At 37.1% G+C, this 72,089-nt stretch overlaps 3 protein-coding genes across 8 annotated transcripts; 2 read left to right on the forward strand and 1 right to left on the reverse strand.

Annotated features, from left to right (window-relative positions):
* Window positions 1-15,369: 15,369 nt before the first annotated feature.
* LOC132614431 (probable arabinosyltransferase ARAD1) lies at window positions 15,370-23,280 on the reverse strand. 2 transcript variants are annotated; one of them, XM_060328886.1, is made up of 4 exons: window positions 22,452-23,280; window positions 16,876-16,986; window positions 16,435-16,530; window positions 15,370-16,066 (listed from the first exon to the last, which is right to left on the reverse strand). In XM_060328886.1, the coding sequence occupies exons 1-4, from the start codon at window positions 22,929-22,931 to the stop codon at window positions 15,650-15,652; spliced, it is 1,104 nt and encodes a 367-aa protein (XP_060184869.1). In that variant the 5' UTR covers window positions 22,932-23,280; the 3' UTR covers window positions 15,370-15,649. The 2 variants fall into 2 exon arrangements, with proteins under 2 accessions (XP_060184869.1, XP_060184868.1); XM_060328885.1 differs by having other exon boundaries at window positions 16,690-16,986; window positions 22,452-23,275.
* A 3,694-nt stretch (window positions 23,281-26,974) lies between these two features.
* Window positions 26,975-29,232, forward strand: LOC132613060 (protein FAR-RED IMPAIRED RESPONSE 1-like). The gene is made up of 2 exons (XM_060327119.1): window positions 26,975-27,681; window positions 29,175-29,232. Exons 1-2 carry the CDS (start codon window positions 26,975-26,977, stop codon window positions 29,230-29,232), a joined length of 765 nt encoding a protein of 254 aa, XP_060183102.1.
* A 32,361-nt stretch (window positions 29,233-61,593) lies between these two features.
* On the forward strand, window positions 61,594-70,513 carry LOC132614054 (uncharacterized). 5 transcript variants are annotated; one of them, XM_060328411.1, is made up of 9 exons: window positions 61,594-61,869; window positions 64,854-64,911; window positions 66,522-66,714; window positions 67,324-67,466; window positions 67,600-67,681; window positions 67,781-67,891; window positions 68,019-68,294; window positions 69,240-69,577; window positions 70,018-70,513. In XM_060328411.1, the coding sequence occupies exons 3-9, from the start codon at window positions 66,561-66,563 to the stop codon at window positions 70,231-70,233; spliced, it is 1,320 nt and encodes a 439-aa protein (XP_060184394.1). In that variant the 5' UTR covers window positions 61,594-61,869; window positions 64,854-64,911; window positions 66,522-66,560; the 3' UTR covers window positions 70,234-70,513. The 5 variants fall into 5 exon arrangements, with proteins under 5 accessions (XP_060184394.1, XP_060184393.1, XP_060184392.1 ...); XM_060328410.1 differs by lacking the exon at window positions 64,854-64,911 and having other exon boundaries at window positions 66,459-66,714; XM_060328409.1 differs by lacking the exon at window positions 64,854-64,911 and having other exon boundaries at window positions 66,519-66,714.
* Window positions 70,514-72,089: the final 1,576 nt, after the last annotated feature.

Below are 72,089 nucleotides of genomic sequence, written 5' to 3' on the forward strand. Positions count from 1 at the left end.
AATAGAGTTGGCATATGTATATAATACTCCCTTCATTTCGAAATGTGTGTCTTACTTTCATTTTTAGTCCATTTAAAAAAGAATGTTTCTTTCCTTCTTTGTCAACTCTTTAATTCCAACTTTTTACATAGCATATTTAAGACCACAAGGTTGAAGAGCGTTTTAATACATTCTACATATCTTTAATTAACAATCATTAGATTCAAAAATCTTCTTTACTTTCTTAAATTTTGTCTCAAGTCAAAACTAGATAAACATTTTGAAATAAAAAGAATATATTGAGGAGAGATACTATGGTGCAATATTTTAGATGGATAATATAGTTAAAATGGTTTCTTTATTAAAGTTTTTTTAAGAATGTATAAATAAAAAACGCGATAACTATTTCAAGACTATATTAAAGTAAGCAAAAAGTACAGGGAAGCCATTAGTTGTACTAATGGGATACAACTTGTTTTTTCCAACTTGCTGCCTCTACACAAATGTGGAACATTTTTAATTTCAAGGGGTGTTAAATGCCCAATTCAGCTACATTTGAACATGTCAAAAGAGATGAAGTAAGAATAGATAGATTCAAAATCCAAATGTTCAATTTAAAACTTTTTTTTCATTACGAGACGCTAGCTAAATACATAAAACATATACACTGCTGATGTATATTATATATACTATGTATATTTATAAAATATACATTTGCTGGCTATTTGAACAATCTAACAATATAATTACTCCCATTTATTTAATCACCAAAAAAAATATGTTTTGTCTTTTCTCCTTTATTTAAGGATAATATGAGTAAGCTCATATGAAGCTAATAGATTTACTTTAAGCAATCCCGATTAATTGGGAATATTGTTTTAGTCATATTCGTACAAATAGTTCAGGTCATATTTTTTTAAGAAATCTTAACCCTATTAGAATTTTTTATGCAAGTGAAAAATATAAAGGATCGCTAATACCTGTTCTTTTTCTTTTTTTATTTTATTTTTTGTACTTAATGGTGGCCTTTGGGCTACCTATATAGCCTAGTTGACTCAAGCTTTGGAATCAATCAATTAATCTTGTGTCTAAATTGGCCACATATATATTCTTAATCTAACCGTCCAAGCTTAAGATCTTACAAAGTCAAATTTTACTTGCCGTCATGTTTTTTATATAAAATGTGAAAACCGTGTGACTTTCGAAAATCATCATCATTTTTTCATCACTAAAGCTTGTTCGAGAAAATTATCAAAATGATCCTTAATGAATGGGCATTGGTTCCATTTGATACTTAATTATAACATGATGGAAATGACCCAAAATGTATTTTTAAAAGTGATCAACTTGATCCTAAACTCTATAACTAACGATATTCGATCTTTTTATTGTTCCTACATGATATATATAATATATAATAAAATAAAATAAACCTAGATTCTTCTCGGAGCAGCTCCAAATACGAAAAGATCATTTTCCCAACAAAAATTTCTTTTTAATCAAAGATCGAACCAAACAAATCAGTTGAAGATAAGAAAAGTCTCTCCATGGCTCTTTCATATAAAGGTTAAGGATTTTGATGAGGGTTCTGAAATCGGATTGAACTATACAGGAAGACACATTTGTGTCCGCAACTTAAATAACTCAAAAAGTGACCAAAGGTACCAAAATAACTCAATAAAAAAAAATTACAGAAGTACCTTTTGCGCACTAAATTAGTGCGCAATAGGACCGAAATGTAAATTTACAATTAAGTTCTATTACGCACTAATTTAGTGCACATTAGCTCTTTAATATTTGTCCCCACCATCTTCCCAACCCCGACGGTCCCCCACCATTTTAAAAAAAAAATGACGATTCTTCAAAAACAGTGGTCCCCACCTTTTAAAAACATCATTTTCGTGTTATTTTGTAACCCAAAAGTCAATATTCTTGGTATATTCAAGACAAGGAACAAGTTTCAAAGCTTTGATTTCGGAATAAAGTGGCGTAGAATTTGATTTCAAAAACTAAAACCACCTTCAGTTTAGTTATTTCACTACGAATTTTCTATTATATTGTTAAATATATTATTATCCTAAGCATGTTTGTTGTGTAATAGTTGCGGATTTCGAGAAAAAAATATTGCGCTCTTTTTCTTTTTGAGCAAATGGGGCAGTCCACTGCCCCTTTTTTCGTTTTTTTTTTTTTAACTTTTTTATTAATTAATTGTTAATTGTTTGTTAGCTAATTGTTTATTTGTTGATTATTTATTTAGTATTTGTTAATTGTCGGATTAGCTAATTATTTATTTGTTAATTATTTATTAATTATTTGTTAATGGTTTGATTAGTTAATTGTTTATTTGTTAATTATTTATTAAATATTTGTTAATAACTTCATTAGTTAATTGTTTATTTGTTGATTATTTTTTAACTATTTATTAATTATTTGCTAATTGTTAATTATATGATAATGAATTGTTAATCTTTATATTTTTATTTGTGAAATATTTGTTTATTTAGGATTGAACATCCTTAGTTTAGGTTTGAACATCCTTAGTTAAACCTTAATATCCTTAATATTATAATTATTAGTTAATTGTATTTAATCCTTAGTTTAGGTTTGAACATCCTTAGTTTAAGATTTAAAATAGCATTAATATAATATTAGTTAGTTAATCGTAGTTAGTATAATAATTAATTAACAATTATTAATTCGCAAATTTAGATAGTTAATATAATTTCCCGTTAAAGTCTTAGTTAGTTAGTATAATTGAACATCCTTAGTTTAGGTTTGAACATCTTTAGTTTAGGATTGAACATCATTAGTATAATTTTTCGATAAAAGACTACATAATTAATATTACATGTTAATGATTAATTAAAAATGCATAAAACAGATACGACACCTCCATGGATCCCGCCCCCTTCATCCGGGCCCCTTCAAGCCAGAGGTACTTCATCTACAGCAGCAGCATAGGTCCCAGCTAGTATGGGATTTGGATGTAGATCCCACTTGGTCCATCCCAGGTTGATGGAACAAGCATGGGATATTTTAGCAGCTCGGCCCCCACATCGTCGCGTTTTAGATATACTATATCAGGGCGGTATCTACCGTTGCGACGCTGTTAGTCGCGTACAGCATGATAGGGCTCTTGTGACGGCCATGATTGAGCGATGGCGACCGGAGACCCATGCATTCATCTCCGCACTGGTGAGGCCACCATCACCCTTCAGGATGTGGAGGTCATTAACGGTCTACAGGTAGATGGTCGCGCTTTGTATATTGAGGAGCCTCAGCAGATGCCGTCGTATCGGCAGGAGTTGACTAAGCTCACTGGTTTCGAGCCTTAGGATGCTGATATATGGGGACAGACTCGGGTGTCGATGCATTCCCTCGTTACTCACTTGCACCTTGTAGACATGGAGCATCCTATTACAGAGTACACACCTCAGGTGGATGTTGACCTACGTGCTCGTCTGTACCTTATCATCATATTCGGGGGCATCCTGTTCCCGAACACATCGGGTTCCCATATGAGCTTGAGGTATTTGTTGTTTCTAGAGCATTTGGGTGAGTTGGATGTTACAGTTGGGGCGCTGCTGTTCTGGCTTACATGTATCGAGGATTTTGTCGATCGTCTATGGGCTCGAGGACCGATGTCACTGTATTTTCCCCGCTCCTCCAGGTAATATATTTAAGTGTGTGTAATTTTATTCTAAATATAGCTTTTTGAAACGACAACTAATAAAATATATTTTTAATAACCCTTTCAGATATGGGTGTGGACTAGGATGAGACCTTTTCAGCCCACAGTTGCTAACCCTCCGCTTGAATATATTGTTGAGGAGGTGCCATACGCGTGGAGATAGACGAGAGGCGTAATCCGAAATGTGGATACGCACCACAGTATTCTCCCGTTCAAAGATCAGCTAGATCGTATGACGTTGGACACGGTAAGGTTTTTTTATTTAACATTAGTATGTTTTTTTTTTTTTACTATTTTAGTCTTTTATTGTTAACTAATTCAATTCTTTTTACAGGCTTTTATATGGACGCTGTATGATCAGATTTTGGATCAGCTGCCGGCGTTTTGTAAGGTCGTGGTGCCCGTTGATACATATGGATATCGTTGAGGATCACGCGTCCGGCCGTATCTTATAACAGTTCAGCCATGTACAGAATATACCTGAGCAGGCTACTTGGGAGCACGACCATTATACGAGTGACGAGCGTGCGGCCATCACTGATGCATGGCGGGACTTTATGCAGCTCCAGGTCCACCGTTAGAATCAGAGGGTTGGGACGCTAGCGGTGGTGGACATGTGACTCCGGTTCAGAGGTACATAAAGTGGTACACGCAGATCACTCGCAGCTTGATTGGCAACCCCGCGAGGCCTCATGAAGATGGTCGAGGATATGCAGCACTCGCAGGACAGTATGAGGCGTTGGTAAGTTTCATTAGTCTTAAACTTAATTAATCGTCTTATGTATCACGTTACAAATTTATTCAATCATTAATATTTGCAAACAAATGCAGATACGGACCGTACAGAAGATGCCCTGGGAGAGCTTGGACCATATGGATGCCCCCGAGACAGCGGGTTATGCAGTGCGGATGGTTCAGCTAGTCGAGGGTGGTATACTACATGCACAGGAGCTCGGACCTCTCGACAAGCGTGCTCCAGAGGTCCCGCATCAGGCAGTGGGTGATCGTGGTCGTGGTCATGCCGGAGGTGGTGATGGCAGAAGGGGGGCTGGTGGCCGAGAGGGTAGGGTCAGAGGGACTGGTGGCCGAGGTGGTAGGGCCAAAGGGGCTAGTCACAGAGGGGGTGGGGCCAGAGGGGGTGGTGGTCCAGTAGATGAACCTAACGACCATGCTCCAGTTCCAGCTCCAGCCAGCAGCATCCGTCGACTTAAGAGATCCCGTCGACCTCTTACCGACCGTCGACTTCAGAGATCCTGTCGACTTCTTACCGACCGTCGACTTCAGAGCATCCGTCGACACCTATAGATATGCCAAATTTATTTTCAGATCACATATTCTGGCCATCGCCTGCACAGCCACCAGTTCGTCATCCACAGGGTGAGCCGCTAGCTCGTGATCTACAAGGTGGCACGGAGCTGGACTTCGATTACTTATTCAAGGAGTTCGACATGTCTCCGGCTCCGGGGCCCGCTCAGGAGACCGCTGAGGAGCCCTCTCACCAGCCATCTCCGGAGCCCGTCGACACACAGGTTTGATTTTTTACAATAAAATAATGTATCAAATTAATTGTTTATATGTTATTTCATGTTTAGTTTAGCATAAATCTAAACTAAATTGTTTATATGTTATTTCAGGTTCATTCTTCTGCGTCTGTGGACCCGTCTCCTGCTCCGGCACCATCTACATCTCCGGCTTCGGGGCCCGCTCAGGAGACCGCTGAGGAGCCAGCTCATGAGGCCTCTCGCCAGCCATCTCAGGAGCCCGTCGACACACAAGTTTGATTTTTTATAATAAAATAATGTATAATTAATTGTTTATATGTTATTTCATGTTTAGTTTAGCATAAATCTAAACTAAATTGTTTATATGTTATTTCAAGTTCATTCTTCTGCACTTGTGGACTTGTCTCCTGTCGAGATTGAGTCATCTCCTGAAACTCACGTTTCGGTCACCGTCGTCTCCCATAGGAAGCATGTTTTAAACAAGCCCCCAAGGAAGGGAAGGAAGGATGATCATGCGATAGAACATGTACAGATTAAGAGGAAGAAGGGGGATGGAGATGATGGTGAGGGTGGTGGGGTTCGCCTTAGGCCTAAGGTTATTCTAAAGGCTCCCAGATGTGGGACCTAGGGGGACGGAGAATGTATATTTGTAATTAAAATGTACATTTTATGTTAATATTATATTATTTTTTGGTATTATATTCTTAATGATAATTAGTTATCTTAGTTTTTATTGTCGTTAAATAATAACTCATGCGATGTCCTAAAATTAATCAAAACCCTATAAAACACTTAAACCTAAAGATAACAAGTTTCCAAACAAACAAAACTTACTTCGGGGCACTTTACAACCCCTAAAACAATGATCCAAACGTATAAGTATACTTGATTGTTGAGCCTACATTATTGTTCGCAGAAAAAGATATCAGGTTCTACAGAAAATATTGATATCCCGGCGTTTTTAAACATGACTAATCTTTAGTCAAAGTATGGAAAAAACGTGAATTTCAAAACTTTTGGCAAATGAATAAAGGGTTGGCTGAATATTAAAGAGCTATTGCACACTAAATTAGTGTGCAATGGGACTTAACTGTAAATTTACAGTTTGGTCATATTGCGCACTAATTTAGTGCGCAAAAGATACTTCTATAACTTTTTTTTTACTGCGTTATTTTGGTACCTTTGATCACTTTTTGAGTCATTTAAGTTGCGGACTCGTAGTTTGATAGCCCACGTGCAGTGCACATGTCGATGGCCTACGTTTGTTTTTATAAAAATGGCGATTGCCTTTACTTATATGGCTTAGGACTAAACTGATCATTTTGGGAACATATTAAAGACCATTTCCATCCGAATTATACGTTAAAGACCAAATGAAACCAAACCTCATACGTTAAGGATCACTTTGATCATTTTCTCTAACTTAGTCAAAAGTATTTGCTTGTTCTTAATATGATTGTCGTCACAAAGGAGAGTTGTACTAGAATTATTCGGTGGTGCTATTCAAACTTCTCTTCATTTAAAAAAAAAAATGTGCGAAAATAATCTTTTTTAAGTTAATGAAAAAAGTACCATGTAACCAAAAATACCCGCTCTTTAAACATCAGTAAAAAATCAAATTAAAAGGTTACCCTCTCCAATGAGTTAGTTACTTCCAATCGCCCCACACTTCAATGGAGATCCCTTTCTTTTATTTTTCAGACAGACACAATTCTTTGTACTGTCAACTCTTGGGAAATGGGACTATAAATTCTTCGAAGAAAGTGTCTCAATCTTACTATTTTATGTTCTTTTCTAGTAAAGTCTTATATGCATAGTTTCTGGAATTTCAAACCTGTAATTCTAGAAATAGATGTATTTATATGAACAGACAAAGGTGATTGAAAAATTGCGAGCTTCTGTTGAAACATATTCAAGTGAATTTTCATAATATGGTTGGTTTTATTTCACATATGTGAAGTAGAAATAACTGGTAGGTATTTTAATTGCAGGGACGGCTCGATTATAAAGCGGATAAAGCAATCGCTTGGGCCCTATTTTTTTGGGCCCCATTTTTTCCTTAAAGATGTCTTTTATATATAAATTGTTGCCTCAACTAAAAGAATTTTTTTTAAAATTAAAATTAATAAAATTTTATCTAAGATTAACAATGTCTCAAGAGAGCTTGAATGGATTAGCTATATTATCATTTAAAACGGAATTGTTAGAACAAATCGATTATAAAACAGTAATTAATGATTTCTCGTCTGAAAAAGCTAGAAAAGTAGACATTAAATAAAAAAATATATGACGATTTTCTCTTTTAAAAAACTAGGTCATTTGATGTTTGGCTTTAGGCCCCTAATATTGTTGAGACTGCTCTGTTTAATTGTCAGGGAGGCAGGCGGATTGGAGGTTCTCTTATTCTGTGTATGATGATGTTGAGTTTAGTTTTTGATATACCTATAATCAAACAATTAAGATCAAAAATAAATAATCAACCCAATTACGGAAAGCTCATAGATATAAATGATCTTCAAACGTCAACTTTCATGCTAGTATCACAATCCTAAAACTATAAAGTTTAGCTATTCAAGAACACAAGAAATCATGAATAATACAAGGTTCAATGATAAAATAAGAGAAAAGAGATTAACACTGCCATAAAAAGTAGGAACCCACCCCCCTTAAAAATGAGTTTCTAACCTATTTATACGGTTTACAAACGAACCTAGACCAAACTTCCCTTAACAATTACAACACAAAAACTTCAAGCTGCTATAAAACCAAATAATTGCAAAAAAGAAAAGCTTTAGAGAAAGGGGGGAAACTTTATATTTCACTTATTATTTTTGTGGTGATTCTAATACAAGAAAACACACTCCTATTTATAGGAGGAAATAAGTGAACTTAGTGGCCACCACACATACTTGGTGCCCAAGTATTTGATGGGCATCCAATTTACAAGTAAATTCATGGACAAACATATCAATATTTACAACACTTCCCCTTGGATGTCCATTAATTCGATGATGTGCCTCGTTAAAACCTTATTAGGAAAAACCCTGTGGGAAAAAGTTCTAATAAAGGAAAAAGATTATACATATCTAGTAATACGCTTTTGAGAGCTGCCTCATCAAAAACCTTGCCAAGAAAACCCAAATGAGACAAAACCTTGGTCAAGGGAAAAAAAAAAGTACAGAGCGTATTTGCTCCCCCTGATTAAAGCATCACATAATTCTTGAAGATGGTATACTCCGATCTTGTATATACCAACTTATCATATCTTGAGGTTCGAACTGTGTTTGTGACCAGATCTGTCAAACGACCTGGCTGATAATCTGCATCTTCATTCCTTAGATAGAGTTGCATCATCACCATATAATATTGTTAAAATCACGTCAAGTACATTCTTGACTTGCTTCATAATCTATCTGATGTTATCATTCTACGGTTTGACTGTCATGTATAATAACATGGTTTGACAGTAATCCTTCATGGAAAGAGATAACATATTTGGATCGAACTCTTATGTCGATCCGATGAATGCCTTGTATATCCAAAACACTTGACAATATTTGTTAGGATAAACACATTCATGCCATACTTTCATTAGTAGTATGCAATTGATCTTATTTCAATATCTCCATATAGGAATAAATTATATCACACTCGTAGTTATAGCAAGATATATAAGTGCATCAATTGCATAAAGATATGGTACTTCAGGACCAATTCAATTTTCTTATTTCAACTTCTTTCAACAGATCATGTACTGCTTTTGTAAACTCTTCAAGAGCTCCAATAATATTCATATAAAAGGTTCTGACTATCATAAAGAGACAAGGGTAAACATAGTATATTTGTACCATTCATTGATGAATAAACATTAAGGCGATTTCAGTACATCAGCCTTGATTCTTTTAATCCATTTAAGGATTATAAATAAGTTTCCCAAGAATTTGTATATGCTTCAGGCATTTTGAATTCTTTAGAAATTTTCATATAAATTTTGTCAAGTAAGCCATGTAGGCTGTGACAACTTCCATCAGTATAAATTGTGACATCTTTTGATGCCTGGATTACAGGTCCAATCGCTTACCAAGATGCATCATTTCACTTGCTAATTTTTTCTACGTCAACATGCTTTAAGAGACGTAGAATTCTGATCCTCACAACCTTATACTATATTGCGCGCTATATAGTATCAAAGATATCGTCGACGATATATCATTTGTATCGATTCGCAATTCGACATAACTTACTGAAATCTCATCACTTTATTATTTTCAGGTACCTAAACCTTTCATAAGGTTTATGAAGTGTTATCTCGTAGCTCTTCAAGAGCACATTGCCTCCTTATTATGATCATTTGATCCTCCCTTTTTCAAGGATTATTATATTTGGAACCGATTGGTATAGCATGCTTCATGCATGTTGTAGACTCTGTCCTTCAGGGACATTAAGAGCATTTTGCAGATGAAATATGAAATAGTTGGGTCAACAAATGCTTCCAGCATTTGACTTGAATTATCTGAGGATCATACTGATGATAATTCACAACATATTTTTTAGCTGCTTATTCTCTCCCCCTTATGTTAGTGACATATGTCCCCATTTTCTTTGGGAAAATTCATCTGTGTGCATCATGGTATATCCATTAATCATATACCGCACATCAAATGCTATAAGATGAAAATATCTAGTTCCTGACCCTGAACCAAATATGAGGGGAGAATTTATCAAAATTTATTGATCTGAAGCATACAAGTTCTGTTGTATGCAATATATCATATCTCAGACCAACATTTGAAGCTTTGTTCTCGTAAGCAATGTTTTAGCTATATTATGGAGGCATCCAATGCCAAACCAGCTTAGATATAAACCAGCACTATCAAGATGAATTGTCTTGATTATATATTCTGAAAATTGTGCTTCCAACTCAATTTGAGCAAGCAACTTCGTAAATGTCAAACTTCTAGTTGACAATAAATGTATATGTGACCGTCTCATAGATACATCTATTTAAGACATCACATTGGAGGTGAAGGGGCCCACATTCACCTTTTATATTTTCCAGAATTTCGAGGATTCAGTCCCAACATTAGCTGGTGTAATCAACTTATCATGAGAACAAGCAACACAAACAAATTCTTGAAGAATCTTCTAGTTCTTTAATATATTTCAAATACTCAATTAGCATATCAGATTTAAATCATGATGATCAAAATGATCTTGTCAACTGATAAAATTATTTGTACCCGTAAACTTCAAGTTTACCATGACGAGTGCTATTTATTTTAATAAACTTCTGGTTTACTATTGCATGAGATTGTATATCAATAAACTTCTGATTTATGGTGGTATGTGATCTCATCATGTTCAGGTAACATTTTACATGTGTATTTCTTACCCGTAATAACTTGAAGATATTTAATATTCTGATCATTTGTAGTCTCAATATGATAACCATTTTTATTGTTAGTAAACTACAAGTCTACCACAGTTTGTTTTCCGAACGTAACAATTACGATCTCGGATAAATGGTGCTATAACATATAACCTCTTCGAGAGACTTCAATTTATCTATCATAATCAGATATTATTTGAACACTACTAGTGTCATGATACTTGTAAATAAATAATTAGTTCTTCTAGAGCCTTTGATCATTAATTTCTATTACCAAATATTTTCTAGATACTTCTGGTATCACAAAAGAAAATTTGGTTAGACACTACTGGGGTCCTAAAAGAAAACAATAATCAAATGGAAATTTAAAGACAATTTTAAACTATATATTAGGAAAACTAAACGTTAAACTATAAACTTTAGTATTTCAAATATCTCCTTCAAGGAGATTAACCGTTAATATTTGAGTATTTTGTATCAAGTGGAAACCACATAGTAAACACATCCTTTAGGACGGGATACATTAATGTTTATTTCCTTCAAAGAAATCAACAACAACTAACCATAATGTAACAATGTGGTTATAGTAGAAAGCATTTTACTCTGCTTCCTTTTGCCTTAGGATGATACTTTAATACGTTTCAACGTACGATAGGTATGTATTGCAATGCATTAATTTCATACCACAAAAATAACATGTATATCCATTGTTATTTTATCTCTTCAAGAGATAGGTCGTGGTATTTTTCATTTACTTGAAACTGATTATTCAAATGTGCTTGCAATACGACGTTACTCAATAACTCGTTATTTTGCTCAAGCACAAGAAGACATTGCTTCAGAGTATTTCTCAAATATTTTGCTAATTCTTTCTGCTTCAGGAGTAAAGTTTCAGGGTTTTACTGCTTCGGGAGTAAAGTTTCAAGTTTTACCACTTCGGGAGTAAAGTTTAAAGGTTTACTAATTCAGGAGTAAATTTCAGAATTCTACTACTTCGAGAGTAGATTTCAGAGTTGTACTACTTCGGGAGTAGAATTCAAAGCCTTACTACTTCAGAAGTAAAATTCACAGTCTTACTACTTCTGGAGTAGAATTCAGAGTCTTACTATTATGTGAGTAGAGCTCAATGTTCTACTACTTCGGGAGTAGAGTTCAAAGTTTGCTACTCGAGGAGCAAATTTATGAGTTTAATATAATATTCAGAATATTTCTTCTCAATTATTCTACCTCTTATGGAGATGAATCATGATATTTTCACAATCAAATGCACATTCATATTTATAGGCTTTACTGCATACTATCACATTCACTTCAGATAATGGATCTGTACTTGCAACATTTATCAAAAGTTTTCATTCTTTAGGAATAAAATATAATTATCTGAACATGCCTTAAACATATCAAATCGTGATAGCTTATAACGTCTTTTAAAACATTGCCACTTCAGGAGCAAATCGAAGCATATATATGATGTAGAATATTTTTTTTCTAACACATTTTCAATTGTAATCACAAGTCTATAAAAATATTACCACTTCCGGTGGTTATAGGCGTAAATATAATTTAGCCATAACATAACTTAATTATGAAAGATTGCCACTACTGGTGGCTTGTATATCACTTACTAACTCTACAGGAGTTCAAGTATATCCCCTATGTGAGATATATATATATCCAATTTTACAAATATAATATATAAGCAATAAGTAAATAGCATTAACCATTAATGGCTATGAATTAATTCATCATCCCTTTTCACGATATTTGTTCTTAGGAACAAACTATAGGCATGAACTACCAAGGAAAACATTAGGTTACTTGGACCCAACGTCGTGCCATTAGAATCAAGGACAAACAGACATAAGATTTAAAAGAAATACTAACCTTTTGTGAAAAATTCTTCATGGTGACAATCCAACCAGATTTTTGGTAGACTTTCATTTGCCCAACTCAACCAAATAATTAATGTCGAGTAAATATATGCAAGTGTAAAATATCGAGAATTGTTGAATCCTTTAAAGTGTAAAATATTGAGAATTGTTTAATCCTTTGCTTAGTTAAGCCAATCATGGGATTATCTTGCTTCGTTTATATTAAAACAAACAGTAAGCCAAAGAGATACCACCCCTAGGCCACCGTATATAATAAAAGGTATAAGCTTCATAAATACAATAAATTGGTACTACTTACCGTGCAGACCAATGGTTTAGAACGAGGATAATTAGAGTTTTCCTCTCTGCCGATCTCAAGATCTTTTCAAATTAAGTGCTCAAGGCAGAATCTCGTGCTAATAACGTGTTATAAAACCAAATAATTGCAAAGAAGAAAAGCTTTAGAGAAAGCGGGGAAACTTTATATTTCACTTCTTGTTTTTGTGGTAGTTCTAATACAAGAAAATACACTCCTATTTATAGGAGGAAATAAGTGAACTTGGTGGCCATAAGGGACAACTTGGTGGCCACCAAGTTATTACTTGGTGGCCACACATACTTGGTGCCCAAGTATTTGGTGGGCATCCAATTTACAAGTAAATTTATGGACAAACATATTTGTAAATTCATGGACAAACATATTAATATTTACAACACAAGCTAATTTTTCAGGGGAGTCATATTTTGGTCTTCTTTTGCTCGACCCATGCTGGCGCGGCGCGCACAGCCAATTCCTTGCGCTTTGTCGCTTTTTTCCACTTCTTAGCATGCACACTTGGTCCTTGAATTGAACCCCGAACACGATTCCGGTTGAATTTTTGGGACTTTTACTCGGCCTTCAAAGTCCATGACCATAAATTGCTCTTTTCTTCTCCGTTTTAATCTTAAACATCAAAAACATGATATTAAGCACAAAGCAATCAAAATAGTACTCAAATGATAACAAAAGAACTATGCGAGATAATTAACGGCTAAAGGCATGCATTTTACACTGAACATCACGCACGGTTATTGCCTTAATATGTACAATTCATTCATATTTCGACACTTTTATGATTTTTTCTGACTTTTCGTTACTTGCTTGTAGAATTTTAACTCTCAGCTATCATTGTTTTTTGGCTTTACATAGACATCCCTTAAACTTACCAACAAATTCTATTTAGACACTCAAATTAAATCTTGTTTCAATATAGCACTTGAACACATAATAAAGTGTTTCTATTAGACACTTTCGGTTCATATTTTGAAAACTTTTGCGCGTGTTCTCAAATGTCTATTAAGTAGTTAAGTTAACCACATTAAATATAACATCTTCTTAAAGTATACACATCAGCTTGAAGTTTTACGGCTTATTGAGGCAAATGCATATAATTAAATGATGTGACATAGTTCAAGTGTTTAACTTATCTAGCTAATGGACGCTTGAAAACACGTGTAAAAGTTTTTCTAAAATTTGAACCTAATATGTCTAATAGGAACGTACATTTTATTATTTGTTAAAGTGTTCAATTAAAACAGGCTTTAGTTTGAGTGTCTAAATAGAATATGTTGGCAAGTTTAAGAAGTTGTCTATGTATTAAGCCATTACTTTTATTCCTTTTTCTATGGAAAGCAATAAAAGTAAACAAGTTGTTCTCCTTTAATTTTCGAACCTTAGAAATTTGAGCAATCGAGTGACTGCTGTTTAATGAACATTCACAACCAGAACTTTTCTCTAATAGTAGAAGATAGCAGGATATTCAACAATTTGATTCTTTCCTCATATGTTGGAATCGGTGTCCATTTCAAGAGATGCTCTTAATAAAATCATTTGTTTTAACTCTAAATTGACTACTTTGATAAGGACTTGTTATTCTTTCTACATATGGATTATCATCGTCCACAATTCAATTCGTAGTTGATTATATATAGCTACATATAAGACAAAATAATTCCCCATCTTTGAGAATTGAAATGATCTTGTATTTTCATCCCAAAATAGCGAATAGCATTGCAAATATATGGTTGGCAACAAACCCAACACTTCGGATTTTTTCTCTTTCCAGTCTCAGTTGTAATACTATTTATTTTCTTGTAAGACAAATTTTCAGTCGTACTTGAAACGATTGAGTAAGGTCTACTTTTACATTTCAAGAAACTATTGCTGCAATATAATCTTGTAAACTCAAGAAACAACTTGTAAACTTTACGAAGTGTTAAAGAAAAATTAAACTATTGTCGTAACATTTGTATCAAATAAAAACATTGTAGTACTAATTTGGGTAGAGGTAATATTGTTTAGTCATAATTTATACCGGACCTAACCACCAAATCATATATTTCAAATCAATATTTGTACTTCATGTCCAAACGCCTACTCAGACTATAAGTTTGATGACATTCGGTATAATTCACGGGTCTTCAGTTGGTACTAGACCATGACAATTCCACGCCAAAGTCATAGTAGATCCCTTCCAATTGGACAAATTGATAGGAAGCACCTCGCAAATCCCCCAACACGCGAGTAGCAAATTTCTTTCCTATTCGATTCAAACTATTGACTTCTTGTGTAAACACTGTTCTGATTGGCTCTTATGGACGAAGATCCTTTTTCTTATTTACAATTTCCTTGCTACGCCTTGCTACTTTTTTTATTTTATAGAAATGCACGTATTTATTTGGTATTTATGAGCAAAAGTTAGTCTCTAGTCCACGAACAGTAGTAAGTAGTAACTAAGGTCAAAGGAGAAGAGAGGTGCAAAATAACAACCCCACCTCTCCATACTATCACTTCACTCTCCGCTGTTACACCTGACATGACTAACTAGCCCAACTTGTCATGTAACAGTGATTTGAGAGAACATGTTACATGTCTAACATTTCCCTATGGAGAAAAACTCATCGAACACATAGCTCTATATATCTCAACCTCTATTATGCAATGAATGAATATGCTACAAAGCCATATTAAATGTTGGGTAAGCTATCGTTGCGAAAACCAACCCTCAGTCTCCAGGACAAAAAAAACCCAGAAATGTTCAACTAATGTTAATAATATTTCAATAATCTAGATGCCGTGATTATTACTATCTTTGCTCGATTGATAGTTCCCCTTAAGGGATATTTGGCTATTAATGTATACAAATGTACAGTATTATACCAGCAAGCCTCTCAAGCACTATCTCCACCAATCTGGCACTTTGAGCCTCCTGTTTCTATGTACATCAAGTTTGGCAGCAGGAAGCTTGTGCTTCACCTGCCTCCATATCATGTTTACAGCATCACCCTTTTTCAGAGGGTACTGGTACTCAAAATGATGGGTAATGTTCTTAAGATAGCCCCACATTTCAAGCCATCTTTCTTTTGGAAAGGTCCTGAGCTGATCAAGCAGGTATCCTTCTTTCTTTGCCTCCTCGCGTGAGAAAAATATCGAGAACTTGGTGTAGTCTAATTCATCCTCGAAAGGTAGCTCAATTTTGTCACTCACAATTACAGGAACACAATGGCTAACTATAGCATCAAACAGGCGGCAAGATGATGGCGTGTCCCCTGCTGGGTGTAGACAGAACTTTGAGGAACGCATCCCATTTGTTGACTGACATACAAAAGCGAAAACTATAAGTAAATGCAAGTACAGGCAAAAATAACAAGGGATTGAGGGAAAGGGGGAAAGGGATCAGAGCAAATCGTTGGAGAGGTGGGGGCTATTTTTTTTCTTTTTATCGGGTAGGTGAGGGACTTTGTCGAATCTCAACTGCAATGGTACCTTGTGATAATATTACGTAACAGAAGACATCTGGGAAACTTAAAACTGGCAGGTCAACGGAAACGGCCAATAATTAAGGATCCAACATATGACATTACACCAAAGCACATTGGAATGTATCTCATATTTTCCAGTTGTAACAACAAAGAAATACCACCCAATTATACAGAATCAGTTTGTATAACTAAACAACTTACTTCATTTACACCTTTCCCTGAGATTCCTGCTGCTTCGAAGACAACATCCTTTTGACCACTTAACATGTCTTTCAATTGCTGACGGTCTTTTCCATCCTGCAGCACGAACAGAGTCACAAAAAAATTTCATCATTTGAGAATACATGGGTTTTTTGGTGGAAAAAAAAGAGTATATTATTCTCAAATGATTTGATTCAAATAAATCAATCACTTGAGAATACATGATTGATTTATTCAGAATTCAAACAAGCATACATCTTTCCTGTCTGTCCTCCCCCGGAAGAAAAGAAGAGTTGTACGGGACTCATATGGGTCTGCAGTTTTATCACCTTCAAAAGTTTCAACCACGTGTGCGTATGGGGCCACTACATCTTTCCTCAAATTAGAAACAGTTGGAGGAGGACGACCAAAATCTGCAACAATGAAAATAGCAGCATTCACCTTCTCCCGGTAACGCCTGAAAGCATTTGGATGATGCATTGGTATCACATGATCCCGACCACTAGACCTCTTCCAATGTTCAGACTTTTGTAAGAAGTCAGCAATTTCAGCCTGTTAGAAGAACAAAGCCAATGCAGAAAAAGAATAATTATTACAGGGAGGAATACTAGAATAACACTAGTAGTATATCTCAATTCTAAACTAAATTGATCGGCTATATGAATTACTTCACCGATATACATCTTTGCGCAAGCTAAAAAGACTTGGCAAATACCAATCCTAATGTACGTGTACCAACACCATAAAACTTAATCCCAACTAGTTAATATTGTCTATATGGAACTTTTGTGTTCTATCTTCACTAAGTTCGTGTGGATTCCTAAACATTGTATGTCTTTTGATACAACTTATCTCCATGTGATTTTAAGTTTACCACGTCCTATTAACACTTTCAATCATCATAGTGTTGCACCTATTCATTGGTGCATTTGTAATTCTAGGTAGAAAATGGCCAAAACAATTTCAGGTGACCTTCTAACATTTTATGCTCTATATATGCTATTTGTACCTTCTATTGGGTGATCATAATCTTGTCTAATCCGGTATGACGATACATTGATCTCAATTTTCCACATTTACACTCATCCTGTAGATAAGTTAAGACATTTGAAGCCCAACATTCACAGGCGTGAACACTGTCATATACAGCTCGCTATCACTTTGACGGGTATCTCTTTATCGTAGTGCTCCTCTATTTAATTGATCTTATTCCAAATCTCTGTGTTACATTTTCATTCATCATATCGTTCATTAGGAATACTGAGCCTAAATATCTCAACTATCAATTAAGAATATTGAGCCTGGATATATGAATATCTACTAGGAACACTAAGTCTAGATATCTGAATGAGTGAATGGCACCAATTTTGCCTAATCTCACTTCAACTTTATTTCTTATGGGGCTAAACATGCAATGCATATATCCGGTCTAACTCCTACTTATTTTAAAACCTTATTTTCCTGGGAGTTTCCCCTCAGTTAAAGTTTTTGGTTGACTTAACTCTCGCAAATTTGGTCAACTAATAGTATCATTTGCAAATAGCATGCACCATAGAGTCTCATCCCATACACTTGGTTAGTTCATCCATAAGTAGCCCAAGCAAGTAAAGCTAAAAATAGATCTTCAGTGTAAACTCACAGTATGAGAAGCTCCTCCATATCCCGTTGTTCTCATGCTTACAGTAGCTCCTTATTACATCTCCCTTATGATATTTATACAAATTCTTTTATTCTCTCGCACCTACGAACGAACTTCTTGGCAATTGATCATATGTTCTCTAAGTCACTGGATACTTCCTTTTCCTACAAATCTCCACCAATCTGTTAGCAAAAATATAGCATTTTTGTTGTAGATCCTACCGCCATAGATAACAATTTATTCTTTGGTACCCTTCTAAATATCTAAGCCTATGCTCTATTATATTTTCCCAAAAATTATTGTATGACTCATAAGTTTATTACCACGATTTTCTTCATCCCAAAAAACAAATATATATATATATATATATATATATATATATATATATTACCACGATCTTTCACACACTTTGATAACTGTTTCTCTACTTATTTGTCATCTTTCCAATCCATAATATAATATTAAATAGCAGATTACTATTTAAACCTTTATAGGGATGTCATCTCAACAATAGGATTTTCTAACCCTTGTATTTTTTATGACGCCCTTAAATTCTACGGATCTAGTTTTATGAGTGTAGCTAAAGTTTCGCTCTTGCGCAAATATACAAAGATATGTAATGTTATCCCTGTAATTTGAGTTAAGTAATTGATCAAATAGATAATCTATATCTTCTTTGATCTCACTATCTCTTTTTTTTTTTTTTTTTTTGATGACATGGGAACCTGCAGCCGCTACTCTTCAAGCCCAGCTCCTGTGCAATAGCTCGCAAACCACATAGGAGAGGAAAAAGAACTTTGATCTCACTATCTTTTGTCAAAACTTGTTGGGCATTCTCTTATTACACTTAACAAGGTTTAAATTATTAACTCCTCTTCTCTCATGTGTACTAGGATTTACTGTCTTTCTCCACTTCCTGCATTCTTATTTTTTGGATTAAAGTACATAAGACTTTGCCAGGCTTAATAGCCTTTTTGCCTTTCTGTACTCCCTTATTCTCTTCAAAGGCTTTACCGTGTCTGACTTTTCATAGCTTTCCAGACCAGCAAAAGACAGCACAAGCCTGCATAACTTACTTACTTGACTAACTCAACTAAAAAGGGGCTCTCTCCCACCTCACCGGTTATACTTTTGTCCTAAGTACTACTATATGCTCAGTCAGTTAATATTGTTCTTAGTTAAACAGTTCGGCCCCAAAAATGTCACTTAAGTGTTTCTCAAGGCCAATTTACAACTAATGCATTAACTCCTCTTCCAAGTTCCTACACTATGGCGCATCTCTCTTTGATCTTACTATCTCTTGTATATACATTTTGGAGTCGTCTTACAGTTAACAAGGTTCAAGTCTTTAGCCCTCTTCTCTATCCGGTGTACTAGATATACATTTCTTTATCTACTTCCCGCATGCTAAGTTTCAAATAAGACTTCACCTCGAACTTCACCAATAGCTTCTTTACTCTCTTAACTCTTATACTATTCAAAGGTTTCATGTCCTTCTTTTCATATTTTATACATCAGCAACAAAAGACTGCACAAATCTGCATAAATCACTAACTCGACCAATCCAACTAGCAAGGGGCTACCACCCATTTGGCTCCAGAAGAATGCTACTTGAATGTTCCTTGGCACCAAGTGACGGTTAATACACCAACTCCTCTTCCAACACTATCATGGTCCCTCTGAAAATGGTCCACATTGAACGGACATAAGTATCCCTCCAGTAATTTTATCTAGTTATTAGAAGGTAATGACTTCTTTTACGGACAGTGTGCGTGTAGGAGAACTTTATATAAGACCAAATAAATGCATAGATTGCTTTGCATATTTTATTGGTCTGAAGCGTTCCTTCCCTAACACAACGTAACTTTTAGATGCATTTATCATTTCTTCTAAAGATAGCAGCAATCCTTCACCACCGGATAGATGAACAGTATGGATGAACAGTGAAAAGGATCTCAAGAAGTCCTTTTAATGACCACCTCCTTGAGAGAGTCAAACTGCTAGTGCCCCATAAATTTCAGTGGTTAACCAAAACAGAGCACATTAGAATAAACTCACATGAATTCCTCTTTTCCATAAAACTTGACCTACTTTCCTTTTTGTACATCCCAAAACACTTGACCTATTTCCTTAAACATAAATCTTTTTCATTTAACAAAAATTCAAACAAATATAATCTCTAGGATTTTAACACTGACAATTTTTTTTTTTTGAGGATGGTAACAGTTAATCTACATATCCACAGGTATACTACATCAAACTATGTAGTCCCCCTTCAAATTTATTACAACTTACAACTTGGACACCTATTTGTTGCTTTTCTTATAAATAGTCTAAAACATCAAAAATATCTTCTGTTTCAACTAACATTTCCTGTTTACAGCAAAAATAGTATAGAGCTAAACAATTCATCTTGAACTTCTGTAAGTCACTCTGCTTGTCTTCAAAACATCTCTGATTTCTTTCATCTGGCAATTCTACATCTCACACCTGACAATTTTCATCAACTAAATCTACTTTTTCATGTTTTAAATTGCTGTTGTACACACTGTTTTATCTGCCTTCAATTTAAGATATGCTCAAACTCTCTTCATCTTCATAACAGTCAAAATAGGTCAAGTTTTCCTAGGTGGAAGGAGTAGCAAAATGTGCATAGAAAATGAGAGTCTTACCAAACATGTAGTTGAATAATTCACATAGCCAGCTATTTAAAGCTGCACAATGAATTGCAAAAAACACTCTCTGTTCCACTTTCACAGGTAAAATTGCCAGACAGTACACAATCAGGGTTAAGCCTTTTAAAGGACTCATTAACTAGAATTTGGATTTCTAACAGCTATTCATTTCCAGGCTGAACTTTCTTAAGTATGAGGTATAATATTCTCTTTTGTTTTTATATAAGCTAAGATGATTTTATTAATGAAATCATGTGTACAAGAAATATACTAAAAAGTATAGGAGAAATATACTAAAAAGTATAGAACAACAACAACAACAACAAGCCCAGTATAATCCCACCATGTGGGGTTTGGGGAGGGTAGAGTGTACGCAGACCTAACCCCCACCTTGAAAGGTAGGGCGGCTATTTCCGAAAGACCCTCGGCTCAAGAGAGGAGAACAAGAGAGGAAAAACAAGACAAAAGGTTAGATAGGACCAAGCATATCGAAAACAATATGAAAGCAAGGAATAACAAAAGCGAGAAAGTCATGGTAGAACAGTCCGGAAAGAAAGGAGCATTAACTACTATAGATAACTAAGATAACCAAAGTACAACGGCCCAGCAAATATAAGCAGCAATCAAATGCAGAAATCAAATGACAATAAACAAATGAGCAAAACTATAAGTACTATGGTGAAAGGATTAGCCACCTAGCCTTCTATCCTAATCTGAGTCCTCCACAACCTCCTATCTAAGGTCATGTCCTCGGTGAGTCTGGTATAAAAATATGAATATCTATGAAAGATACTCAATCTTCTATATATATATTGAAACCTTATGGGTGCATAAAAAAGTATAGGAACAAACTCTTGTTGAGAGCTCTAACATCTGTTTCTTATCCTACACTTGTGAGGAACCGTCTTGTTGCCAATTAACAACACATATTTACAGCTGAAATATCTTGGTCCTAGAGTTAGACTCTAACTAAGAAGTCTGCATAAAGAGAAAAAAGTGTGGTAATGTGACTAATAGAATGCTATACAGAGGGAAAAAAGCTCTTACATAAGCTTCATCAGGAAAACAAATCTGACAAAAGCAACTAATCTTTTTGCTTTCCTTATCAATAATATAGTAAAAACCAATCATCAATCAGCTACACCTCAACCCAAACTAGTTGTGTCGGAGATATAAATCCTCTATGTTTTCCGCCCTATTTAGGTCACAGAACGAGAGGTTCTCTAGTTCACAATTATGCTTAATTATCAAGGAAAACTCAAACTTCTCTCTAACGGAACTAATGTAAGTGTAACGACAACACCAAAGCATTCAAGAGAATTACAACAATAAAGGGGTTGTTTGGTAACTGGTTAGAGTTAAGCAGGTATTAGTAATGCAGGAATTAGTTATGAGGGAATCTATATATTAATTTATGCAGGGTTTAGTTATTCATGTATTAGCTAACACTGTATTAATCTTATACATGAATAACTTACCTCCTAATCGGCTACTAAACAAGGTATTACTTATGCAGAATTTAATACATGAATAACTTGCCTCCTAACTAGCTACCAAATGAATCCCCTAGAATCATTCTAACTTGAAATTCAGGGAATAATTAGAGATAAATTTGAAGATGCAGATCAGATAAAGACTTTGAACAACTAAATAACCAAGCTCCAAGCATGCGCTGAAAACATATAATAAGACAGAAAGATCACCTGCAATGCATCATCAAATTTGACCTCAGAATCATTCCCATGTCTATAATAAGTATTATAACTCAACGACGAAAAAAAAGGCACAAAAAACACATCAGCGGATTCCGGATCCAAAACCCTAACCGCCTCATCATTTCCATACAACAATGATGCCAACATCCAATACTCAACACTGTGTTGTTTCCTTAAACCCGTATAATAAGGCCATTTTGGTAAAGTCTCGACTGTAACAGCTGGTGCATTATAATGTGACCCTTTTAACAAACCCGTGTTGTATTTCATTTCCAGATCATACATGTAAACTTTAAGAGAGTCTGATTCAGTGTAGCAAGGTGTAGGTTTACTCAGTGTGGAAGAATCGAATAGGGAAAAACTTGATCTGTAATCGATTGTTCCTGTATAGAATAAAGAAGCAAAGAGGAATATAATGAATACTGCTAAACAGAGTAAACTCTTACTCATTGTATCTTTCACTTTCATTTTTTGTGTAATTTGAAGTTTAGTGAGGATTTTTTTGAAACATGGAAATGCATGAAAATGTTTAATGTGAATTGAGAGAAAAGGGAATATGAGGAAGATTGGATCGTAAGGGATGAAATATTTTCACGTTATGTACACTTTTTGGGTTTTAGATATATAATAATAATAATAATAATAATAATAATAATAATAATAATTGGGAAGTGTGAGTTGTGGTTTAATCTCTAAGATCGTGGTGGGGATGTTGAGGGGATTACAGTATTCTATTCAGATATGTCTAAAGGGGTATTGCAAATTGAGTCGGAACTTAGCGAGAGACAGAAAAGGAAAGAGAAGAAATCAAACGGACGAATACTTTTTGTTTTAGAGCTTGACGGACGAATACTTTTTGTTTTAGAGCTTGTTTGGATGGACTTATTTTAAGTAGCTTATAAGCTGTTTCAAAAAAAAAAAAGTTGGGCTAGCAGCTTATAAGCTAAAAAAAATAAGTTGGGATAGCCCAACCTATTTTTTGGGGGGCAATTGGCGCGAATGCCCCTCTTTTGGGCTGGTCTTTAGATTTTGCCCCTCAAAATGGTGGTCTTTAATTATTGTCCTTCCGAGCAAAAGCAACATAGTAAAAAGACATTACTATCCCTAACTGTTACATATAAAATACAAAAATCGTTATTCTCAATCCTTCCCTTCTTTCGTATCGTTAACCCAGCCCAACTTCGTTTTCAATTTTTCACATTATTCAAATCGTTGTTTCAAGCCAGATTTCTCAATTGATTTTGCTGCTACAACATCAGTAAAAGGTACAAATCTTAATTCAACTCAATTTAACGATTTTATTGAGTTTAGATTGTTAATATTTGAAAAAGATCATCTTCTACGACCTGATTATTAAGAAACAGATGACATACAGCTCAGATTGAACATTGCGCATGATAAAATTAATCAGCAAAATAGAATTGATTGGATTTAATGCTTTGTTTTGATTTTAATTACTTTATACCTTAATTAAATTAGTATACAATGCTTATTTACTTGAAATTGTAATTATAGTAAATTCAATTTAAATCAGGCAATGCTTATCGATTTAAACTTGAATTAAGGCAAACTGTGTGCAAATTTAGAACAAGTCTGCCGGAGGAGGCAAAAGTTCAATTTACAAAAGAGTAGAGTATTCCGTTAACGACAATATTCTGAACCAATTTCATAACAAGTATGCCGGAGAAGGCAAAAGTTCTGGTTTATATAGAAGTATAAATTAGTCCAGTTGTGTCAATCCTCTAATTGGAATAACTGTTGCAGGAATTTGATTTAAATTGGATGAAGGTAGAGGAGGTTTTCATTTTTTTTATTTTTTTTAACCAAAAACAGTTACTGCATTATCATCAGCAAAAACAAAAAGTGCTTATGCCGGAGGAGGCAAAAGTTCAATTTACAAAAGAGTAGAGTATGCCGTTAACGGCAATGTTCTGAACCAATTTCATAACAAGTATGCCGGAGAAGGCAAAAGTTCTGGTTTATATAGAAGTATAAATTAGTCCAGTTGCGTCAATCCTCTAATTGGAATAACTGTTGCAGGCATTTGATTTAAATTGGATGAAGGGAGAGGAGGTTTTCATTTTTTTTATTTTTTTTAACCAAAAACAGTTACTGCATTATCATCAGCAAAACAAAAAGTGTTTATGTCGGAGGAGGCAAAAGTTTAATTTACAAAAGAGTAGAGTATGCCGTTAACGGCAATGTTCTGAACCAATTTCATAACAAGTATGCCGGAAAAGGCAAAAGTTCTGGTTTATATAGAAGTATAAATTAGTCCAGTTGCGTCAATCCTCTAATTGGAATAACTGTTGCAGGCATTTGATTTAAATTGGATGAAGGTAGAGAAGGTTTTCATTTTATTTTTTAACCAAAAACAGTTACTGCATTAAGTTAAGCAAAACAAAAAGTACTTATGCCGGAGGAGGCAAAAGTATAATTTATAAAGTAGTAGAGTATGCCGTTACAGGAAAAGTTCTGAACAAACTTCTGAACAAGTATGTCGTAGAAGGCAATACTTCTGTTTAGAAGCCATTAAAGTAAAATTCTACAAACTTAATGAAACTTACACTTCATTAACATACATTTATATATATATATATATATATATATATATATATATATATATATATATATATATATATATATATATATATATATATATATATATGTGTGTGTGTGTCCACAAAACATAAAATCCTAACTTCATAAGTACCAAACTACCATCATTAGTTCTAATTTCATGTGTACCCATTCCAAATTGCCCCATCGTCAACTTGGCCAGTGTGCTGGAATAACCTCTGCCTTACAAGTCGTAATTCTCTTCGTAGATCATCATTTTCTCTACTTAGAGCACCGTAAAGAGCCCTCAGAAAATCTCTGTCTCTTTTGATATCAGCATTTTCATGAGTAATTTGCAAATTTGCAATATTAGGATGGATTTGGTTATGAAGATGGGAATGTTCATGTGCTTGCCCATGGCCACCATTAACATGTACAATATGTTGATTTTAGTTCATTTTGTATGTGATTATATCTGGTTTTCAGAAGTAAAGTGTTTTTTTTCCTTCTTCCAAAAGTTGTGTTGGTTTATATAGAAGTATAAATGAGTCTATTTTAAATTGGAATAACTGTTGCATGGATTTGATTTAAATTGGATAAAGACGGAGGAGGTTTTTCAGTTTCATGAAAATAACTGTTGCAATTTCATTGGAATAACTGTTGCAGAAAAGTTACTCCGTTTTTGAAGAATGTTGGTAGCGGCAGAACTTTTGTTTACAAAATGGTAGAGTATGTCGTTTCAGGCATACTTCATGACTTTACATACAAAGCCTGCTGGGAAGGGCAGAACTTAAATTTTCAAAACTAACAACTTAAATACATTTCATTTTGTTTTTTTTCTCAAGTGAATCTCTCTTTATGCAGGAAGTTTAACAAAAAAATAATACCAAGATGCATCTACGTAGCCTTCAACGGCAAATGGGACGCCGCCTACAATTATGTTAATCATGAAACCAAGCTAATACTTGTCAATGATAGTGTAAATTTTCAAAAATTCACTCAACAGATATTTGCGGGGCATACACAAGATACTCAGCAAAAAGAGGCCAACATATGGTTTGACACCAGTGAGAAAACATCCAAAGGGATGCGCGTAACAAACAACATTGATCTTCACACTTGCTTGTACCTGCTCAACAACAATGACAACTTTAGAAATTCCCGTTTCATATTAGAGTTCAATTAAGCTGATGCGGAGAACAACCCATTACAAGAACATCATAATTAATCTATCCTAATGACAGAAGGACAAACCATAGAGGAAATTGACAAACAACTCTGCATTGCTTATGAAGAAGACATGTCTGAAGTTGGATTGGATGATGAACAACACAGCCCTATTGTACATAACCTTGGGATTCCACATGAGCAGAGCGAGATAGTAACTCCTAACTAGACACCTCAGCAGCTACAATGGCAACCACCAAACATTGAGCAAGTTGTAAACAATGACCTTTCTCAGCATCCAACTTCAATGAATGTTGTATCACTTACTCCGAGCATGACAGTTGAAGAGACACAAACACAGCCATGCAACAAAACAAAGACACTAAAGAGGAAGAGGATACAAAATGATACACAAATTTTGACACCTAGTGCATCGATTGATCAAATAGAAGTTGGCATTTTATTCAAAGACAAAGATACCGTGAAAAAGTGCATGAATAACATTGCAATCACTCGTCATCAACAGTACAAGGTAGAAAAGTAATGCACGCAACGGTATTACATCAGATGTGTTGACCCAACCTGCATTTGGCGTTTCCACAGTTCAAGGTTCAGAGGATCAGAACTTTTCAAAGTAGTTAACTTTGAAAAGAGACATAGTTGTTCAATAAATTTCATCACCTCTGACATGCGGAATGCAACTTCAAAAGTCATAGCAGAATACATTACAGACCTACTTACGCCATACACTACAAGAGATAACACCCAAATTTGTCATTGAAGAAATGAGAAGCAGATATGGCTTGCACATTGGTTACCACAAAGCATGGCGTTCCCTCCAACACGCTTATAATGTCATAAGAGGAAGCCCAGAAAATAACTACACACTTCTACCGCAATATCTTCACGTGATGAAATTAAGAAATCCTGGAACAGTTGCTAACATCAAATGGACCGCTGACAATAAGTTTAAGTATGCTTTTTTCGCGTATGGAGCATCAATTGAGGGTTGGAAACACTGCAGACCAGTAATGATGGTGGATGTAACCTTCTTGAAATCAAAATACCGCGGTGTGCTCATGATAGCAGTAGCAAAAGATGGAAACAATAGCATATTTCCTCTCGCATTTGGTATTGCAGACTCTGAGAATAATGAATCCTACATGTGGTTCTTCAGAAAAGTGAAAAAGGTGTTTGGCACGCGCAAAGACCTATCAATTATTTCCGATCGCCACTCATCAATTGCAACTGCAATCAAAGGACTGTATCCAGATACCCAGCATGGAATATGCATCTACCACATGGAGAAGAACTTGCAGAAATATTTCCCATCCGAAGCGATCCTATCACTGTTCTACAATGCAGCAACTACCTACAAACAGGCAGAGTTTCGTACCTATATGTCACAGATACAACAAATTGACCCAAAAGCTGCAGAATACATAGAAGAAGAACCACCGGAAAGATGGGCACGTTCATTTGACACCAACAGGTGTTACAACATGCTCACAACAAACAATGTCGAGACAATGAATTCTGTATTGAGGTAAGCAAGGGAGTTGCCAATAATGGCATGTATTGATTATATCCAGAACAAGCTACAAAATTGGTTTTACCAGAGAAAATTGGACGCAACAGGACCGTCCCATGACCTGACATGTTGGGCTGAAAAGATTCTGCTTGAAAAGATAAGTAGAGGCTTCACAATGAAAGTAAGTACATTTTACCAACACACACTTCAATATTAGTTTGGTGAGCAATGCATAGTTTAATTTTAACCAAACACAAAAGTTATGCTGGATAAAGGAAGAACTATGACCCTATTTTTATACTTCGTTCTTCCGGAAGGGGCAGACTCTTATTTTAACTAGCATGGAATTATGCCGGTAAGGGCATAACTATGACACTGTTTTATGCTCACAATGAAAGTAAGTAAATTTTACCAACACACACTTCAATCTTAGTTTTATGAGCAATGTATAGTTTAAAATTAACCAAACACAAAAGTTATGCTGGACAAAGGAATAACTATGACCCTATTTTATACTTAGTTCTGCCGGAAGGGGCAGACTCTTATTTTCACTGTACAGGAAGTATGCCGGAAAGGGCATAACTCTCATATAATCTGAAAATTGCCACAAAAAATATCATTCATTTATATTGTCAATTTCCACAGGTAGAAAACATAACTCCCGTCAAATTTGTTGTGAAAGATGAAGGATATCAATACAATGTAGACCTGAAGAATATGACTTGTGAGTGTTTGGAGTTCCAAACTGACGAGTTACCGTGCACACATGCCATGGCAGTTATAGACAAAAGAAGTTTGCCAAAATCTACATACCGTGCGGACTGGTTCAAGAAACAAGCCTGCCAAGAGACATACAAAGGTGAAATACTATCAGTTGGAAATCAAGACTCATGGATTATTCCACAAAACATTATGGATATTAAAATAACGCCGCCTGATGTTAAAATAAAACCTGGAAGAAAACAAACAAAAAGATATCGTCCAAAAAGAGAATCGACAAAGTACACATACAGATGTGGTAGATGCAAGTTCTTTGGACACACTAGGGCAACCTGTAACCACAGTCCAGCTCTCAATCCATATTCAAGAAGATACAGGAAGAGGAAATTGTCATCCTAACATCACTCTCTTATAAATGGTTTATATGAATTTATCTTACGATTCTGACGCATAATGCACACTCTGCCTGAAAGAAATGGCAAAACTTTGGTATTACTAAAACTGAGACTTCAAGCATCTTATCACTTATTTATTCTTCTGTTCATTCTTTCTTTTATTATTTTCTTTTATTAAGTTGTTATCTTCTTGTTGCTGATAATAAAAGACTATATAATAGCAACAGATAAATGTCCCTACATGAAATCTACAATTCTCTACCATAAAACATTGAGGAAAAAGAAAAAAAATCATCAATTTTAATTACCCAATTTTATAATTTATGCCTCCTGTGGCAGGTATAACAGTTTTTGCTGGGAAAACAAAATTGGTATCTCAAAGACTACATCCTGGTAAGTTTAATAGATGTATGCCTCGGAACATAACAATATTGTTTCTGTCTGATGTTTTCAAGTTTTACATTTATGCCGGAATCGGCAGGTCTTCCGCTTACAAAATAAATAAGTATGCCGTCAGGGGCATACTTATGTGCTTTGTTATTTATACAATATTTTAAAATGCTGGAAAATTTGATAAAACATTCAGCACAATAAAATTAACACTAAGTAAAATATTTCATTCATTAATACTAAAATTTCATTCATACAAATTTTGGATTGGAAAAACAAAAACAACAACAACAACATAGACTAAAAATAAAAATTCATTCATACTAAAATAACAATTATGGGGTCTCAACTAATCCCAATAAAATGCGTTCTGACTGGTGAAAAAAGTTAAAAGGTTTTATCTTTGTTGCTGGTTGTGGCAAGTTCTCTGAACTTAATTTCTGCCGGAAAGGGTGGAACTTCTGTTCATAAAATGACAAACTATGCCGACCCCGGCAAACTCCTATTTCATAACCACCATAAAGTTGTGATGCAAAGGGCATAACTTTGGTTTTCAACAAAATAACAGCTTTCCGTCACAAATAATCCTCAATAAATGCATTTTGGCTGGTCAATAACTTCAAAGGGTTTGTCTTTGTTGCTAGTTTTGGCAAGTTTTCTGAACTTAAATTATGCCGGAATGGGCAGAACTTCTATTTACATAGTGAGAAACTATGCCGACCCCGGCAAAATTCTATTACACAACAACCATGAAGTTGTGATGGAAAGGGCATAACTTGGATTTTCAACAAAATAACAGCTTTTATGAACAGAGAAGTTGAGATTAAAAATGAACACCATCAAATTACAAAGGGGCTTAAAGTTGAAATTTATAACACAAACAAACTATACAATCTTATAACATTTACAAAAAACACAAGGACGCACGAAAAAAAATTACATAGTGCAAAAATAACTAAAACAAACTATTTTTTTCTTTTCTTCACAGATCTAGCTCAACTAAAACAAACTATTTTTTTGCTTTCTTCACAGATCTTGCTCTCTTTTTCATCTCATACTCACACTCCATATCGTTATGCTCATGATAATCACTTCCAGTTGTATCTGGTGGCGTGTCATAACCCTTTGTTAGCTTATCATTCCCATGACAAACCAAATTGGTTGACCACTCTTTCATGTAGTCCATCAAACCAGAACCATCCCAATCAGCAGGATTTTCACCACTAATCAGCATATCAGCAAACTTGATCAAAAAACGACCACAATTATAATCTCTGAAAGTCATAAAAGAGAGATGTTTTAGAACAACAGAAAAGCAAAAACAATAAAAAAAAAAATCAACAAAAAACAATGGAAAAAGCTAAAAAAGATAAGAATGAAACGTACGATCCTTGCTTTGGACAGGCAGCCCAGGTATATGTCAGATTACTGAAGTTATTGTATGATGGCCTGAATAATTGAAAATCATTGACCATCAACAACTTAGGGATCATACCACAGTAGGCCTCGACAATGTGAACCAAACGATCATCATTATGATTGAGTGAGTTATAAACTACCAATTTACGCTCATCAATCATGAAAACAACAAGTACATAGTGAGAAATTGCTTTAGAATCATCAGATCCTGGACAAATAGGAATTAATTGTCACGACCCAGCTAGGGGCCGCGACGGGTACCCGGGGCTAGCCACCGAGCACCACTCGAACTACTACTCATCTTACTCACTTAATGCTCTTTCACCAACTTTATACACTAATTGTAGGAAAAACATATTTTGTATGGAAACATAAATGCCTTATATACATTTGCCTCTCGGTCATCAAAATAATATATACACATAATAGCATCTTGTGAGATCATCTAACTCACACTGCGTATCTACGAGCCTCTACTGACATACTAAACATATAGATGGAACAAAACTCCGCCATGCCCAAAATGTACTTATATACCAAAAGAAGAATCATAAGCACCTCCGAACAATGGAGTGCTCTCAATCAGCTGACAGCTACTAAGAATCTGGATCAAGCTCACCTCTCTGTCTACCTGTGGGCATGAACACAACGTCCAAAGAAAAACGGATGTCAGTACGAATATTGTACTGAGTATGAGAGGCATAAATGATGAAATAAGACAATGATGTAAGGAAAATACCAATGTGAAATAGTTGTATCTGACTGACAATTATAATAGAAGTAATGCATGTTGTCTTACTCATACTCATCAGTATATCATATATGCATAATGTATAAGTTGCCCGTCCATATAGGATCGATGTGATAATCAATAACATTAGCCCGCGTCCATGCCTCCCGCGTCCGGGGTATCATCTCACGCCGCCCACTAGTGGTGTCTGCCCATGCCATCTGGCCATGGTGTATAGCTGCCCGCCTTGGCGATGACTGCCCGGCCTAATAGGCGCGGTGTAATAGTAATATCATCATCATAACATGCTTATATTATCATAGTACAAGCATAGGGCTCAAGTTCAATTATACTATATCGGGGTGACGTAAGGTCGTGATCCCCCGATGTCATTATGGAACAATCATCGACATCCTGCCTCACCTTGAAAGAAGTAGCATATAAGGTGAGTGTAAGCAACAAATAGAATCATTAACAATATGGCACCGTCATATCATATCTCTTATCTTATATAGACATTTATGGATATAGGCTTTTAGCTTTCCGGAACATACAAACTCATGACGAGGAAAGGAATTCATACTATAGGATTCATGCCATTAGAAGGAAAGGACTAGCCTCACATACCTTTGTCGTTTAGCTAAGCTATCGTTCACTTGCTCTCCTTTAACGTCACGTCGTTACCTTCAAGAGAGAATTCGCATAGACGTTAGTTAATCGACTAAGGGAATGCGTCACTATTTCTAGAGAAAATTGGGCAGCACTTCCTTTATCTATACTACTTTTCCCATAATCTATATCAACTCCCAACGTTCACAACATCATCCACAATATTGCATCCAACAACCATCATATATATATATATTTACCACATTCCACCATTTTTCTCCAATTTTCCCACATTTATCCTTATAACTCATTATTGTGTTTTCGCGCATTTAATAATTGTTTCATGATATAAACATTATTTATAACGTATTCATAATCACAACACATCAACATTCATGATTCAATCCAATTACCATTCAACCACTTGCACTATTTACCCATTTATGACCCATTTGCTATGCCTTTCTATAATTCAAGTATTTTGATCTTCCAATACCTTAAACAACATGAGATGGTAATGAAACTTACCTTAGATGGTGGTTGAACCAGTCTTGAGTAGCAATACTCCTTTATACTATAAACCCTACTTCACTTCCTTTGTAATTTCTTGGTGTAGATGGACTTTGATGAATTTCACACTCTTGATTTCACGGATTTGGGTGTTGTTGATCTTGATTTTCACTTGTATTCTTGTATTAGAAGAGTTTTGGAAAGTTCTAGAGAGAGGTTGGGTCGTGGAGAGAGAAGATGAAATAAATAAAATGAACTTGGGTCCTTATTTAAAAATTGAAATCTGACCCAACATCATTATACGGTCCATTATATGGTCCGTATAAATTTATACGGTCCGTATAATCGACCGTAAAACTGCTCCAGTGACTACCCTTTTCTGTGTCAACTTGACGGTACATTATACGGGGCGTATAATTTTATACGGGCCGTATAATTTTATACGGTCCGTATAATTGACCGTAAAATCATCCCTTCAGCAACCTTATTCTGTGACTCTTTTACGGTCCATTATACGGTCGTATAATGTTATACGGTCCGTATAATCGACCGTATAACCCATCAGTTCACTGAGTCTTATTCTCATCATTTCGTTTGATCTCCGATCCTTATGGAACCTTCTTAACAATTATTTAGCACCTCAATATCAGTCTAAAGGACGTTGTCCCTCGTAAAAACACCATATATGTCATACCATTCATTGGCCTAATCACTGTACGCTAGCGGGGGAAATTTCCAAGGTGTAACATTCTTCCCCCCTTTGGAACATTCGTCCCCGAATGTTAAACACTCGGGATTCTAGAAAATTTTTGCCAGAGTTTCCCCTTTAATTTGGTGCTACCAACCTGTCACAACAACCCATTATATCATTACCTCACGGGGCTACATTACAATATCAACCTATCTATGGCCACACACGACCCAAAGAGTAAAATAAAGCATACATACCTTATACCGTTAACGTCTCAGCTTGGATCTCCTCTAGGGGTTGGAACAAATGGGGGTACTCGGATCCCATCTTCTCTTCCGCCTCCCAAGTCATTTCTTCCCGATTGTTGTTCCGCCATAAAACTTTGACTGAAGCTACTTCCTTATTCCGGAGCCTTCGCACCTGTCTATCTAAAATGGCAACAGGCACTTCTTCATATGCTAATTGTTCTGTCACTTGGACATCATCAACTGGAACTGTCCTTGTAGGGTCTCCAATACACTTGCGGAGCATCGAAACATGAAATACTGGATGGACCGATTCCAGCTCCGAAGTCAAATTTAATTCATAAGCTACCTGACCCACCTTACTAATGATTACATAGGGTCCGATGTATCTAGGGCTTAGCTTCCCTTTCTTGCCAAATCTTATCACCCCTTTCATCAGTGATACCTTCAGAAACACCCAATCGCCAACTTGAAATTCCAGATCTCGTCGGCGATTGTCCGCATAAGACTTTTGGCGGCTTTGGGCTGTTAGCAATCGATCTCGGATCACCTTACCTTTTTCCACCGCTTGTTGAATCAATTCGGGGCCTATCAATTGTGCCTCTCCTGTTTCAAACCATCCAATTGGAGATCTACACTTCCTTCCATATAAGGCTTCATATGAAGCCATTTGAATGCTGGAATGATAGCTATTGTTATACGCAAATTCAACTAGCGGTAAGTGATCGTCCCAACTTCCACTGAAATCTAGCGCGCATGCTCGCAGCATATCTTCTAAGGTTTGTATAGTAAGCTCGGCTTGTCCATCAGTCTGTGGATGAAATGTTGTGCTAAGCTTCACTTGCGTACCTAGACCCTCTTGGAAAGACTTCCAAAACTTGGTCGTGAACTGTGCTCCTCTATCAGTAATAATGGACAATGGAATACCATGACGTCGCACAATTTCCTTGAGATATAACCTCGCATAATCTTCGGCTGAGTATGTAGTCCTAACTGGGAGAAAATGGGCTGCTTTTGTCAATCTATCCACGATCACCCATATAGAATCATACTTGCCACGGGAACGAGGTAATCCCACGATAAAATCCATGTTGATCACTTCCCATTTCCAAGTAGGTATTTCTATTGCTTGCAATAAGCCTCCTGGCTTTTGATGTTCTGCTTTTACTTGCTGGCAGTTTGGGCATTGTGCTGCAAATTCTGCTATGTCTCTCTTCATGCCATCCCACCAATATATCAATTTGAGATAATGGTACATTTTGGTTGCACCTGGATGAATAGAATACCGGGAATAATGGGCTTCCTCTAATATTCGACGGCGCAATTCTGCCACATTCGGCACACATAACCTGCTTCGGTACCTAAGAACCCCATCCATAGAAACTTCAAATGAAGACTTCTCTTTTCCATGAGATGCGTCTCTGTAATGACACAATTGAGGGTCTTCATATTGCCGCTCTTTCACTTCTATGCTCAAAGATGAAACTGTGGGATCATTAATGCTAATCCCTGCATCGCCCGAATCCATTACACGTACTCCAAGATTAGCTAGTTGGTGGAGCTCTCGAACCATCTCTTTCTTTCCCAGAGGGACTTCACATAAACTGCCCATCGATCGGCGGCTAAGTGCGTCGGCTACCACATTTGCCTTTCCGGGGTGGTACAAAATGTTCACATCATAATCTTTTAACAATTCTAACCACCACCTCTGCCGCAGGTTCAACTATTTCTGCTTAAAAATGTATTGAAGACTTTTGTGGTCTGTATAGATATCCACGTGCACACCATACAAATAGTTTCTCCACATTTTTAAGGCATGAATAACCGCGGCCAATTCGAGATCATGAGTTGGATAATTCTTCTCGTGTTTTCGTAATTGTCTCGAAGCATATGCAATAACTTTACCATGCTGCATCAGCACGTATCCTAGTCTGACAGATGAAGCGTCACAATACACAACATAGCCATCTGACCCTTCTGGAAGTGTTAAAACTGGAGCTGAGGTCAGTTTGTCTTTCAACTCTTGGAAACTACGCTCACAAGCATCCCTCCACTGGAATTTAGCTGACTTCTGGGTTAGCTTCGTCAATGGAGCGGAAATAGATGAGAATCCCTCTACGAATCTTCTATAGCAGCCTGCCAGTCCAAGAAAACTACGAACTTCCGTAGGCGTCGTAGGCCTTGGCCAAGTCTTCACAGCTTCAATTTTCTGAGTGTCGACTCGAATGCCATCATCTGAAATAACATGGCCCAGAAATGTCACAGAATTTAGCCAAAACTCGCACTTTGAAAATTTTGCATATAATTCTCGGGCTCGGAGAATGCCAAGAACAATCCTCAAATGATCTACATGTTCTGATTATGTGCGAGAGTACACTAGGATATCATCAATAAACATTATCACAAACAAGTCCAAGAGTGGCCTGAACACATTGTTCATTAGATTCATGAACACTGCCGGAGCGTTAGTCAACCCAAACAACATCACCCGAAATTCATAGTGGCCATATCTCGTTCTGAAAGCTGTTTTGGGAATATCCACTTCTCTAACTCTCACCTGATGGTAACCCGACCTCAGATCTATTTTTGAAAACCACATGGCACCTTGCAGTTGATCGAATAAGTCATCAATCCTTGGAAGATGATATCTTTTCTTTATCGTCACTTTGTTCAGTTGCCTATAATCGATACACATTCGTAGAGAACCGTCTTTCTTCCTCACGAACAGGACCGATGCTCCCCACGATGATGAACTGGGCCTAATGAAACCCTTCCCGAGCAAGTCCTTCAACTGTGCCTTTAGCTCTTTCAATTCTGCCGGAGCCATTCGATAAGGAGGAATAGAAATAGGCTTGGTGTCCGGCAATACATCGATGGCAAAATCAATCTCTCTTTCTGGAGAAAGACCTGGAAGTTCGTCCGGAAACACATCTGGGAATTCATTCACTACCGGAACTGATTGAAAAGTTGGTGGCCTGGCCTCGGTGTCATGAACCCGAACTAAGTGATAAATATAGCCCTTGGCTATCATCTTCCTTGCCTTGAGGTAGGAAATAAACCTACCCTTCGGTGATGCTGTATTACTGTTCCATTCAAGCACGGGCTCTCCCGGAAATTGAAATCGAACCACTTTCGTCTGGTAATAAACATTAGCATAACATGAGGCCAACCAATCCATACCCATAATTATGTCGAAATCAAGCATTTCCAGCTCAATCAAATCGGCTTTTGTCTGGCGATCACATATGACGACTACACAATTCTTATATACTTGCCTCGCTATTACAGGATCACCAACCGGAGTGAATACCTCGAAAGTTTTAATTGGCTCGGGTTTCACCCCAATAAAATCAGCAACATACGGAGTAATATAAGAGAAGGTAGAACCCGGATCGATCAGAGCATATACATCACGGGAAAATATAGTCAATGTACCTGTAACAACATCTGGAGAGGACTCAAGATCCTGTCGCCCAGCCAAAGCATATACGCGGGGCTGAACAACACCTGAAGTAGATGCTCCCCCTCTGCCTCTACCTCTGCCTGCTGAAGTCTGGAGAATCTGTGCTGTCGGGCGTACCGAAGAAGAACCCGCTGCTGAACCTGTGGGCTGAGTCCCAACTCTATCTCTCGCTGACGGACAGTCTCTCATCATGTGTCCCACCTGTCCACAAGCATAGCAAGCGTCCGAACCCTGACGACATTGTTCGGAATGTAACCTACCGCACTGGCTGCATCGCGGTACTGGGGGTCTCCTCTGACTATAATCTTCCCTGAACTGGGAATCTGAAGCCCTCGAACTCAGGCCTTGTCCTGAACGGAAGGAGCGGTCAAATCTCCTACTTGCAAATCGAGGAGGCACACTCGTCACTGACTGGCCTGAGTACCCAGAATGTGTCTGCCTTGATCCCCCTCTATAATCACTGTCGGCTCCCATAGATCTGGCTCTCTTGCCTTGCCTTCTATCGACATCACGATCACCTCTTTGTTGTTGTCGCCCCTCCAAGTTCTGAGCATAGGCCTGTATGCGGGAAATATCCATCCCGTCTTGCAAGGAGGCTGTCAAGCAATCCCTAAACAAGTGTGGCCCCAAACCACTCACAAATTTATGCACCCGATCTCCCATGTCGGCCACCATGGTCGGGGCATATCTAGCTAAAGAATTAAATTGCATACTGTACTCCCGGACACTCATGTTGCCTTGCCTCAAATTTAGAAATCTATCCGCTCTAGCTCGGCGGACTTTGGATGGCAAATAGTGACGAATGAATGCATCCACGAATTCTTGCCATACCGGAGGAGGCGCATTCACTCCTCTTGATAATACCCAATTGTTGTACCATAAAACTTCCACATCCCGGAGCCTATAAGATGCCAACTCCACGGATTCAGTTTCGGAGGCATGGACAATCTTCAATGTCCTCAACATCTCATCTACGAAACTTTGCGGGTCTTAGTCCGGCTTTGACCCAAAGAATTTCGGAGGATTTAGACTCATAAAATCACGGGCCTTGGTGCTTGCTGCCCGATCGCTTGAACCCACATTTTGTCGTTATGCCTGTGCGGCGACCAATTGTGTCAATAACTGGATGGCCTCGGTCATTTGTTGACCCGAAGCAACCGGTGGAGGGATCGAAGCTGGGGCTCCTCCTTGCTCTCCCACATTAGGCGGGGTAGAAGAAGTATTAGACAAAGCCTCATTATGTGATTCACCTTCGTCTATATTCATCGAAGGCTCCCTTTCTACCCGCCTCTTTGCCGTAATCTTGCCCTTCTGGCGGCTGCAGCTTTTCCCTTTGGCGGCATTCTGAAACCATAACACATTATTAGGGAGGATAAAATCTTACGCATAGCTCTATCGCACGATTCCCTAAGAAGAAGGATGGTCATTTTTCCTAAATGCCCTGTAGCCTCCTGTTTATTGATGTGGCGCGCAACACACCATAAACAAGACTCTACTAGACACGGCTCGTAGACACTTCCTAGGACAAACTGCTCGGATACCACTTTTGTCACGACCCAGCTAGGTGCCGCGACGGGTACCCGGGGCTAGCCACCGAGCACCACTCGAACTACTACTCATCTTACTCACTTAATGCTCTTTCACCAACTTTATACACTAATTGTAGGAAAAACATATTTTATATGGAAACATAAATGCCTTATATACATTTGCCTCTCGGTCATCAAAATAATATATACACATAATAGCATCTTGTGAGATCATCTAACCCACACTGCGTATCTACGAGCCTCTACTGACATACTAAACATATAGACGGAACAAAACTCCGCCATGCCCAAAATGTACTTATATACCAAAAGAAGAATCATAAGCACCTCCGAACAATGGAGTGCTCTTAATCAGCTGACAGCTACTAAGAATCTGGATCAAGCTCACCTCTCTGTCTACCTGTGGGCATGAACACAGCGTCCAAAGAAAAACGAACGTCAGTACGAATATTGTACTGAGTATGAGAGGCATAAACGATGAAATAAGACAATGATGTAAGGAAAATACCAATGTGAAATAGTTGTATCTGACTGACAATTATAATAGAAGTAATGCATGTTGTCTTACTCATACTCATCAGTATATGATATATGCATAATGTATAAGCTGCCCGTCCATATAGGATCGGTGTGATAATCAATAACATTAGCCCGCGTCCATGCCTCCCGCGTCCGGGGTATCATCTCACGCCGCCTACTAGTGGTGTCTGCCCATGCCATCTGGCCATGGTGTATAGCTGCCCGCCTTGGCGGTGACTGCCCGGCCTAATAGGCGCGGTGTAATAGTAATATCATCATCATAACATGCTTATATTATCATAGTACATGCATAGGGCTCAAGTTCAATTATACTCTATCGGGGTGACGTAAGGTCGTGATCCCCCGATGTCATTATGGAACAATCATCGACATCCTGCCTCACCTTGAAGGAAGTAGCATATAAGGTGAGCGTATGCAACAAATAGCATCATTAACAATATGGCACCGTCATATCATATCTCTTATCTTATATAGACATTTATGGATATAGGCTTTTAGCTTTCCGGAACATACAAACTCATGACGAGGAAAGGAATTCATACTATAGGATTCATGCCATTAGAAGGAAAGGACTAGACTCACATACCTTTGTCGTTTAGCTAAGCTATCGTTCACTTGCTCTCCTTTAACGTCACGTCGTTACCTTCAAGAGAGAATTCGCATAGACGTTAGTTAATCGACTAAGGGAATGCGTCACTATTTCTAGAGAAAATTGGGCAGCACTTCCTTTATCTATACTACTTTTCCCATAATCTATATCAACTCCCAACGTTCACAACATCATCCAAAATATTGCATCCAACAACCATCATATATATATATTTACCACATTCCACCATTTTTCTCCAATTTTCCCACATTTATCCTTATAACTCATTATTGTGTTTTCGCGCATTTAATAATTGTTTCATGATATAAACATCATTTATAACGTATTCATTATCACAACACATCAACATTCATGATTCAATCCAATTACCATTCAACCACTTGTACTATTTACCCATTTATGACCCATTTGCTATGCCTTTCTATAATTCAAGTATTTTGACCTTCCAATACCTTAAAGAACATGAGATGGTCATGAAACTTACCTTAGATGGTGGTTGAACAAGTCTTGAGTAGAAATACTCCTTTATACTAAAAACCCTACTTCACTTCCTTTGCAATTTCTTGGTGTAGATGGACTTTGATGAATTTCACACTCTTGATTTCACGGATTTGGGTGTTTTTGATCTTGATTTTCACTTGGATTCTTGTATTGGAAGAGTTTTGAAAAGTTCTAGAGAGAGGTTGGGTCGTGGAGAGAGAAGATGAAATAAATAAAATGAACTTGGGTCCTTATTTAAAAATTGAAATCTGACCCGACATCATTATATGGTCTATATAAATTTATACGGTCCGTATAATCGACCGTAAAACTGCTCCAGTGACTACCCTTTTTTGTGTCAACTTGACGGTACATTATACGGGCCGTATAATTTTATACGGTCCGTATAATTGACCGTAAAATCATCCCTTCAACAACCTTATTCTGTGACTCTTTTACGGTCCATTATACGGCCGTATAATGTTATACGGTCCGTATAATCGACCGTATAACCCATCAGTTCACTGAGTCTTATTCTCGTCATTTCGTTTGATCTCCAATCCTTATGGAACCTTCTTAACAATTATGTAGCACCTCAATACCAGTCTAAAGGACGTTGTCCCTCGTCAAAACACCATATACGTCATACCCTTCATTGGCCTAATCACTGTACGCTAGCGGGGGAAATTTGCAAGGTGTAAAATTAATACCCTGTCGACATTCTCCTATGATATACCACATTTTCCTCTTTGCCCATACATAATATTACTCAGCAAAAATGCATCATCACTGCCGCCAGCAAACCAGTGGTAATTAACCGAGTCTTCGTAGTATCTATTGATGTCAAATTGCACAAGCTCATCACATCATATCTACGGTTGTGTACTTAACAACATTGGCAGCTGGAGGATGATACATCATTTTCTTCCTAAAAAATATAGCATCACATCAATATGTTGTGTTAAGGAAAAAAAAATAGCGATTCAGCAATAAAGAAAAAAAGAAGAAGCAAGAAGCAATAACTAATAGAAAAATAAGAAAAGAAAAAGTAAAAGACAATCACGAACTGTTACACCTCGAAAAATTTTGCATTACTAAGAATGTCGACGGCTTAGTATGAGCTCAAGGGAGAGCAAAGTTATACAAGGATTAGGGATGAAGATTATATTATCTGAGTATAAGATATATATATATATATATATATATATATATGACACTTTGAGATCGTATGGAGTAAATCAGTTAACAAGTTACTTGATGAAAAGCCCTCGTCGCGGCAAGCTAAGTGGGACCCACACGTCGGAGTGTTATAAAGGACATATGAAGAGACATACGAGTAGTATATGGAAAGTTGAGAAAGTCGTAAGAAGGACCCATAAGCCAAAAATTGGCATAAGCCCTCAAAAGGGGCGATTTAAGGAAACGTTTTCGGATGATCCGACTTCGAGGGGCCAAAACGCTATTATACGTTTGGAATTTGGAAAAACACAAAGAATGAAAGTTGTATATAATTGAATTAGATTTCCAACCATAGGTCATGGGCCCTCACACCATATCGGGATCAAAATTTATGGTCATTTTAAGAGCAAGACCCTAAGCTGCCAAAATGTCTCCGCGGGCCCCACATGAGGAGGTCGGTGAAACCGACCTAACAGGGGTATAAATACCCCCATCAACCTCATTTTTTCAGCATAATAACATTCTCAAAGGTCCTAGAAAATTCTCCACACCTCCCCCAAACATTATAGTCCGATAAACCAAGAATTTAACAAAATTACGCCAAACTAGTCCGTGAAAGATGATTATTATTGCTTCTACTTAAGCTTGGTGTTGGAAAGAGTTGATGTGGCTGAGTTTCTTCAAATATAAGGTATGTTATTCATCCCATCTCTTGTGTTGAGTTTATTTGAAGGTCTGGCAAGCTTTAAAAATGAAAATAGTTATGGAGGAGTGTTGTGTTGTAGTTGTTGTGTTTATGGGCTGTTTTGAACAGGTTGTGGCCGTGTGGATGGACTGATTTATGCGTATAAAAAATGGTATCTAACATTGTTGGTGTGTTGATGAGATTATACTCCTTGATTGGGATGGAAAGAAGTGTATATTGTTGTTGTATATGGAGAAAAACATCGTGTGGGATGTTTATGGAATATATTGGTATGAATAATGGTGTTATTGATGTTGGTATTATTGTTGTTGTTGATTGGTTGCTGAATTGTAATTTTGGGCTAGGCATATAAACAGGGGAAATGCTGCCGAAATTTCGGCAGATTATAAATGAATTTATTCGAAGGACTAAGATAAGCGTATAACGATGAGTCTAATGATTGTGTAAATCCTCTTGAATCTAGACTAGCGAGCTTGGACAAATAATCATAGCTAATAGGAGGTGGAACAGGTATGTTAAGGCTCGTCCCTTTCTTTCAAAGGCATGATTCCTATGATTACAATTTCATAAATGTTTCCATAGCCTCCTTATTTCCAAAAGTAGATGTGTATGATTCCAAGGCATGATTTCTTTTCCCGATAACCGTAAATGTTTTCCAAAGTGTCCGTATTTTTCCAAATAGAGGTTTATGACTCCGTAAGCCTTTATGACAACAACGATGGATATGTTTTACAATGACAACGATGATGTCAAGGATGAGAATATTTCTATGATGAATATGATGAGAATGATTTCATGTTTAAAGGTTCCAAGTTTATGATTTCAAAGACGGTATAAGAATGTTGAGTTATCTCTTGATTTCCCAATTTTATTCATGGATGACGACTATTTTTAAAGATTCTAAAGTATATGATTTGACACCTTATGAGATTTGTGATCTTATTCTACGTTCTCTTAATGTTATCCTTCGTTGATAGTCTCACCTTATAATAATTGTTCCTTCAAGGTGAGACAAGGCCACGATGACTATTCCATAATATATAATCGGAGGTTACCGACCTTACGTCACTCCGATAGATACATGAATTTCTTTGGGCTCTCCTGTATGCTGCTTATATGATATATATATATATATATATCTATGTATATGTATACGGGGAAGATGGGAAAAAGGGGCCAGAGCGCTATAGACGCTGGGATATGCACACGATACATGTATCTGTATATGACGTGATATCATCCCGGACGCGGGATGCCCGGACGCTGGATATATGTGACTAAATGGATCGGAGCCGACGCCTCGGCAACATGATATGTTTTATTTTCTATATATATATATGTATACATGAACAAGAAATGTTTTTCAAAGGAAGTATTACTATGTATATATGTATATATGTGGATCGGGCTGCACGTTCCGCAGCACTCAGCATGCATGGTACCGCCAAAAGGCATTCATTGTACAGGTTACTCTTTTATCTTACGGTATGCTCTATATGTCCATTCTGTTATTACTCATACTTTACATCATATACTATGTTACTATTCATGCCTTACATACTCAGTACATTGCTCGTACTGACCCCCTTTCTTCGGGGGCTGCGTTTCATACCACGCAGGTGTATACAGATGAGTAGAGGACATTGCTAGGAGATGTACCAGCTGGATTGGCGAGCTCCATTTCCTTCCGGAGTGTTGCCGGGTCAGAGTATTCATGATTATGGTATCTTGATTTATGTTAGAGATTTTGCAGACAGAGTCACGTGTATAGCATGTCAGTCTTGTAAGCGGCTCTGCAAGCCGTCGTACCATTATGCATTATGTTACAAATTCCATATGATTACAAATTTTACTTGATTTGAGAACGACGAAAAGAATGGTTTTGACAAGTTTTTATTATGCATTTCATTTCGTAACTCAAGAGTCCAGTGAGGTTATGAACATAACGAGAGCTAAAAGGGGTTCGCTCGGCCCTGAGTATGGGGTCGGGTGCCCATCATGCCCTATCAAGATTAGGGTGTGACAAGAACCTCATCATTAAGCGCATAGACATCATGGTACAGCTCCAAAAAAAACATCCTATATTTTGGCTCAACATCACCCAACTTATAAACTTCACTGAGTTGGTTCAACTTTCCAGGATACATTACCTCGTCTTCTGCCCTGATTAAAGAAAAGGGAACAAATTACAAAAATACAAGCAGAAGTTTGGTTCGCAGAAAGGAAATTTTATGACTAAGGTTTGCCGGAAAAGGCAAACCTTATGCTTGAAAAAGGGAAAAGTATGCCAGAAGGGGCAAGATTTAGGTTTCAAAAAGTAAAAGTATGCCGGAGTGAGCAGAAAATAACTTTCCAAAAGAGATGAGTATGCCGGAGGAGGAAGAACATGAGTTTGCAATAAAATGTGAAAGTATGCCGGAAGGAGCAAGAGCTAAGTTTCAAAAAGTAAAAGTATACCTGTTTAGGCAGAAATATAACTTTGCGAAAAAAGTTAGTATGCCGGAGTAGGCATAACAAGAGTTTGGAATAAAAGGGGGGATTATGCCAGGAGGGGCAAAAATACAGAGATTGTACTTAAAAGACTGAAAAGAAAAAAACATAAACCCAAAATAAGGAAGAAAAATGCAAGAAAGCACACAATAACTAAAAACTTACCCAGTAGGTCGAAAGCTACTTGGTGGAAGATTTCGAGGATTGATAAATTTTTTCCAAAAGGTCACGGCAAGTTTGCTTTTGAAGTAATGGAATGGGCACATCCTTCTGTACTGCTCATCCCAGTCACTTTCGTCCTTCCGTGACCCAAAAGGAAGATCGTTTTGTCCAGAATATAGCATCCATCCGGGTGCCGGGGTATCACCCACTACTTTCCTTTTCCTCTGGCTCCTTGTTTTCAAGGAAGATAGCACTTCCGCCACTTCAACAACAGGTTCTTCTTCAACAATAGGAGGGGTTTGACTAACGGTACTCTTTTTGACAGCGGAAGAAGCTACATTTACAATATCTTCAAAGGACACATATTGAAAATTGTCCTCCATTCCTTGAGAGTTCTCACCCTTTCCATCAACAACAGCGGACTCCCTTGGAGTACTGACTTGAACCGGGTCTGCATTGGCTGGTTCGCTCCTCAATGGCTCAACCGCATTAATAGGCTAGGGCATAACACCAATATGAGGAACAACAGTGTGTTCATCACCCTCGTTAGAAACTTGAGCTTCAGGTGTTTCACGTCTTATATGCTCAAGATTTTCAAGTGTTGTTTGCTCAAGATTTTGAGCCATATCTCCTTTTGGTGGAGATACAATGGATTCTTCGCAATTGGTGTCACCAAACTGTTCACCGCCCAATTGTTCCTCCACAACAACCTACATAAAGTAACAAATTAAGAAACACAACATCCATCATCGAAGCAAAAATATTAAAATAAAAAATTAATAAATTCTGAAAATGGTAAAAGATTGAAAATTATGTCGAAACAAGCAGAAGTTAGGTTCATAAAAATGAAAATTTATGAACAAGTTTTGAAAAATATGCCGGAAGGGGCAAACCTTATGCTTGAAAAAGGGAAAAGTATGCCGGAAGGGGCAAGATTTAAGTTTCAAAAAGTAAAAGTATGCCGGAGTGGGCAGAAAATAACTTTCCAAAAGAGATGAGTATGCCGGAGGAGGCAGAACATGAGTTTGCATATAAAATGTGAAAGTATGCCGGAAGGGGCAAGAGCTAAGTTTCAAAAAGTAAAAGTATGCCAGTGCAGGCAGAAATATAACTTTGCGAAAAAGGTAGTATGCCGGAGTAGGCAGAACATGAGTTTGCAATAAAAAAGGGGATTATGCCAGGAGGGGCAAAACTATCATTTGCATATAGGAAAACAAAAAAGAGCACACAAAGTGTCAACTACCAGAAAAGTGTGCCAGACAACTTAGGTTTAGAAAACAACAAAGTATAAATGTAAATTTACCGAAGGCAATTCAGCCTCAACATTTTCGGTTGCATTTAGTGATTCAACTTGTTCAACATCTGTCTCCATGGGACATGTCACATTTGCTTGGCCTTCTCCAAAAACATCTTCAAATGCCACATTTAGAGACGCATTTGCATCTTGTAATGTTTTGCGTAATTTTATTCTCTTGTAAAACTGGATTTTGCCTCCCAACTTTGTCTCAATAACGGTTCTTTCACTAGAAACGGCTTGCACATCTTCCATCTGAATTTCTTGATTATTTTCAGCCTCAACATTAGACAAATCAACACCGTTGCCCCCCTCGTCTCCGGTGGCAGTTTCAGATTCCTAAAATGCCTGTTCAATATCAACAATATCTTCCCCAACATGAGACTGCACCGATCTTCTTCGTTGCCCAACGGAAGATTGCTCAACATTTTTACGAGACATGGCTTGTTTAGTTTTCCTTTTAGCAGCAGCACTTTTACGAACAGATCTTGTGCTCTTGCGCCTACCCTTTTCAACATGACGAGGAGAATCAACATGTCGACGAATATTTTCAGCATCAGAAGCAGTTTGGGATTCAAAATTTATCCCTGCTTTTTGCAAAGCAGATCCATCCGGGCCTTCTCCTTCTGTTGATTATTCAAAATCCTATCCAATTTAACATCACAAACTTTTTCCAAGAACTGTGAAAATAAACAAATACAACAAAGTGTTAAACTCAAGAGAAAAAAAAAAGGAACAAAACTTTTACAAGAAAAACAGAGAGGACCCATGAGAAATACCTCAATGCGACGCTCTAGAGAAGAGCTTTCAATGGATTTGCCAGCAATATTGGCATCTTCAGATTCACTTCCATCACCACTTGAATTGTCCGGAGATTCATCAACCACTCCTTTACCTCACTATTGAAATAAAATCCATACAACAATAAAATAAATAATGACATCAAAACAGAAAAAGAAAAACCACATTAAAAGTTGACACGAAAAGTAAAGGGCAATAAACACCATTACCTTTCTACTCGTGTACTCTTCGGATACAAGCAATTTCTTGACATCATTGAAATGTGGAGATTTATTGCTGACATACGACAACATCAGAGGTTCACGACAATCGCCAATAATATCAACATATTGTTTGCGATAGTCATTGAACCTAGACCAAACCCAAACGCTAAAGCCAAAAACAAAATCAACAACACCATAATCAATGTTATGTCTGTTTATCCCTTGTTTATATATTGATTTGAAACACCTCAGGAGTTCAGCAAAACACAAAGACCCCCAATTAAACTGCTCAAACAATTCACTGTCCTCTATGTATACAATATGCTGCCACAATACCTTTTTATCAATTCTACCGCCCAATAAAACACGACAAAAAATGTATACCTCTGCTAGCATCACCGCATCAAGGTCATCTTCAAAATCTACATTTTTAGCACTCATCATATTCTTCAAATCCCTCATTTCCAAATTCCTTTTACCATCTTCAACACCAAAATATCTTCTCAAAAGACGACTGTCATTGGTTTTGTTATATTTAGCATAGAAAGATCTAGGAGGTTCAGTAATTGATAACCCAGTGACTAGGGGTGGGCGTTCGGTTCTTCGGTTCGGTTTTTCAAACTTCGGTTCGGTTTATTCGGTTTCGGTTTTTTGAAAGTGGACACCGAACACCACACCGAATTAATTCGGTTCGGTTCGTTTTTTTGAAGTTCGGTTCGGTTCGATTTCGGTTTTTCTAATTCGGTTTTCTACTTGTAAAATGGCTACTTCATGCACAAGAAAGCTAGAGGAGAACTGAACATGCACATACTTCATTATCCCATAGTGATAAGCAGCACAATGGCGTCTGCTTTTTGCAGCCATGGGTAGGCAAATCTCAGCCTCCTTTCTGTGTGGAGCGACATGGTTAGCAGGTGAGTTTGTTTTTTCTGCTCTTGTGCAATTGTACAGAAGAGGCAGCAATGATGATGTTTCACTTTTTGGACTAGCTGAATATGGACATTGGACAATTTGACCTGTATCTTGGCCTGGCAAATCGTGGATGGTTGGCATTTGAGATTCTCTCTTTTGCATCAAGATCATATTTGAGCCTCAAATTTCTGGGAATCGAACTTGGGCACTAAATTTTCGGTATTTTCGGTTTAACCGAATACCGAAGAACCGGTGAACCGGAACCGAATACCGAACCGAACACCGAAGTTTTTATTTAAAAAAAAACCGAAACCGAACCGAAAAACCGAAACCGAAAAACCGAACTAATTCGGTTCGGTCCGGTTTTTCGGTTTTCGGTGTTTATGCCCACCCCTACCAGTGACTCTCTTAAATGATTGGTCTGTAAATGTCACAAGTTTATCTTGTATATTAAAATGCATTTCATTTGTTTCAGAACACTGAACTTCCGACAACAACATAAAATTCACCAAGATACCCGACATTTTTATATTTTGTAATTCCATAAATTTCCCAAAAGGACGGTTCTTCAAAATTATCAACTGTTCTTTTGTAAGAAATTTCTCAACAAATTTAACAAACTTTTCATCCCCTCGCCATACAGCACTGATGTATGTGTCTGTCCACTCTTCCGGAGGAATATAATAGTCAGCAACTTGTCCAAATTGTCGTCTCATGATTTAGCACACTGACATGAGCAAAACAAAAAATTCAATCAGGAAAAAAAAACACATAAAAAACATTACCAACAAAAATACATTACCAAAAACGTAAAAGGAAAAAAAAAACAGAAAACCCTATTCAAATAAAATACAGACACAAACAATTGAAGGAAATAACTTATCAACAAGTAATAAAATAGTAACTAATAACTTACAGATGAAATTGAAACCCCACTAAGAGAAATCAATGAAAAAACTGATAAAGATGATATAGGAAACGTGACAAAGCAACTGCCTTCTTCAGCTTTAAAGTGAACAAACGAAAATAAAAAATAAATTACACGAAGAGCGGGCAAATATATATTAAACAAAAAAAAAAATTAAAACTGCACACGTGCTAACCACGTGACAAAACTTATACCGAAAGCGGCATAATGTAAGTGTGTTAGGAATAAAAGTTTGTCGTTGTAGGCATAACTGTGTGGCTTTATATAGAAGTTCAAATTAGTCAATTTTAAATTGGAATAACTGTTGAAACGATTGGATTTCAATTGAATGAGGATACAGGGAGTTTTGCAGTGTTTTCTAAAAAAAAAAAAAACACCAAAACAGTTAGTGAAATTTGAATTGAAGTAACTGTTGCAATTATTGACAAAAATACAAAGAGTTTTTCAATTTTTTCTTTTTTCTTTTTTTAAAAAGAATTAATCATTTTCAATTGGAAGTAAATGTAGCAATATCTATTAGAGATATTGGGAATAAGAGTCACTTTTTCATTATCTTTTTTTATTTTTAGCGGAAAAAAAAACTGTTACTACGAATTTAGAAGTATGCCGGAAGGGGCATAACTTCTGTTCCCAACGGGCAAACTTATGCCGGAGGCGGCAAGATTATTTGGCTTGACTTTTGCAAATTAAGCTCTTTGGATTTCAATTGGATGAGCATATAGCAAGTTTTGCAGTTTTTTTTTTTTAAACCAAAAACAGTTACTCAAATTTAAATTGGAGTAACTGTCGCAACTATTGACAAAAATACAAAGAATTTTTCAGTTTTTCTTTCCATTTTTTTAAAACAAAACAATAATACATTAATTGGAAGTAACTGTCGCACTTATTTGAGATGTTTTGGAACAAGAGTCGCTTTTTAATTATCTTTTTTATTTTTAGGAAAAACAGTTACTTCCATCTTAGAAGTATGTCGGAAGGGGCAGAACATCTGTTCACAAAAATGGCAAAAGTATGCCGGTTAAGGCAGACTACAGAGCACAGTTTGAAAAAGTGAAACTTCATTATATGTACAGAAATGAAAGACCAATTTACATATACATCATTCGAAAAAGGGAGAAACACAATAACATAACACTTGCCGTAAATAACAACAAAAAAATCAATTCACTTTCCTAACTCTTCAACAATACAATATATATCTTCAACAGCAGAACTCAACCGTTTCTCAGCTGGAGTACTGCTTGGTGTAAGCAAATACCAATTAGGATAACCATCATCTTCTTTGTTTCCATCTTCGCATCTCGGACGTTTTCTACTATCTTCAACAGCAGCTGTTAATTCATTTACATTTTGTGATGCTTCATTAGAAGAAAACACATAATCTCCGCATTGAAAAGCATTATTAATTGCAGCAATTTCTTTAACACGGACTTCATTTTCTTTCACAAATTCCTTTTCAAACTGAGAAAGAGTTTGAGTTTTATCAGACAATTGACTTGATGAAGAAACAACAGCATCATAGAGCATATCGAGCATGGGAGACGTCTCATTTTTTGTAGACCTTGCTTTACAAAGCATATTCTCCTCTTTTCCAAGATGTGCATCTAACTTCACCTCATCATTAACTTAATAACCCAAATCATGTTGTCTTTTACCATATGCACAAGCTTTACAAGATTTGTTTTCGCTATGCAGCCGAACTAAACTTTCAACACAATGCATCACATAATCAAATTTACTTTCCAAACTGTCAAGTCTACTTTCTAAACAAGTTCTTTTAGCACTTTCAGAAGCTGCTACACATGACTTTGTTTCATCATGTACACGAACTAAGCTATCCACAACATTAATCGCGCCAACAAAATTTTTATCCAATTCTTCGAAACCGCTATCCAAAGACTAAAAAAAAACGAAAAAAAAAAATTAAACAAAGAAGAAAAGAAAATGAGAATAAACAAAAACAACGAATGCAGCATGCAAAGTATACATATCATATTAACAAACTCAAAAATAAAATTAAAAAAAAAGCCATACCTTTACTTGATTGACAATTGTAGATCGTTCATCATCAAGTTGCTTCTTCACACTAGACAAAACACCCTGTATAACAGATCAATAAAACAACACATTACTTTTGATGTCACTAAATTAATGTTGAACAAGTATGCCGGAACCGGCAGAACTGAAGTCTGAAAATGAAAACAGTTTGCCGGTAGGGGCAGAATTCAAATATGAAAGGAGAAATGTATGCCGGAAGGGGCAGATTTTAAGTTTGCAAAACCAAAAAATATGCCTCAAGGGGCATAAACTTTCATTTCCAAAACCAAAACAGAGAAGGACCCCAAGACAACATACGAGGAGACTTCAGACAATGAAAACTTGAAAACCCTCGAAAGATAGGGAAAACCTCCAACAGCCACACATTTAAAGCGTAAGGGAAACTACTAATCATATAACGTGTAGATGGCATGCTCTTGAAAGTCTTCACACAACCACGAATCAACCGTACCAACCAATTAAAACTAAGAGAACCCCAAGGATAAGACACTCGAAGACTATCATCGTCAATTATCTTCATCAGATGACCTTTAACAACACATTTCTCGTTACGACCCAACAAAACCCTCTCCATTATATAGACCTCAGCAAGTCTAACAGGATCACTAGATCTTTCCCAAAAACCACCAGTACGATTACTTGACTTGATCTGTAAGAAACTCTTGAGATCACACAACCTTATTCTATCCTGATTTGGAAAATAAAGTCTCAACAATCTATTTGGTCTGCTAGACACAACACTAAAATCACCAACACAAGAATCCAACCCAGTAATAAGACGAACAGACTCGGAATCAAATACACACACGCGATCAAATATCTTAAACTTTAACGCACTATCATTACTAGATGAAAGTTGCAATAAGATCAAGCAGTGGAAAATACTATCACTCAGGCGGACATCAACCAAATCCATAAACTGTCCAAACACACCCTTTTTCAACAACTCCAATTGAGAGACACTCAAAAAGGACAAAATCAAACTCCGAAAATGAAAATCACCACTCCACATGCCACCTCCTTCAACCCAGTGTTCAAACTTAACCATGGGATGTTCCTCCTATAAAAGAAAAATTAATGTCAACAGAAACCAAGAGTTTACATAAGAATAAATCAAAAATGAGAATGAAAATAATTAACATATACCATAATAAAAAATCAGCCCCTAGACTGGTACACAAATACCTGCATAATAGAAGAAAGAACCAAAACACATAAGATTGCATAAAAAGCCAACATTATTAGCAAAACAACACCAAAACACATAAAGATTGCATAAAAACCAAAATTATTAACAAGACAACACCAAAAACCCAAGACACACATAAATTAACTTAATTCATGAAGTTACGCCGGAACAGGCATAACTTTATGCCGGAACCGGCATAACTTCAGTTTCAAAAACCAAGAACTCTGCCGGACCCGGCATATGTTGCCTCAGACAAACACATTCTTCACAAAAATCAGATTATTAAACAAAAACAACAGCAACAACATAAAACAACTGTTCACAGGCAAAACTTCAAAGATTCAACAAAGAGAAAACCAAAATGCATATCAAAATCAACTAAAACATATTACGACATTCATAATACGACATTCAAAAAATCAGAATATATACGATGCCGCATTCCCTTTCCATTCTAAGACTGGTTCTCCCGGAAACTGGAAACGAACCATCTTCATTCGGCAATCAACATTGGCATAACAAGAAGCCAACCAATCCATGCCCATAATAACATCAAAATCCACCATTTCTAGCTCATGCAAATCAATCATGGTACGACGGTCACAAATCGTGACTATACAATCCCTATATACTCGGCTAGCTATTACCGATTCACCCACGGGTGTGGACACCTCAAAAGGTTTGATCGACTCCGGCTCAACTATAAATTGACCCGCAATATAAGGAGTAACATATGATAACGTGGAGCCCGGATCAATCAAAGCATATACATCATGAGAGAATACCGATAATATACCTGTGACCACGTCAGGAGAAGACTCTAGATCTTGGTGTCCAGCCAAGGCATAAATACGGTGCTAAGGGCCGCTAGTACTGGGAGCTCTGCCTCTACCTCTACCATGGCCGACTGGCGCATGTAAACCTGGCCCCGTAGGGCGTACAGATGCCGAAGACCCGGCTACCGACCCTGATGGCTGGGTCCTACCTCTACCATGTACTGAGGGGCAATCGCGCATAATATGGCCTGGTCGACCGCATGAATAGCAAACATCTGAACCCAATCGACATTAACCCCAATGCGACTTCCCACACTAGGAACATCATGGTATAGGTGGCCTTGACTGGCCTGAATCACCTCTAAACTAGGACCCTGAATAACTTTGACTCGGCCCGGGATGAGTAGATCTATCAAGGCTCTGGCCTGAAAACCGTGGAGGTGCACTGGTCATAGAATAGCCCGAATGTCTAGGGAACTGTTCCCTGTGTCTGCCTCTGGACTCACTTATTGGGCCCGAAGATCTGGCCTTCTTTCTATGTCCCCTATCCTGTTCACGTTCACTTCTCCGCTGATGTAGGCTTTCCACTAAGTTCTGAGCATGTGCCTGAATGCGTGCAATATCCATACCGTCCTGAAGGGACGCAGTCAAGCATTTGTCCATCAGATGGGGCCCTAGGCCCTTTACAAATTAGTGTACCCTGTCGCCCATTTCTGCTACCATGGCCGAAGCATACCTGGCCAAGGAGTTAAAACGGAGGCTATACTCTAGGGCACTCATGCTTCCTTGCCTCAAGTTCAAGAATTTATCGGCCCTTGCTCGCCGAACTTCTGGAGGCATATAATGACGGAGAAAAGCATCAACAAACTCTTGCCATACCGGGGGAGGTGCATTGGCTCCCCGTGAAGCCATCCATACTGTATACCACTGGATCGAGACATCTCTCAATCTATACGACGCTAGCTCTACCGACTCGGTGTCTGAAGCATGTATCAACCAGAGCGTCCTTAGCATACCATCAATAAAGTCCTGGGGATCCTCCTCCGGTTTTGACCCAAAGAATTCCGGAGGGTTCAAAGTAATGAAATCACGGGCTCTTGCACTAACAGCCCTATCACCATACCCTGAACTTTGCCTCTGAGCCAGGGCCGCAACCAACTGGGTCAACAAATTAATGGCTTCTTTCACATCCTGGTCCGAAGCATCTGGTGGAGGAGCTGGAGGTGCTGGAGCTGGGGCTGAGGCTCCCTCACGCTCCTCAGAGACGGGCACTGTCTGGGAGGACTGAGATTGAGCTGCACTCTGGGACTCATCTTCCTCTACTACCGGTGGCGGTGCTCTTTCAGCCTGCTTTTCTGCCACCGTCTTACCCTTTTGGGCTGTTGTAGCCTTTTTCTTTTTAGGCATCTCTGAAATACACAACACACGATTTGAGAACAAGAATTTCTTACATCATAGCTCTATCGCACGATTCTTATGGAGAAAGAAGGTCAATCATTCCTAAAATGTTCGCAACTTCTTGTTTATAAGTGTGGCGTGCAACACACCCATAACCAAGACTCTACTAGACATGGCTCGTAGACACACCCTAGGACTGAACCTCTCTGATACCACTTTTTGTCACGACCCGACTCGGGGCCGCGACGAGCACCTGGTGCTAGCCCACCAGGGCACCCTCTTAGCTTACTCTTATGCGTACATCTAGGTGAGCCACATAATTATACATGCATTTCCATTCATTCGTCAACTAGTCCCATTTGGACAACAACATCTTTAATCATCATAGGCATCTGTGCCACAACAATGTACAAGGGCCGACGAGGTCAACAAAATGACATACAAAATATAGGCCGACAAGGCCGGACATATCTAACCATATACACGTGACTACTAGCCTCTAAGAAGAGTATAACATATCACATGAGCGGGACAGGACCCCGCTATGCCCATAATTATATACACAAAAGAATGAGTACCCAAAAGATATGGCTCCGAAGGAAATGGAGCTGTCTATGTAATCTCCGAATAGGCAGCTATGGATCAAGTCTGTCTCCCTGTGCACCTGCGGGCATGACGCAGCGTCCACAAACAAAAGGACGTCAATACGAAGAATGTACTGAGTATGCAAAGCATGAGCAACATCGATAAATAAGCATCATGAACAACATATGAAATAGCATAGGAGGTGGGGGGGGGGGGGGAGACAATAATATCATCGTCATAGCGCTTACCTGCCTTTCGTAGGACTTTCCATTTCTCATACATATTTGTATACCTACGTCATCATCCGTATTCCATAATAGTACTCGTACCATACTTGTGCTCATATTTGTATACATGTCCTTATTCGTATTCTTATACATAGTCTTATCACATTCATATTCATATTATATACATAGTCATTTCATATACATAGCATTTACATAGCATACCCGACCTCTTAGGATCGGTGTTACATACATACTTGGCCAACCAAGGCTCAAGGTTACTCATACCTGGCCCTACCAAGGCTTCAGGGTTATCCGTACCATCTGCAGATGTGTGCGCGCGTTTCATAATCGTATACATACTTTATACATATTCATATACATATATCCTACCCGGCGTTATAAGCTCGGGGTGTCATTATAGCCCTTCATAGGCACATGTAAGTATAATAGCCCGTAGGCACCTTTAGCATCATTATTATTATCATCGTCATCACTATCATCATCATTTTCGCTGCATCTATATCTTATGCTTACTCGTCATATGGGGTGCGTAGTACAATCGTAGCGCAGATCGAGGATCGTGAGCTTATGAGCTCGGAGTGTCAATCGTCTGAATACAACATACTCATATAGAGGATTTAAGAGTTTGGCCAAGGAACCATGCCTTATGAAAGAAGGGTTAGCCTTACATACCTTTTCGTCGGACTATTCTACACTTGCACGTTTCCTTCCAATGCTAGCGTCTATACCTTCATTAATATCATAACAATGGCCATTAGTCATTCACTTTATCCACATTATTTAGATTCCTTAATTTGCCTCTAATTCACCCATATTCATGGTCATAACATCCAACTTCGTCCATTCGTCTAAAGTGTCTAGTTCATGATCTTAGTACCATTTATAATACATTCATATCACAACACAACAACATTCATGATTCAATTCAAACTATTCCTCAAAATGTCACTATTCATTATTCATGACCATATTTTCTACAATCCATGTATTTCAACTCTTCAATACCTTAAACATCATGTAAAAATCATGAATCTTACCTTAGAAGTTGTAGGAACAAGATTTGGTTAATAATACTCCACTTTGAGCAAAACCCTAGTTTTTCTCCATTTGGATTTCTTGACCTAGATGATCTTTGATGATGTTCTTACTCTTGATTCACCTTGTTTTATGTTGTTGATCCTCAAATATCCTTGAAAACTTGTATAATAAATGTAGAGAGAGGTTTTAGAGAGAAGTGGTGTAATGTAGAAATGAAATAAAACAAGTCTTGGTCCTCATATTTAATGAATTGAAAATATGTGCTGAGGTGAACAGTGGTCGTCCATGGAGGTTTACGGTCCGTATTCCAGTTTACGGACCGTCCCTCGTGGTCGTCTTTAACCCTAAGCAGAACCAGAAACTTTGGCTGCATGCATGGTGATTTTCGACCATGGTTTACAGGCCGTAAATCACTTTACGGTCCGTCCACCAGGTCGTTTTTAACCATTTACTCGACTGGCAGAAAGTTAAAGTTTTTGCATGCCAATTTACGACTGCCAATTTACGGACCGTATACCAGTTTACGGTCCGTATTTGCACTTTACGACCACTGGGAAGATTTCAAATCTGCAACTTTTCGTATTTCTTAGACTTCTCATTCTAATCACCCACGTCCATGCACATGCATTGCTCACCTTATATCTTATCTTAATTTAGCCAACTTTCTCATCTCACATCGGATACCTTCGAAATCTCGCCTAAGGTCATCAAACGTCGTTTCTTGCTCATGGACATCATGCACTCATACTTATCACTAGTTCGTTCACTTACGTACCAACGGAAAATTTTTCGAGGTCTAACACTTCCTTCCTGCACTAGGTAATTCAGAAAATGAATTAGAGCTTGTTGTAACTGCAAAATCAAAAGCAAGGTTAGTTTAAAAATCTGCCAATGTATTTCCTTCCTTATAAACATGTTGTATTATCACATTAATGTCACGCCCCGAACCATGGCCTGGGCGAAACACGACACTCGATGCCTTACTGCATGTGACCGAGCGAACCACATGGCTTGCTGAATCATCATGAGGCATAACATGAGCGGAATATAGCGTGAATGCATGATGAGCCTTTATAAAACTTAGTAAGTCATAATACTTAATAACAATACTTGTTTAAACATGAGTGCCGAAATAACATGAATGAGCCAAAATGGCTATACTACTCCAAATGTCTGACATAACATAACTGATTTGTCTAGTCTATGAAACCTCTATCATGAGTCTGACTGAAAAACATACTTACTGGGACAAGGCCCCCAGCATACCTTAGATGCATAATTAATCATAAAACAAAAGTTGACTAAACCCCGAATGAGATGGGCTCACCAATAAGCTGATACGAATGCTGTCCTACTGAGCAGATGTGTCGTCCTGTATATCAGTACCTGCATCGTGAAATGCAGGCCCACCGAGCAATAGAAAGGGGACGTCAACACTTTGAATGTACTGGTATGTAAAGCAACTGAATGAAATAACATGGGACATGAAATAATAATGATGGGAACTGAAACCTGGTCATGAACATGAATACATACATATATATAAAACATGGTAAAAATATCATAAGTAGGGAGAGCAATAACTTATAACCGATCCATGGTCTGGTGCTTGCGTCCCGCCAGCAGAACACTCAGTCCTTGCCAGGGAACATGAGATTTAATAAAATATGAAAGGATCCAGTCATTATGAGAGATCGTCCGGGACATGGGTGGAGCGATCCTCATCCTATGGTGGCTACGTAGTTTCAGGCTATCCGAAGCCTTCCTCGGTAATTAAAGCAACTCCCAAAATCATGAACATGTAAAATAAGTGGCACTTGCTGCCCATGGTTTTCATGAATATAACTTGCTTGTACATGGATATCATAAATTATAGCTTGCTTGCATGAACTTGTAAAACATGTATAGTATTTTCTTGAAAATAGCATAATATATCATAAACTAGCATGCATGAACCCATGGAATGAGATATATGAATTTTTCATAGATTACGGACAGATTCTTAATAATCATAAAGAAATATTAAGAACTCAATGATGGAATTATAACAATTCATACATAATATAATCATGGACATGGACCTAGGGTTATCATGAGCATGGTATAGAAACCCTAGTTTTCGTAAAGAATCATAATTTATGGATTATGAGGCGTGGGGAAGAACAATGATGTTCCCACACGTAGATAGTAACTCTACATACCTTAGTCGCTCCAAAACTTGAATTAAAGACTTGAGCTTTGAAGAAGATTTCCAAAATCTTGAATTCTTGAACCTTGAGATGGGTTTTCTGAAAAACCCTAGTTTAGGAATGATGATTTCTTGTTTAGATTATTAGAGTATATGTTAGAATTGAGTTGAAATAATTAGAGCAGGCTTACCTTGGTATTCTTGATGATGGAGGAGGGTAGGAGGTCGTTCTAGGGCTTGAAGGAATGAAAAATAATGATTTGAACTGATATGGACGAATATATATTATTATGGAAAATTGAATTTTACGTCCAGCAAAATACTGGCCGTATTTTGAAATACGGGCCGTATTTTGAAATACGGGCCGTATTTTGAAATACGGGCCGTATTCCGTATGGACTGCACTGCGTCTCTTCAGTAAAATAGCCATAACTCTTTGCACAGATGTCCGTTTGACCCCCATATTATACCGTTGGAAAGGTATTTCAAAGATCTACAACTTTCATCAAGGAAGTTTTCCCAAATTCCAAATATGTTTTGAAATACGGTCCGTTTTTAACAATGTAGCCTCCAAATGTCAAATTCCAGAATGCTCAGAAATCTTTGGTACCAGTTTACGACTTGAAATACGGGCCGCATACTGAAATACGATCACTGTTCATGGGTGTAAACCGCCATCTTACAATTGAAGAGGAATTTCCAATTGCCACATTCTTTATCTGGTTTTCTAAGTCTAGGATCATGGTCAAAGCTTAGGTTAAAGGTACGAGGTGTTACAATTAAATTCAACCTCATTCTTCTAATTCTCTCCACATCTGTGATAATACACCATGGTATCTCCCATACTCCATCAACCACATTCTTTATTAGCAATGAGTCAGTTTTCAATATTAATGGGCAAGTTCGTGATTCACACAATATATCAAACCCTCCATCATTGCTCTTGCCTCTGCCACCACATTAGAATTAAGCCTCAATTCCTGACATTCTGCGTATATCAAATCTCCATGCCAATCTCTCACACAAAAACCATAAGAACTAGGACCAGGATTGTCCTTAAATGCTCCATCAATATTACATTTATACCATCTTTCATAAGGCAACTTCCAGTAGACAGTCATAGTGATCAAAATAGGCTTATATCCTTCTAGAAATACCGCCAGTTGAGGCCAAAGAAAAGGTATATATTTTCAGCCAGGGAAATATGCTCCTTTTAAATAGTACATGTCCCTGTTGATCTTATGAATAACTCTATTGAAACTCACCTATCCTCCATATTTAATAGTGTTTCTTCTCTTCCACAACTCCTATGTGATCATAGCAGGAAGATCATATAGGATTGACTTGAATTTCTCTGCACACTCAATCTTCCACAAAGTTCTGATAACTTGATGAATCTGAATGAAATTCGTTTGAATTCCCACTGCCTGTTTAAATACTCTCCACACATCTGATGCAAACTTACTTGTAAAGAAAAGATGTTGCACAGTCTCCTGTCGTGGAATAGTACAAACAATAACATCTTGAAACAATATGAATTCTCATCCTCATTAATGTGTCACCAGTAAGGAGGATAGCTTTCCATAATCTCCATAGAAAGAATGATATTTTGAAAGGCACTCTCTTAATCCACAAGTTTTACAATCAGCTTTTTCCTACTCACTCTGTCTCAAAATGTTCTATGCACTATTTATAGAAAACTTTCCCGTACTAGTGGCAATCCACCAAGGTCTGTCCCAGTGTCCTTCCAGTTCCCCTATACGAATTTCTGATTTGATATGCTTCACTGTGTCTGATGGAAAATATTGATTAAGCATTTGATCTTTCCAACATCCTCCATCTATAAGATCTACCACATCTTCAAGTTCTTCACTTAAGAGGTAATCAATAGGGACTACATAATCCAAAGCAGTGTTTTAAGAGGCAAGGGTGCGAGGTGAGACGTTTCGCGGAACACGGGGCGAGGCGTAAGCCCCGAGACATAGGGCGTAAGTCCTGTGGATTTACGGGCGTTTGCCTCATGTATCTTCAATTTTATAATTTTATTACTAAAAAAATAAACAAAAATAAGATTTTCATTAAAATTTTGTAAGTAAATTCAAATAAATCACCAATAATATAAAAATTATTACAATTATTATTTGAGAAAGGTAACAACACAAAAAATGATATTAACATATATAGTCTTTAAAATGAAATCTTCATTCACTTCATCATCAATCTCCACGGATATTAGTCTTTCTCACCCTCAACTAATATTTACACTGATTTTTATTTATATATTTCAAAGACGAATAAGGGTAAAAAGTGTAATAGCAATGACCAAAAATGGATAAAGTTGCTTCAAGAATATACTGCTATGAAATCTCTATCCTATCAATTTCAGACATAATCATCTAAAAAACCTATTTATGACAATGTTATTTACTATGAGAGTTGTTTCCTTTATTTATATATTTTAGAAAAATTCACTACAACATGAAAATAAGATAACATGAAATATAAATATCATTACACCATTAATAAAAATCACAATCTATAGAAAAAATACTTTTAAAACAATAAAAAATTAAATTTATGCCCGGGGTTTATGCTTTTGCGTCCCGGACTTATGCTTTTGCGCCCCGAACTCATGCCCCAAATTCTAGGGCATATGGTCTATGGATTTACGCTTTTCACTTGCGCCCCGGAACGTTTTTGGTATGCCCCGGGCCTCGCCTCAAAAACTCCTTTGAAAACACTGGTGCAAGCACTTAATTTAGTCCAATTCTCATATCAAACATTGGAGGTTTCGTTTCTCCTTTGATTTGTGTAGAAATTGATTTCGTGCATGAGTTAGAGAGATATTAGAGCAAGAATTTGTGTTGGGCCAACCGTAAATACTTTAGTTTCAGGTTACATCCAAATTAGTTAGCTTCACGTGCTTTTTCCCCCCTTCAACTTCCAATGCTTAGGACCCGTTTGACCATAAGAATTATTCACTTTTTTTTGGAATAATTTTTCACTTTATTTGAAAATATATAAAATTATATTTTTACTTTTTTCACTTTCAATTCAATCAAACAACCAAATATTCCTTGCAAAAACTATATCAAACACAACTCCACTTGAATTCCAACTTAAAAATTCCAAATAAAATGAAATATTTTTGGTTTCTATAGCCAAACACCTACTTAAAATGAAAAGAAAACGCTAAGCGCGTATAGAAGTTGCAAAACTTGAGCGCGTGTGTAACAGAGGGAAGAAAGTCCGGAGGGAGACAAAGTCGAAAATCAAGGAATGTGAGAGAATTGATTACCACAATTAACACTCTTTTTATCTAATCATCAACAACTTCAACCCTCCTTTTTCAACTTATCTTCCGACACAAAAAAAAGAAAAAAGAAAAAGAAAATATACATAAAAATTAGATTCCTGGTAGCTACTATTCCATTTTCATTTTCATTTTCCCCCCACCTTTTTCTCCTTTTCACTCTTTGGAGGGAAATATTTTTCGTTCAAACACCAAATTCCAACGCCTGAAAAACCCTAAATTTTCATTTCCATACTTCACTCACTTCTCTTTCCTTTCTTCAAAATATCTGAGCTTCCTATAACTGATTTATTGCTTTATGTGTGGTGATTTTGAAGTTTAAAGTTTAGGTATGTGGATTTTTGAGCTTGTTTTTAGCTTATATTAACTGTCCTTTTTTTTTTTTTTTTTTTTACTTTTTACTATGTCTGGTTTCCACTGTTTTTAGGGTTTTGAACTTAATTAAGTGGCAGTTTGCAATTTGTTTTCAACTTTACTTACTGCTGATCTTGTTCTGTTTTGCTACACAAAGGAACTTGTTTAATCCTGAATTTATCGAGGTCGAGTCTATAAATCATCTGTGTCCGTGTTGCTCAATTCAATCTCGACGCTACACTTTTACCAGGGTTGTGCTCATATACTCAGAGTTAGGAACTTGCCTTTAAAAAAAGAATCTCTTAATTGGCTCAATCTTTGGCATTGAGAAATGAAAGATTGAAATGCTAGCAATTGATATGCATTAGTCGATACAGATAGAAATTTTTATGTCTTTCGTTTTCCCAGCCTTTGAATACTGTTCTTTGGTTATGCATCTTGTTGAATTTCAATAAGCATCCAGGACTTCACTGCTTTTGTTGGCTTGCAATGGCGTATACAAGTTCCAGGGATGAGGGGTGTTTTTTGGTACGATGGAAAATGTTTACTTGGAAAACAAGCGGGTTTCTTACTTATTTTCTAGTGTTTGGTAAGTACGCAAAAAATATTGTCCCAAGAGAGTTTTATGTAATCTAGCAAAACACTATGAGGGTGGGGAGTGGGGGTGGGTGGTCAAGGGGTGGGGGTTGGGGGCATCAGATGGGTGCGGAGGAGACAATTGACTGGACTTGGAATGTCACTTATGGAACTTGTTTTCCTAGAAAAAATGTTGTCGAAAACATTTTGACCAACCAAACATGGGAGAATTGGAAAGAATTTTCTTCCTCCATACCAAATACACCCTAGTTGTTTTTGCAATAGATGGAGTCTTGGAGATGTATTGTGTTTCTTGAGAAGTGAATGATAAACATCATGGCATTATAAAGCAGCAAAAATAGCAGGTTCGTACAGAATGTAACAGGCAGAGTCTCCTAATACCATGATAAGATGAGGAAACATCAGTGTTTTAAAAGGCGTTTTTGAGGCGAGCCTCGGGGCGAGCCCCGGGGCGGGGCGTACCAAAAATGCCTCGGGGCGATGGGTCGGGGCGCAAGTCCCCAAAGGCGTACGCCCAGCAATTTGGGGCGTACGCCCAGGCGTTTGGGGCGAGTTTTTTTTTTATTGGGGCGTAAGCCTAGGCGTTTGGGGCGAGTTTTTTTTTGTTGGGGCGTAAGTCCAGAAAACTTCTTCAAACTAAAACGAAATTTGTTAAATAAGTCCTTAGTATAATGCCCAAATTTTCAAAAGTCAACATGTAATTACTCAAATATTTTAAAAAGGAACTGAAACATTAAATTTAAAAGTCAAGACCTTTTTTTATTGCTAGAATGCCTAATATATGTTCTTTTCCAATTATTTATCTTGTCTTCTACTATCTCAAAAAAGTAACGAGCAGTCACTTATACTTGTAAGTACGTATAATAGATTGTTCTAATTAGTTTTTTTTGTGGGGGTGGAGTATGTATATGTGTGTGTGTATATATATATATATCACTTATTTATTGTTTTCTTCAAATTTTTACGTTATTTAACCAATTTAAAAGTATTTATTATAATTATATCATTTTATAAAATACTAAAAATTAAAGTCCCATGAGGCTTACGCCTCGTGCCTCGGGGCTTACGCCTCGCTGAGGCAGACATAAAACGCCTCGCCTTACGCCCCCGCCTTTTAAAACACTGGGAAACATCATTTGAAAGATCTTCGGATCAGCGTATTTCTACGTTTGGGGTTAAGTAGTTAATTGACTACTTAAAGAAAAAGAAGTTAATTGCTCAAGGAAGTTGAAATTCATAAACTTCTTTAGTCATCCAGGACTAATGATTTCATGATCTTCCTTTATTTGTCAATACATGATAAAAGTAATTTTCAAATGAGAAATCCATTTTTTCTTAACGTTTTATATTTGCTGGACCGCGCACTGAAACTCTAGCCCATCCGATGACTTGTTTGCTTGGTTGGACAAAAACCCCAATGAGGGGAATGGTGCTCAAGGAATTAGTATTGTTCAACACTAAAGGAAGTGTATATACTGTTTTCAAAAGATTCAAAACACATGTTAGTTTACCTGGATGTTTCCTATGGAGGTGCACTCAGTTGCATTTGTATGTGACCTTTAATTTTAAGCATTCCCCCCCTATTAACTTTTTCTTGACAACTGAGAAATCCCCAAGACCAGTGACACGGTTTGAAAGTCGGTGGATAATGGCCCGCCCCTTTACCTTGATTACTTAAATACTAGGCTTTTTGTCTTCAGCGAGGTTCAAGCCTGTGAAGCGTGCCTAGCCTAAACATGATACGTTGCGCTCTTACCACTAGACCAAAGTTCTAGGGCCACATCCCTACCTACTAACTTATGCAATATATCTTCGTGCAATAGAATGACATAGTTTTGTGCACATACACTACAGTTACGTGTTGACCTCTCTAAAGAAAAAGAAATTAAGAATAATGTATAATCCTCTTAGCCAATGCTTTTAAAGAGTTTGATAATTGGTGGTTGGATTCTAAAAGTTCAGTGAATCTGTTTATTATTTGGTGAGAAAGAAAGTAAAAGTTTTATTACCTCGCCAGCTCTTTTCACGTGCATTGTTAGATTTTTGACCTTCTGCTTAGAGTTCTTTTTTCCTGTTTAATTTATGGGTAATTTTCAATGTGTTGTTTGATACATGCTTTCTGTCTATCTTGGTGCATGTGGTGTAACTTGTGCATCTGTATTAGGAATGGCAGTGGTGCGGTGCAGTGCGGGTTCTGTCTAAACCCGCAAAATTGTAACCCGCCCCGCCCAGCACAGCCTCTAAACCCACAGAATCCCGCCCCGCACCAAACCCACATAAACCCGCCCTACCCCACACCCGCAAAATACTCTTTCTTACTCTCTTCTTTTTATTTACTGTGTTCCTTTTGACCTTTTCTCAGAATTGGATGTTTGAAGAACCATACGAACAACCAATTGGATGTTTCAACAAAGGAAAAGGTTTTACAAGGAATATTTCTTGTGTTAATTAAAATACATGACATGGTCACTTATTTAGCCATATAGCAAGCTAAAATGTTACGACATATTGAAGGAATATTAACTGAGCACTTGAATACTTCAAATAGCAGCACTTAAAATACTTCAAAATCTTAATGCAAGCCGGCAAACATGATGGAATATAGTGGCTGGACAATCTTTGAAGCCACTAAAAATGACAGTATCATATATCTTAGTAAAGCAAAGTGGAGTGAGGCTTCACTTACAAAAACTACTCTCTTCAAACTTGGAACAACCATAACTCTTTTCATTTTAAATTAAGTAAACTCGGAACAAGCATAATATCCACATCCCACCAGTAACAGAAAGCATCTGTTTGTAGTAACATTTAAAATTATTGTTCGAAAAGCAACTAGTGAAACAAAATAAAAATACACTTAGAGCCAAAAGCTATAAGCATCTAAATTTAAGGTACAGAATCTGCTTTGCCCTAACCCGTAGTTATGATTTTGTAAATATTTTAAGCCCTAACCCGCACCCACACCTGCCCCGCACAAAATTATTTTTTAAACATTTCGACCCGCCCCGCACTTGCGCATACCCGCACATGTCTAAACCCGTCCCGCCCCGCACCCCCCACCGCCCCATTGCCATCCCTAATTTGTATACATGCACCATCTTTTTAAGCTACAATGAGCTTAATAATTACTCCCTCCAGATCAAAAAGAGTGACCACTTAGCCATTTGCACACCCCTTAAGAAAATACCTACTCCTAGAAAAAAATACTCCATCCATCCCAATTTGTGTGATATAGTTTGACTGGGCACGGAGTTTAAGAGATAAAGGAAGACTTTTGAATCTTATGGTCTAAAATAAGTCAAAGATATTTGTGTGGTTATAGATCATCTTGTAAAGTGTAAAAGGTAAAGTTTAAAGTTAAATTGTTGTGAAATAAGGAAATGTATCATTCTTTTTGGGACAAACTAAAAATGAAAGCGTATTACATAAATTGTGACAGAGCGAGTAGGTAATTTGACTAAACTGTCCCTAATTAAATAGGTATTGGGATTTGATCACATAACACTTAATAGGGGCAAATCTGGAAAACTAAGGTTAATTCTTTCTTGATTTGATAAGTGGACACTCTTTTTGGCCCAAGAAAAAAAGGCTAAGTGGACATTCTTTTTGATGCGGAGGAAGTAATATCTTCTACTGGTTTGTCTGCAGAAAATGTTGCTAAATAATGCAACCTGTTTTCAAGTCATCATTATATGCAATGAATTATCAATTATACATGCAGAGAGATTTGTAGGCTCTATACAACTATGTTACTCGGACTCTTCGAAAATGGACACGGGTGCGTGTCGGATCCTCCAAAAGTAGTGCATTTTTGAAGGATCCGACACGGGTGCGGCATCATTTTTGGAGAGTCCGAGCAACATAGCTATACAATTATTCATGCTTTTCATGGTCATATTTATATCTGCTTTGCTAAAATTTGTAACGAACTGTCTATATCTATTTCTTGACTGCAATTATTTTCCAGGAAACTACGTGTCCTGGAACAAGGGGCTTATTCAATTCTTTTTTGTCACAATTCTTAAAGCAGGATAAAGCATTTGTAGAGTGGACTCTCCAGTAGTTAGATATGCAGACTAAGAAAAAATTAAATGGAAGAAAACCACGAGAGCTGGCTAGTCCAAAGGTTTCAAGGCAGCAGCGAAAAATGTCTGAGAATGTGCAAACTGAGGCAAAGCAAGTTACGGAACTTATAACATCTTCAGTAAGGAAGCAAAAATCAGGTAAGTATTATATGGAACCCATCCTATGATGACCAAGTAATTTGATTTATTTAGTCTTTAGCTTAAGATGCACACTTGACGTGATATTTGGGGCATATATCCAATAAGTTAGGAGGGTTTGTTGCTCTTTCTGTTACTTAAGCTTCATCGGAATTTGTCTATAATTCATTTTGCATGTATTACCAAGTCAGAAAACTTATGATTCAAAGTGTTTGTGATGTGGTAATGATTTACTTGCTTTCTTTTGTTGTTTTGCCTATATCATTCTTTGATCTCAGTTGCTGCCACAGTAGAGAAGTGACTGCTCTCTCCTGGAAATTTACCATCTAACAAGAAACAAAATCTAAAAATGGCACAATTTGAAGTGAGTTTACAAATGCTTTCACCATTCTGCGTATCCCCGTGTATGCTTCTGTTGCTCCTCAGGAACAATCACTGAATTATGGTGCAGGATTTGACCTTCCATGATTCTAGTTGATGCATAATGTCTTCCCAGTTAATTGTAATTAACTTCTATGATGTTGACTCTACTCCTTGATTATATTCATATAGTCCTGGAAGAGCACATTTGTTTATCTGTGGCAACTCACCTCATATTTGTGTTTATAGGAAGCAATTTCTCGAAAAAGATTGAGAATGATGTTGTCGGTACAGATTTGGATATAAGATTTGGGTTGGTGGCTGATGATACTTCTGCTGCTTCAGACGCACATGGTGTTGTTCATGATTATAATACCATTACTATTAATAAGGTGATAATTTAAATTTGCTTTATGTGGAATTGTTGGGAGTCTTAGCTCACCTTGTTAAATGTAGATCCTTTAAGTGAGAATTGCAATTGAATGGTTATTGTTGTGTATTATAGAATTATTTTTCTTAATGTAGGACCATGATGTTGAAAGTGATACAATATTTTCTCCCACCTTCCATATATCCAGAAGTGTTGGAGGGGAAATTTCTAACCGAGGTAGGTAGATGCTTTGGCAGTTAAGTGTTAAGTAGGTCTGTGAATTAATGTTCTGACTAATCGTATATCTTTCAAAATCCTGTCATATTTTTCCCTCAGCAGACTTCCTCAAATTCTTCCAGCAAGCAGACCAGCCATTGCAGGAGCCTGGAAAAGAAAATATAGAGATTGATTTGCTGACAGGTCATTTTGTGCTAGATGAGGCTACAGGTAAGGTTTTTATGTGATAGTACATGTGCTGGTAATGTCAGACATGAAGTCAAGATTAGTCAAAATCGAGATATTCCTTCTGATGCTTTTTTCAATTGCTAATTATGTGAATTTGGCTTTTGTACAGGTTTAGCAGGCCAGCATATGTCATCTGAAGTTTCAGCTGTACATCTCTCTAGCCAAGATTCGAAACTGGAATGCATTGATGAGTTTAATCAAGTTCAGTTGCCTGCTGATGTTAATATGGAGGAAGAGGAAACTGAAGAGTTTGATGACTTTGATCCATATTTTTTCATAAAGAATTTACCAGACTTGTCCTCAGTTGTACCAACATTTCGACCTGTGCTGTTGCCTAAACAGACACGGAGTTGCCCATCAACCACTCTTGTTTTGGACTTGGATGGTAATTGCAGTCTATATGCTCAAGGCTAAACTAATTGTTTCCTTCTTTTGTGGTCTGTTCCAGTAATGTTCAGTTTTCAGCAAGGGACAAGGATAAGTTTTAGTACATATATCAAAAGTAAAATGGTATTCTTTTTTCTGTGTCCTTTTCTCTTCGAGTAATAGTGGTCTGTAGGTATTCCTCTATCAATATAATCAACTCTTCTCTTAAGAATTTTACTGAGCCAAAACAAGATATTTGGTTGCGGAGCAAATCCCAACAGGGGCAAAAAAACACAAGGTGATTTCTTCCCATCTACCTAAGCGTTGGTAGGTAGAATTACCCAATGTGCTGGTGGGGGTAGCAGGTACGTGGTGAAATAGTTGACGTGCATGCAAAGTGGCTCAAATGTGTCTTAAAAAAAAAGATATCTGGTTGCGGATGGACACACTGCATACATGTATCAATTTATCTGAACATGTTCTATATAGTGATGGAATCGTTATAACTGTTGCTTTGCTTCTTTCTCCCTTGGCTTAGTTGGCCTTCATACTGCACTTGTCGTAGATAGGGATTCTCTATGATAGATATTCCTTCTCTCCTCTGATAAAAGAAAGAAGATATTCCGTATCTCCTACCAAGGCTATCCGTCCTTTATAGAATTATCATTTAATTTGGGAGTCTACCCCAGTAACTCCCCAGAAACCAAGATTGGAAGATGACATCCCCTCCTTTAGGAATATTTGTCGGACATTCTCATGCAAATTGCCGCATGCCCAAGTGAATATGTGATGCCTTTTGCATCGTGTGCTCTTATGTTTGTACATCCTGACATGGATGCTAAAGCCAATGCTTGTTGTTTTCCTTTTGAAGCATCTACACAGATTTCCTAGTCAAATGGTAGTATATGTTCATCATTTTCTTATTGGGCATGTTAAGCTGAGTCTAATCTCTTATATTTGACAGAGACCTTGGTGCACTCTACACTTGAACCTTGTGATGACGCAGATTTTACATTCTTAGTGAATTTCAACCTGAAAGAACATACCGTATATGTTCGATGCCGTCCTCATCTACGAGATTTTATGAATAGAGTATCCAGCCTATTTGAGATTATCATATTTACTGCAAGCCAAAGCATTTATGCTGAGCAGCTTTTGAATGTGCTCGATCCCAAGAGAAAAGTATTTAGGCATCGTGTTTACCGTGACTCTTGTGTATTTGTTGATGGCAATTACCTTAAAGATCTGTCAGTTCTTGGCCGTGATTTAGCTCGTGTGATTATCATCGACAACTCTCCTCAGGTGCTGTGTCAAAATCTCTCTTTGCTATATAATGTTTCTTTATCAAGATTCCCCATCCCTACGCTACCTAGTCTTTTCCATCTTTGTTTCATTCACATGTTAAGTTCTGGTCCTTTGCTTTTCTTCAAGACACCTGCAATCATGAGCCATTACAAGAGCTATTAAACTTTCATGTTCATGAAAGCTGGGAAGAAACATGTTTATGGTTGGTTTACTCCCCTGATTCTTGAAATGATTGAACTTTTAATCTTGCTTGGTAGTATTGAGAAAAGCTGATGAAAGCTTAAAGATTATGTTAAGCATCATCTTATCTGTTCATGTGAAAATAATTGACAACTACTTCTTGAGTACTTGTATGTGCTTTTGTGGGCAATTTGTTCCTGTTTAGAATGTCATTCTCCACTTTGTTACCCTGATGTGGTAGACAGTTTTATTTTCAGGCATTTGGATTCCAGGTGGACAATGGTATTCCAATTGAGAGCTGGTTTGATGACCGTTATGACAAAGAGTTACTGTCGCTGCTCCCATTTCTAGAAAGCTTAGTTGGACTTGAAGATGTTAGACCGATTATTGCAAGTAAATTCAACCTTCGCGAAAGAATAGCTGCTGCTGCTTGTCCTTTCAACTCTATTAGAGGGGATGCGTTTGAGAGATAAGGATCTTTGCGTCCGTATAGATTCAGTCTTGGTGACTTGAATTTCTAGCTTTCAATGGCTCTAGATGAGCTACAACAATCAGTTCTAAAGTACCTTTGTGGATGCCAGTTTGCTAGAGGCTGGTTTTTAATGTTGGTTTATTTATGTAATTTTCATTTATCTTGTAATGTGCCATAACGAAGCTTTGAGGTTGGAGGAAACCCTCTCAATAAGTGTCTGAAACCTTGTGATAAATCTCTGAACATTAGCTGTTCTTCAAATATAGTTTCAAGTTCTTTTCCCTCATTGTTAGATGCTCTGTATAAGATGTAGCATTTCAGGTAAAGGTGGCAACCGGTTCGTTATAACCGGTTGTAAGCGGTAACCGGACCGGTTAAACCGGAATCGGTTAACCGGTTCCGGTTAACCGTGTATTAGTTTACCGGTCCGGTTCCAATATTTTGGAAACCAGACCGGTTAAACCGGTTTAACCGGTGAAAAAAAAAAAAAAAAAAAAAAAAGAGCTGTTGGGCCGTTGTTAATGGACCGTTGGCAACGGTCCATTTGCAAAAATGGCTGTTGCCAAACGGTCATTTTCTTAATTTTTGGCCCCCAATTTTTTTTTTTTAATACTTTAACTCATTCCCCACCCCTATATAAACCCTTCTTTATTTTCATTTTAATTCACATCAATTCACTCTTCTTCATCTTTCTCTCAAATCTTAATCTCTCAATTATAGTTACTTTGCAATAATTAGCCACAAAATTTTATTATAGTTTCAACTTTCAATTATTAATTTTGTAATTATAATATTGTTGGTGGAGTTGGTGATTTTGCAACAATCCTAAGTAACTTTGGTGGATTTGCAATTCTAGCCGCCTTCATTTTGTTGGAAATTAATCCGGCAATTTAGTACTTTCGTTCCAACTCTATCTTTAATTTTCGCAATTTAATTGTAGCAATTTATTTTTTGCAATTTAATTTACGCAATTTAATTTGTTGTAATTTATTTTCTTGTGATTTATTTGATTGTGATTTAAATTAATTCTATTTAATAATGTCAAAGAGATTAAGACGTGGTGCCGGTAGTAGTAGTCGTACTGTTAGGGGTGCGCTTAATGAGGAAACATTTGTGGAAGAAACACTTAATTTAGGTATTGATGTTGGTGGAAATAATCCACTTTTAGGTCATGAGGCAATGCGACAACATTTTACCGACACTTTTAATGAAGACTTAAGATGATGATGATGAAACACAACCCCCCGAAAATCCCATAGGAGATACATGTCATGCACAATCACATACACAAGACAACCCGCCTAGAACTCGTAAGCCAACAACTAAAGTTTGGAAATTTATGACTAAGAATAGGGAAAACCGATCAGCTACATGTAATATATGTGGACAAGTATTTAGTTTTAAGCAAGGAACTGGTAAGGATGGTGGAACGGGTACACTAAATGCTCATATAAGAACCAAACATATGGATATTTGGGGAGAGCAAACAGGTTCAAATGTGGGGGGGATTCAAATGACGATAGACCCAAGAACCGGTAGAAATTTTAAGTATGACAAGAAAAAAGAACGCGTAGAAATAGCTAAAATGGTAGCTTATGATTGTTTACCATTTTCCTTTCCCTCGGGTTTGGGGTTTGTTACTTACATTCAACGTTGTTATAACCCGTTATTTGAGGGTATTCCTAGAAGTACTTGTAGGGCCGATGTTATAGATTTGTTTAAAAAATATAGATTTTATTTGCGCCATGTATTTAATTCTTTAAATTGTAATGTTTGTCTTACCGCTGATTTGGGTCTTAGTATTAACCATTTAGATTTTTTTTGCTATTACATGTCATTGGGTTGATAACAACTGGG

This window comes from Lycium barbarum, chromosome 10 (assembly GCF_019175385.1).
Source record: "Lycium barbarum isolate Lr01 chromosome 10, ASM1917538v2, whole genome shotgun sequence".
Taxonomy (NCBI): Eukaryota; Viridiplantae; Streptophyta; class Magnoliopsida; order Solanales; family Solanaceae; genus Lycium; species Lycium barbarum.

Coding starts and splice junctions, on each gene's coding strand:
- LOC132613060 (XM_060327119.1), top strand. CDS start 26,975: ATGAGAAGCAGATATGGCTTGCACATTGGTTACCACAAAGCATGGCGT. Junction 27,682..29,174: donor CGTTCATTTGACACCAACAG/GTGTTACAACAT, acceptor CTCCTGTGGCAG/GTATAACAGTTTTTGCTGGG.
- LOC132614054 (XM_060328411.1), top strand. CDS start 66,561: ATGCAGACTAAGAAAAAATTAAATGGAAGAAAACCACGAGAGCTGGCT. Junction 67,467..67,599: donor ATACCATTACTATTAATAAG/GTGATAATTTAA, acceptor TTCTTAATGTAG/GACCATGATGTTGAAAGTGA. Junction 67,892..68,018: donor TGTGCTAGATGAGGCTACAG/GTAAGGTTTTTA, acceptor GCTTTTGTACAG/GTTTAGCAGGCCAGCATATG.
- LOC132614431 (XM_060328885.1), bottom strand. CDS start 22,931: ATGAAAGTGAAAGATACAATGAGTAAGAGTTTACTCTGTTTAGCAGTA. Junction 16,987..22,451: donor AATTTGATGATGCATTGCAG/GTGATCTTTCTG, acceptor TTCTTCTAACAG/GCTGAAATTGCTGACTTCTT. Junction 16,067..16,434: donor CAGGGAAAGGTGTAAATGAA/GTAAGTTGTTTA, acceptor TTTGTATGTCAG/TCAACAAATGGGATGCGTTC.